We start from the raw sequence: 72089 nt of genomic DNA on the forward strand, positions 1-72089 counted from the left end.
TAATGCTCTTTAACATGTTCCTTTAGTGTATCTGTAGGGATCATCCATAAGCCCAACAACAGAATCCAAATGTGTGGGTGAAGGTATAATGCATGAAGATCTCTTACTTGAGCTTCTGTAAAGTTCACTTTATTTAGTCTGACTCCAGTTTCGAAAGATTATTACATTTAGACTGTGTTTCTAATTAAGAGCTAACCACATATATACAAAAAGTCCCCGTGAACCGGAAGCTGCAGCGGACTTTTATTTCAGTGTCCGCTCTGAAATGTTGTTTTGTCTCCAATGACGTCACTTTGATGGCTTGGGTAGAATATTTCCTTAACCAATCCCCTCTAACCGTCAGTCTGCTATGAGTGACAGATGGAGAGGTGCAGTAGATCCTTTTCTTATTTAGTTTTAATAGCGAAAATCTCTTTAACCTGGCATACATATAACACATTATCAGTTAACAAATATTAAATCAGTAGGAACTGGGAACACTTCCCATAACACCCGATATACTTGGTACACCATAAGATGAATGGCATCTACACTAATATTAGTCTCTCTGTTTATTCTGAGGTTACCGTAGTCAGCCAGATCCGATCATGTCATCTAGACAATTTCTGGAGAAGGCCTCGCCGACATGACAGCCAGAGGCACAGATCCTCACAAAGACCACAAGAACCAGACAAGTCCTCCACACAGACCTCTATGGCCAGCTTTGTCTCCATACTGGCGTGATGATGAATCTGATCCAAAAGAACTGGATGAAATATTTTGAATGCTTCCGATCCGTAATCCAATTACTGGCTTGTAATGAAGCCTGAATCATAATCACGCTGCGTTCTTTGGAAATGTCAAGCTCACTGTATTGCATTCACTTATCCTGACCTAACAGAAGTGCATTTGTCCATTGCACAGGTGATTATGATGGACTCCTGCTTGGAGACAGGGGCTATATGGAGACAGGCAGCATTTTATGACAACACGTTCTCACTCCCAACTCATCATATATGGACGCTTGGTCAGGACCCCTTGGCGTCACATTTTAACGCACTGGGTACCCCCTTGGTGTCGTTTTTCAACAAGCAGGGCAGTCCAATAGACTTCTAAGGAACCCTGAACAGGAGCCTGCGGCGTTGAAATGTGACGTCTTGGGTAAGCACACCGCAGCCGTGGATGGGTTGAGACTACAATAAATAAGAATAGATAGGAATAGGCTACAATAAATGATCTATGCCGAGGCTGGTCAAATGGCGGCCCCCATATCATCTTTATCTGGCCAACCAACCGGTTTTTAATGTTAAGAAATCCCTCGCAGTCTGATATCAAAAGTGCCCTGTTACGTTCTTTCAGATGTTTTTCTATTCGTTTGGTTAGGGGAAGTTAAAGAAGTAACATTTGAAAGTGTGTGTATGCATATACAGAAGTGGTAGGAAGGCCGAGAGACAAGAAAACTCTGTGTAAGGTGTTTTATTGCTCAATGGTGCACAGTGATTAAGTGAAAGGGTGTAATCAATATTTACAATATTTACAGTATTTACAAAGTACAAAAAACAAATAACAACAAAACAGAGGTGGGAAGGGGAGCTCGAGAGGTGCCAAATCAAAGAAATAAATAAAACAAAACACAGCTAGCTATTTTAACAAACTAAGCTGACTACCAAAAAGAAAATGTGGAAAGAAAAAGGTCTTCGGCGTAGAAACGCCCTAACTAACCTATTCTAGTCTAACCCAAAAAGACAAAAAACATACAGAGGGTGGCACTCTCTCCTAACCTAGTGTGTCTAATACAAAAATGTCCTACGTGTGCACAATGTATGTCGTGCGAATTACTTACCTGCCTGCACCTTCCCAGCCTCACACACAACGTGACGACTGAAAAGACTGACAGCAAAATGCAACTGTACACTGTACAAACAAAATCAACAAAGGACTCTTCAAACAGGTAATAAACACACACACACAATATACAATGAACAATATCGGGACAAAAGAAAAAAAAACAGCGCAATAAACCACAAGCAAACAACCAAATAGAAAATACGAATTGAGCCAAACAGCTGGAAAAGCGGAGGAGATACAGGGTTTTAACCGGGGCGTTGAAAGATGATTGGCAGCGTGAACCGGGGACGTCATCAGAGTGACAGGCTGATGGACCAATGGGATCTGGAACACACAAGACAAGACTACCACACATACATAACATGACGCACACACAGTGTGTGTAACAGCCCTCTGAGAAAAAGGGGGAGCGTTCACAGACAACAGCATCCAGCGTTGAGTTAAACAACGCTCAACTGCAGGTTAAACAGCATTCAGAGGTGAGTTAAACAACGCTCCACGGTGGGTGCAAGTAAGCGGTTTAAGCGTTTTCTGGTAATGGGGTAAGTGACTAATTAGAGGTGATGCATGCTGGATAATGTATTTTTATAGGAGGCTGGTATTGATAAATAAATATGTATATTGCTACGGTCAGGAACTCCATCTAGATTCAGTGGCAGTGGATCTGACTATGGCAGTGATTTCACTCTGACCATCAGTGGAGTCCAGACTGAAGATACAGGAGATTATTACTGTCAGAGTTTACATGAAATCAACAGTCAATATGTGTTCACACAGTGATAAAGAGTGGTACAAAAACCTCGGTCAGTCAGACGTCACAGTGATGCACTGATACAGCTGAGAGATACTGCAGCTGCTGATGGAGGATCACAAACAACACAATGACAATGTTTAGCAAAGTTTCTAAAGACTTAAAAGGTAAATGTAATATATAAGATTTAAATACATTCTCTTAACCGGGCGCGCCATTGACACGGGGGACAGGGGGGTCAGGACCCCGCACTTTTGAAAAGACAGAAATCGACCCCCGCACTTCTGATAAGGGCTGCTTCAATCAGTCACACTATATCATCTTTTAGCTTAGGATATGTTCTTTCAAATGAGACCATTTTCACGTTTCTGTGAGCTTTCGTTCATAAATAATCAACTGTTTTGTCGTGGATGTGAACAGGAAATGCGCTCTCGATCGGAGAAACACGCGATCTCCAAACAATCGATCAAAGCGTGCTAACGTTTTAGGACAGGTCGATGGTATGTAAATCATGCCCGAATGTTAGCGTTTGTCAATCAAGCCAAACCATCCATTCAGAAACCGAGAAATTTGACACTTTAAGGTAAGGAGGCTGATCTCTCAGGTTGACGCGCGAGCTGGCTTGACTGAAGTTTCCGTGAGGATTTATAGTTTATGGACTGTTTTGATTTCAGTAATTACATCTAGAAAGGTAAAAGCATTGATGGCATCTATAAAAGAGATATCTAAAAGCGAAACGAAAGTGATTATTGCCTCGACCAGCGACGCAGTGGGGAGGACGCACGAGAGGAGACCTGCGCGTTTAATATGTATATATATATACTGTAATATTGCATTTACAATGCTTATCAGTGGCGTGCACTTTGATCGCGAAAGTGAAAGTGCCCTTTGCGGTCGCATCGGGGTGCCCCCGCGTTCAGCTTCAGTTACAGAGTGAAGGCCAAACTTCACTGCATTTAGACCCACAAAGATTAATCAGGTCTTGAACGTGTCAAGGCGAACAGGGCATTGGATCCTCCTACAGCGCTGGCCCTCCAATTCTAAAGGGGGAATTAAAACAAAGTAAAACACAAACAAACACACACTTTACACAAAAAAGAAAACTAATTTACAAATCAATTAAATCACAATACAGTTAGAACAAGCAAAAACAAATCAATCCCAAAAGAATGAAAGAAAAAAAAAACACTCCCTCAAGGCTTTGATTTGAATCGATACATACGACAGTTCAAAATTAGGAGTAAAGCACCAGGCAGCAGGCCAGACTAATGACCCGGCTGATCTCACAAGTGTCGCATGCTGGAAGAAATCGGTTAGGATTAACGAGTAAACACAGTGCGATATCACATGAACAACTAATAGTGCTGCTCTGATGGTCCGGTCCAGCAGCTCAATCACACAGGCTGATCTCACACAGCTCCAAAGATTGATCCCAGAAACAATATAACGGCCACGAGAACAAAGTTCGATGTCCAAGCAGTCATATATGGCGAAGTAAATGAGAGAAGAGTAAATATGACCTTACCTCTTCAATCTGAAAGAGTGCAGTCCTCAAAAAACTGGACTGTTCTGTACCACATTTCTCCTTGTGTAGGCGAGCCTTTTGGACAACTTTTCTTTTACTACTGATCCGAAATCAATCAGTAGCTCACATCATTTTTCAAGGCTTTCATCTGTTTCTCCAGTTGGATTAGCAGGGCAAAAGTTAACCTCTGCTCTCTTCAGTTTCTTCACATTTTTGGCTAGAAAGCATTTATCCCTGGTCTTGTTCTTCAATGAATTAAGAGCAACTTCTAAAGTGTTACCCTTGTCATGTTATCACCTTGCTTTTATGACATGCTATTTCATTTGTGTTATGTACTGTATTGCAATAACATGGCCTCGCCCCCTTTGTTGTGTGTTCTCAGGGGCGGGGTTTATGTAAATTGTAGGGTTAGTGATGTCACCAATCCAGGAAGAAGCTCGTTGTAGTCCCTACCAGCCGTTTGTTGTAGTCCTTAAACAGAATTCTTTAAAAGAAAATATCTCCCTTTGCTTTGAACTTTGAGCATCGTAACTTTGCAGATGTTGTTTATGCTCAAACAGCAACATTACACACTAACTAAAATTAAAAAAGTCAAATCATAATCAACCACCCTTTAAGAAATGTGCATTGTGCAATAAATAAATACTCCAAATAAAGTTTAATTATAAATTTATATCAGTAAGTTCTAAATGATATGTCAATAAATATGTTAATGGATTTGAAGGATACTTAGTTTGAAATAAATGTATTTTAAATAGATTTTGGTATCCACCTTATTCCTACGCCCATGAGCTTTGTGCGAACTATGGGTGTAACTTCCGTTAAGCTGTAAACAGTCAGTGAAAGACTCGCTCTATGAAAGAAATAATACGTTTTTTTTTATTTAGTTTTTTTTAACTGGGTACAATGAGATGACATTTTTCTACTCACCCTTCAACCAACGAACATTAAAAGGACATTTAAAAGTGTAAAAGCATCAACAAGGTACTTTCAACAGGCCATGAAAAAGCAAGATTCTTTCCACAGAAATAACGGACTGGTTAAATATAACTATAGTGATATATATCTGTATTGAGTAATATACGTTGCCTTAATAAAAATGTCCATGAACTTCAGCATTGCGTGATACTATTTCAAAGTGATTTCCATCATTTTTACAGATAATAAATTGTATTTAAATGTGAAGAACAAACCTGGAAAGAGACTGGAGGCTTTGAGGAGAAAAAACGAGAGATTCTTCGTTCATTCCAGTGAATTATTAATGGGATATATCGTACAGTATATCGGGAGAACAGACCACAAAATGTGCATGTATATTGTTGTCCTTTTTCATACGATTACAGGCGGCATGCAAAGGGACAAAAGAAAATAATCACGAGGATAGAAAGGCAGCGACTGGATAAAGAGCATCATGCCATAGATATTCGTTTAACAGTGTTAGCGTTAAAGATACCAAGCGTTGCGTTATTCTCATGATGTCTGAATATAAAAACATGAAAGAAAAATTGACAGCTCATTCAGTCAACTGACAGATAGAGCTTTATTTGTAGGGCAACCTTAATTTCTCAGTCTTTTTAAAACGGAAGTTTTCCCCAAACGCAGAAGTTCAGACCCATAATTTGAAACGCAGTAGGCTAGTCAGGAATAAGGTGGATAGGGCCAGCATGGGAAGTGGGAGTGCTGTGGACCAGCTACACCAGCACAGTTTTTCTTGACCAGTTAGACCAGCACTAAACCAGTCTGGACCAACATGGCATTCATGCTGGTTTATGCTGGATTTTTCAGCAGGGTGAGTTGACATTATCGTCCCACTCTCTTATCTGTCACCTTCCTCCAGTGCATTAAGTATTGAGGTAATATTAATATACTTCCCTCATAATTCAGGAATGGGTGAATTGTCAGAGCAGAAACTGGACTTTGTCACCATTAGAGTCCCACTTTCTTATCTGTCACCCCTCCAGCACAAGTCAGTGATAGTGTAGACGTGGAGCTGAACTCTACAGGCCCTTCAGGAGCAGGTTTGGACACTAAACGAATGAGACAAACATTATAGTCTTTATCCACCTTGTTTTTAACATAAGAGCAGCTCGGCCATTTGTAAATTGAATGTGTCTGGCTTCAGGTGTCATTCACTTCTGAAGACTTTGGGAAGAGAAGATACAATATGCTTATTCTTTGTCATTTATTTATGAGTGTTTCATCAACTTTGGGCACCTAATATCTGTTATATTTTATTAAAATATAACAGATATAACTTTTGTCTTTTTGTTATAATCCTTTATACAGACTATCAATGAGAAACAAGAAGTTAAATCAGACTTTATAGACATTGTATTTCAAGCTTGTCAATTCTTTGGAGCCCCTAAAGGGACGTGATGAAGGGAAAAAATATGATGCGAGGAAAAAATAAAAATAAGTCAATGCTTTTGCATTCGCCTGCAAACAGTTTAGAAGGTTTTGTGAGCGAATGCAAAATTCATCGGGGTAACGCAAAAGCATTGTTATTCCTTCCATCTCATATTTGTTTGTCCCATGTTCCCTTTAGGGGGTCCATAGACTTCACATTGAGTGAAAACACAATGACACTGAATTTCAAACCTGCTTCTCCTTGGAATACCATGCAATGAAATGTTTATTTTGGGAATTGTCTTTGAAATGTCATTGAGAGTGAGCTGCAGTCTTCAGGATAATGATTTAAATAGAGAGTCACTTTGCATTGTCACACATGCTTCAGTGCTCTGAGAGTGTTTATAGTGCTGTGAGTTTAACACTTCATGACTGAGAGCAGAACAGAACACAATCTTCATCATCACACAAGACAAAAGAACAACAATGAACACAATCACCTTCTTCATCTGGACTTGATCTGTATATCAGGTATACAGTGAAACTCTGACTTGCTTAAAACTAAAATAAATAAAGTTTTATATTTTATGAATATGACATCTATTTCTAATATGACACATGATTTTTCTATTGTCTTGATGTACTTTTAATTTGAATATATTCATTTCTCTTCAGGCTCCAGTGGACAGATCACAGTTACTCAAACTCCTGTAGTTCATACAGTCACACCAGGAGAAACTGTTGTGATGAGATGCTCCGCCAGCACTCCTTTAACAGGCTGTAGCACACCCGTCTGCTGGTACTTACAGAAACCTGGAGAAACTCCTAAACTCCTGATTTATGGCATAAACAGCCTCCAGTCAGGAACTCCATCTAGATTCAGTGGCAGTGGATCTGGCAGTGATTTCACTCTGACCATCAGTGGAGTCCAGACTGAAGATACAGGAGATTATTACTGTCAGAGTTACCACTATCCAGTACAGAGTAAAGCTGTGTTCACACAGTGATAAAGAGTGGTACAAAAACCTCGGTCAGTCAGACGTCACAGTGATGCACTGATACAGCTGAGAGATACTGCAGCTGCTGATGGAGGATCACAAACAACACAATCACAATGTTTAGCAAAGTTTCTAAAGACATTTAAAATTAATAAAGTAAATATAAATGTATATGTAGTCGTTTATTTTATATGAAATATCCGTTAGTGCTGATATGAATTATGGCAGCACTGGGATGTTTTATTGTTTGTGTTTCAGATCACAGTAAGAGAGCGATGTGGAGTGAAGCAGAAATAGCAGTTGTTTTTAATGTGTTTTCTCTCACTCCAGGATTGAAAGAAGCGGTTTCTTTCACCAGTGGTTGTGGGAAAAATATGCATACTAACTGATCAGATTTAGTCTGAAAGGTAAGTTAGAAGTTCTTGCTTATAGAAGTGTTATATAAAAGTAATATGACATTACAGTCGTGCTGCTCTTCATGTCTATGGTAGAATCACAGCTGTGCTGATATTCAGTATAACTGCATCTTGATCATGTGAAACTGATTAAATGTGACAGGATGAAAAAACAGCACAACACCTTCAATATTTTAAACACAACTTCAGCAAGGGCGTGAGACTGTGACAGATTCATACTCACAACAAATTCATACTCACAAAACAAAATGGCATCCACCTTCCTACAAACATCCCACATAAATATAACAGGTTTCAGGTCAAATAACACTCAAAGTAAAGCCACTAAACTCACTTTCACTGTACAATTCAACAAACAACTAGAGTGTCAAACAATTCTTTGGGCTCCGGACGCAGGAGAGATCTGTGTGGAGGAACTATCCTCAGTCTCTCTCCAAGTGAAGCTACTGTGGGTCTCTTTACTCCAGGAGTCTGTTCCAGAAAACAAGGTTAACTTACCGTCACATAAACCCTGAACTCTCGTTGATTAACCCAAACCATGTTTACTCGAGGTATGCTGGTTCCAAACCCGCAGTCTGGAGTAAGTTCAGTAAAGCCAGAGAAACTGACCAAACAACATTCTCAACCGAGCGCCGAATCCAGGAGTCAAGGAATGGAGAACACAAGGAATAAAGTAAACAGCAAGAGACCCCCGGCTCTTAATCGTGTTTCCTGGAGGATTTTTCCTAAGAACAGAGCTCAGTTTAACTGTTCAGGACAAACAAGGGACTCATGAACAACCATCACAAAACAAACAAACAAACAGTCGTGGATCATCCTGAGGGTATTGCACAAAAGCAAGATAAGGGATTAAGCTGGGATTTTCCAGTTATCCTGGCTGAATTTAGCCCTGACTCAGTTGCATGAAAGCAGGCTAAATTAAGCTATATTAAGTTACTATGGAGATTTATTCTTTGCTCCAGATCAGGCTAACAACCAGGCTAAGATTAATCCTAGTGATTTATCTGTTAGTTCTGCTGTCAATCCTACTAGAAATTAAGGATAAAGGATAATGTATGTCACTCTTTCATGTGTATTTTATTTGGCATTGGTAGCACACACTGTGTGTTTATCTTCACAAATTCTAGTTCCACTTCACTGGATCAATAACTATGTAGTGTACTGGACATTCATGAGAAAGGTGGAGACCACAATGTGTTTGGAGCTTTGGAGAGAACAAATAATGATGATTAATACATTGTGTTACAGGTTCAGTGTGAATTTGAGCCTTTTTTAAATGCTAAAATCAGTACAGACTATAAAATATGTCAGCAGACACTATTCACCTAATTTGTACATTTTTTTTTTTTTTTTTTTTTTTTTTTCACCAATCAAGTCACTTACCAGCCTGAAACATGTTCTTGTAGTTAATCTTGACTTGCTGCCAGGTCCTTTTTTTTTTTTGGCCAGACATGTTTGTTCTTTAAGAAGGACAGATAGATAAGAGAGATAAAATCAATTAGATAGAAAAGAACCTAAATAAAAATAGATAGGAGTAGATAGATGAGATAGATTAAATAGACAGATAATAAACTACATAGATAAAATAGATGCACATAGTGGATAAGTGTTTGCAATTAATCTTCATGATAAATTTCCTGAGTAACATGCATGTCCACTGCTCACATTTAAGGCAAAGTGTTAATGTGTGGAAAGGACAAGTAACTCGTTGAATTGTAGTTATGAAAGTTTCAGTGGAGCACTGGTTATTTGGAGCGTGTTATTATCTTATAACTATAATTGTTGTCTTATTTATTTATTTATTTATTTTTTTAGAAAAACAGAAAGGTACTGGCAATTTTCTGCCAGGACATTGCCTGTTAAATTATAACCCTGTGTAACCTTAAAACACAACATGCAATGCGTAATTTAAACAGGTAAAAAAAAAAAAAATAAAATAATAATTAAAATACATAAAATGTAATTATTCAAAAATGTGTAATTGTTCAATAATTCAATGTGGAATTTAAAAATACAAATATCTGATCATAAAGTGTTGTTTAAATTACTTATAAATATATTTTTTTTTTTATGAACAAATCTAAATGAACATATTAAAATCATATTTTTTATGTGTATACTACGCAAAACGCAATGACGTCACGTCATTTAGCAACTTTTAGCAACAAATCGACCCGCCTTTAGCAACTTCCTCTGAAAATGAGTTGGCAACACTGATTATATGTTTCACCTCTTCATATGTGTCATGATCACCGTCAGTTCCTGTCAGTTCTGCCTGTCCCTTGCTGTTGCTGGACTTTATTGGACTGGCGCGTTTAACATGTTTTGATGAGGTATGTCTCATGATCTTTTCCGAGGAGGACTGTCTGATCCGCTCAGTTCCGTCATGCCGTTGCATGATCCCAGTTGGACGTTGGAACAATATATAGAGCTGGCTTTGCAACTGAGCGGATCTCCTTTACTGTGGGTGTCGTGGAGGAATGCGACACCTCGCCGAATCACGTAATGGCTGCCGCTAAACAGAACACTCACAAGATGGCGGCTACCACAACAACAACACGTCATGCTGATCTTCTAGAGCAACGTCACCTGACCTGGTGGCTATACAAACCACCTGACCTGCCGTGGTTGCCCAAGCCACCTGACCCGCCGTGGCTGCCCAAGCCACCTGACCTGCCGTGGCTGCCCAAGTCACCTGATCTACCGTGGCTGCCTAAGCCACCTGACCTGGTTACCGTTACCCACCGTGGCTTCCCGACACTCCTGACCTGCCGTGGCCTCCGAGCCATCTGACCCGCCATGGCTGCCAGACACTCCTGACCTGCCATGGCTGCCCATGGCACCTGACCCACCGTGGCTGCCCGAGTTCCTGGAACCTGCACTGGAGACCCGTTCCTGTCTGCCTACAGGTCTCCAGCACCCACCCCCCTCCCTAGCTATACCATCTACGTCGCGAGGACGCGCCTTCCGGAAGGGGGGCGTTATGTCATGATCACCGTCAGTTCTTGTCAGTTCCCGGACTACAGTTCCCATAATCCTCACTGCCAGTCACATGCACACTCCACACCAATCACCTGTTGCCACATACACCTGTAGCCTATTATCTGGACTATTTAAGACTCACTCACACACCACCTCATTGCGAAGTCTTGATTCACCTGTGTTCAACTCTGAGCGGTTTCCTGTGTTTATTGTCTGCCTGTTATCGATCCTGTCTGGTTACCTGTTTATGATTCCCTGCTGCCTGCCTTTGGACTGTTTATTGTTATCTGGACTGTGAACGTTTTCTGCCTGCCCTGATCTACTGCCTGTATCCTGACCACGATTCTGCCTGTCCCTTGCTGTTCCTATTTGCTCCTGTCTGACCCTGCCTGTACGACCACGCTCTTATTTAATAAAGCTTGCAAATGGATCTCTGCCTGAGTCCAGCTTCGTTACAATATGTTTCCATTAGAAGCTGTTGCTCACGGGTTTTATCCATTTTTGCATCATTGATTCTGTGATCGATCCTGTGGTCTGTTTAAGAATGCCGTGAACGCGCACGTATCCCGACTATCTAAACCTGGCTTGACATAGCTGCACTAAGCCAGGATTTACTGATTAAACTAGGTCAAGCTGCGCTTTTTCTGTTATCCTGGCTTTCTTAATTCTACTTTTGTACAATACCCCTCTTGTAACCACACACAGTATTAAGAATCAAGGGTATGCAAACTTTTGAACGGGGTCATTTTTATAAATTCAGCTATTTTTTTTTCTTGTGGAGTTTATGTAAACATCTGTTATGTGAAATAGTTTATTCGGGACAGTACTAAATAAAAAATAACATGCAATTTTCATGATCCTTATTTTGTTAAAATGATTGACATTTTTTGCAGATTCTGCAGGGGTATGTAAACTTTTGAGCTCAACTGAACAACATTATAAAACTGAAAAGAGTCTCAAGATAAATGCTTCAGATAAATAAAGTTTTGAGCTGCAAATGATTTCTTCAAATTCATTTGAAATTGTCCTGTACCATTTTCAGCAAACGGTTGTAATAAAGGCGAGGGACGGATCTATTCGCAGCGGTGTATATTTATTTAACAGAGCTCATATACTCAGATCACTAGAAACAGAACAACCGCCGTATATTGCAATCATTATGAGCACCAGTTGTAATTGCTGCCGAATCATGAACACATTTGTTTCTCCTCAACTGAGTATGAGACATTAAAGGATTAGTTCACCCAAAAATTAAAATAATGTCATTAATTATTCACCCTCATGTTAAGATATTAAGATTTTTGATGAAATTCGAGAGGTTTTTTTATCCCATAGAAAGCAACGTAATTTCCATCATTCAAGGTCCAGAAAATTATAAAGACACCGTTAAAATAGTCAATGTGACTACAGTGGTGCAACCTTAATGAAAGCAACAACATAACATTAAGGTTTGTTTTTTTTGTTGGCAAAAACAAAACAAAAAAACCACTTTATTCAACAATCTCTTCTCGACCCTGTCAGACTCATACACAGTGAACGCAGTGCAGAGCTTCCGTGTCTATGTCCGAACGCCGGCTCAGTATTGGGCAGCATGACGCATGCCTGTGATGCTGACGCAGGAGCCGGCCAATACTGAATCAGCGTTCTGACGTAGAACCTGGAAGAGCTGCAATGTAAATAGTGTAGCAGAATGACAGGGAGAGATAAGTTTGTTGAATAAAATCATTATTTTTGTTTTGTTTTTGAACACAAAAAGTATTCTCGTCGCTTCATAATATTAAGGTTGAACCACTGCAGTCACATCGACTGTTTCAACAATGTCTTTAGTATCTTTCTGGACCATGAATGACGGAAATTTTCGTTGCTTTCAATGGAGGATAAAAAAACCTCTTGGATTTCATTAATTTGTGATCCGAAGATGAACGAAGGTCTTACGGATGTGGAACGATATGACGGTGAGTAATTAATGACAGAAATTTCATTTTTAGGTGAACGAACCCTTTAATAAATAGAGCTGATGACTTTGATGCCATCACTGATCAGTCTGACAGTTGAACTGAGTTTGTTATGAACTGTAACATGACGACACATTCAGTCAGCTGCAGAATCTCAGTAAAGGCTGTTGAACTGAACTGTTAGACGCTCCATTACTGACACTGCAGTTCCACACAGTAGAAGAGCACAGTGTGTTTTAATGCTGCTGGAGCTCATGGATGTTGTTCAGTACCAGAGAACTGAGAAATCTTCCACCCTGAACACTGATATTGTGTCATTCAGAAACACAATTAAACCAAAGAGCTGCTGCAGTTATTACATCAACTAATAATGAGCCCAGAACAGTGTAGAATGAATGATAGAAAGTGTTCAGTGACCTTACAAAATATTAATAATGACCAAATCAATAATATACAGGATTCTGTCAATAGACTTCAGAAATGTGTGTATAATTGTTTGACATGTTTCACAACACGAGGAAGTTGTTGGAAAATGTGTTTGTGACTGATCTACAGTCTTCAGGATAATGATTTAAATAGAGAGAGTCAATTTGCATTGTCACACATGCTTCAGTGCTCTGAGAGTGTTTATAGTGCTGTGAGTTTAACACTTCATGACTGAGAGCAGAACAGAACACAATCTTCATCATCACACAAGACAAAAGATCAACAATGAACACAAACCTTCTTCATCTGGACTCTCTCTGTGTGTATTCAAGGTAAATGTTTTAATAAAATTTCATGCTAAAAGATAGATAATATAATCAACAGTGAATCTTATACAAATATTTCTGCTTTTTTCTAACAGGTTTCAGTGGACAGGTGACTGTGACTCAGACTCCTTCTGTAAAACGGTTCAGATTGGTGAATCAGTCACTATAAACTGCAAAACAAACACAGCAGTGATAGATTCCTGTCCGGGTTCATATACTTGTATGGCCTGGTACCAGCAGAAACCTGGAGAAGCTCCTAAACTCCTCATATATGCAGCAACAAGCCGTTATACTGGAACTCCATCTAGATTCAGTGGCAGTGGATCCAGAACTGATTTCACGCTGACCATCAGTGGAGTCCAGACTGAAGATACAGGAGATTATTACTGTCAGAGTTACCACAGTGGTCCAGTGTTCACACAGTGATAAAGAGTGGTACAAAAACCTCAGTCAGTCAGACGTCACAGTGATGCACTGATACAGCTGAGAGATACTGCAGCTGCTCATAAACACATCACACACAACACTGATCACAGACACACTAATAACACTAGATCATCTAAATCAATAAATCTTGTGTTTATGAAGAGAATGAGTCAGTGTTTAATATGATCATCATGTTTTAGGTGTAATATATGATCCCTGTCAATCAAACTGAACAGACTGAATTCAGTCACTTCTGCTGTCTGGACGTGATGCTTTCCATTTGATTTTCATGACATTTTCATATATATTTTCATCACCACATTTTCAGCAGAAGTGAAACTGGTGTGTTCCAGTCCAGATCATGTGACCAATCAAACAGTGAGACTGAAAAGCCCATTTGCATTGTCAGGGTGGAGTGATTCTGATCCTCTCAGAATAGAGCAGCTCTGTCTCCAGAGACCATGTTCAAACCCCAAGAGCTTTATTTGACATTTACATCAAGTTTGTGAAAAGCACCTGCATCTTCATCTGTTAGTTGAATGATGTTGTCAGACACAAAGTGAACTTGTTGAGAAGCTTTATTGAATGTTACAGCAGATTGAAAGATCACACAGTGCTTTGACACGCCAGCTCTCTTTCAGTATTGAGTTGTAAATCACTACAGCTGCAGCACTAGACTCATGTGAATCCTGCCTGACACAGGACACTCAGATACGGCTCATCTTCAGGAGAGAAACATCAGCACTCAGAGCTCTTGTGGAACGAGACCTCATGAGGAGCTCCATCATGTGTTACTCTGCAGACGTACACCTCTCCCTGTTCCCAGCGTGCTTTGCTGAGGGTCAGGACGCTACTGCGGCTGTAGCGGCCGTCCCGCTGGCTCTCTGCGCTGGTCACGACCCCCTCGGTGACCTCTGACCCGTCCAGTGTCCAGCTCACCAGCGCCCCCTGTGGAGAGTAAGAGCTGAGCAGGCAGAGCAGTGCGGCTGAGTCTCCAGAGATCTGCAGAGAAGAGGGCGGCAGCAGAGACACTGAGGGCTTCACTGTGGGACCAGCTGCAGGAGACAAACACAACACATTCACAAACACAAAGAAAACACACTGTTTCACTCACAGCATTTCAACAGCAGCAAAAATCACGACAATCTGATCCTCATGTCATTCAACATCACTAGAGCTGATATAATATACAATATACAAACTATACAATCACTATATACATTTAAATCAAACCTCAGATATGAAACTCAATATACTGAGACACTGACTGCTTTAAATCCAGCAGTTTTAAACTCTGAACATTAAGTTCTTAAATTTTACTTGAGATATTCAGCTAAAAATGTAACTCAATTTCAAACAGAATTAAAACAACTGAATCATACATATATTTTGTTTGTAATTAAAAACACTGAATTATAAGTACAACATGTGAAAAGAGATTCAGTATCGTTGGACTGAAATACAGAAAGTAACATTTACATTCTGATGTCAGATTTTATTTTTCCCCTATGATATCTACAATAAAAGATGAACTATCTATGAACCCAGTATAGAAATAAATGAAGGAAAATTAAACTGTAATAAACTGAATAAACTCAACGTGAGACTCATTATGGAAATATGTTTAGAATTTTTGAAAAGGAATAATGTCGTTATTCTGAATGTATAAACATGAAAATATAATTGAGCTTTAGATTAAATAATTATGAAACTATATCAGTATACTTTACTTAAAGCCTTCATACACAATCAATTAAAATGCATTTTTAATGCATTAATTAAGCATCATTATACACATTATACTGCATGTATGATCTCATGAATAATTCATTAAGCATTAAGTTATAAACAACATTATAATATCATCTATTCACTGTTACACCTTTAGAAAGTATAATGGGGTAAAACAAATTGCAAACATCCAATTTCAGATGTAACATTGAATTTGTCAATATAATGGCTTTTAATTTTGGTTACAATTATTTAGAAAAGGGCACATAAGGCATTATTTATAACACATTATACATAAATGCTTCAAGTAAAGTTTCAGCACAATATTATTATTAAAAAAAAATGTTTTTGTTTCAGCTGTAAAACACTTTCTGAAATCTAAATTGTATTGTTTTTTAAAAATTGTTAATTAAAAGGACTTACCGAGCACCAGTTTAGTTCCTCCACCGAATGTGTACCACAGTGATACAATCTAATGAAACGGTCGTACAAAAACCTCTATTCCACTCGAGTGAACACAAACTCCAGGCAGAGAGAGAGAAACAACACTTCAACACACTGATATTAGAAGAAACTCAGATCTTTCTCAACACTCAAACATTCAGTTTGGACAAAATGTTTCTGATATAACACTGTTTATGGGAATATATTTGATGATTTTGACCTCTGAGGTGACCTTTGACCTCTTTTATCATGGATGATGATATTATCATATTCACATATTATCAGAAACATTCACCTTATATAAATGAATCATGCATGAGAGTGAATAGATTATTTCTACAGCGGCACTGAAAGGCTGAAAATGCTTCATCCAATTATCTGACAGATGTTCACATAAATCAAAGACTAGTGTCTTATCAGTCTGTCAAACATAAACAAAAAACATTTTATAATTAAAAATTAAAATTAAAAATATTTTACAATTAATCATATGTACAATTATTACAAAATGATTCAACATCAATCTGAATGTAAAATCTTAGGTTGCACTTTATTTTCGATGGTCCACTTTAGATATTCAAGCACATTAATTAGAGAGTGGCGAAGGGAAGGAAAAGATGTGGTAGAGAAAAAGTGTACAAGCAATATAGGGATAACCGCACCCTGGAGAGGATTGTGAAACCAAAACCCATTTCAAAAATGTGGGGGAGATTCACAAAGAGTGGACTGCAGCTGGAGTCAGTGCTTCAAGAACCACTACGCACAGACGTATGCAAGACATGGGTTTCAGCTGTCACATTCCTTGTGTCAAGCCACTCTTGAACAACAGACAGCGTCAGAAGCGTCTCACCTGGGCTAAAGACAAAAAAGGACTGGACTGCTGCTGAGTGGTCCAAAGTTATGTTCTCTGATGGAAGTAAATTTTGCATTTCCTTTGGAAATCAGGGTCCCAGAGTCTGGAGGAAGAGAGGAGAGGCACACAATCCACGTTGCTTGAGGTCCAGTGTAAAGTTTCCACAGTCAGTGATGGTTTGGGATGCCATGTCATCTGCTGGTGTTGGTCCGCTGTGTTTTCTGAGGTCCAAGGTCAACGCAGCCGTATACCAGGAAGTTTTAGAGCACTTCATGCTTCCTGCTGCTGACCAACTTTATGGAGATGCAGATTCCATTTTCCAACAGGACTTGGCACCTGCACACAGTGCTAAAGCTACCAGTACCTGGTTTAAGGACCATGGTATCCCTGTTCTTAATTGGCCAGCAAACTCGCCTGACCTTAACCCCATAGAAAATCTATGGGGTATTGTGAAGAGGAAGATGATATGCCAGACCCAACAATGCAGAAGAGCTGAAGGCCACTATCAGAGCAACCTGGGCTCTTATAACACCTGAGCAGTGCCACAGACTGATCGACTCCATGCCATGCCGCATTGCTGCAGTAATTCAGGCAAAAGGAGCCCCAACTAAGTATTGAGTGCTGTACATGCTCATACTTTTCATGTTCATACTTTTCAGTTGGCTAAGATTTCTAAAAATCCTTTCTTTGTATTGGTCTTAAGTGATATTCTAATTTTCTGAAATACTGAATTTGGGATTTTCCTCAGTTGTCAGTTATAATCATCAAAATTAAAAGAAATAAACATTTGAAATATATCAGTCTGTGTGTAATGAATGAATATAATATACAAGTTTCACTTTTTGAATGGAATTAGTGAAATAAATCAACTTTTTGATGATATTCTAATTATATGACCAGCACCTGTGTGTGTATATATATATTTATTATTTAAACATAAATATTAAATAGGCTACGTTTTCTTTAACCCTGTTCAACGATCGCGCCGGCGTGTCATGATGGATTTTTTCTTAATGACAGCGGAAGCAACTCGGTCATTTTTGCCCATACAGATTAGTGTAAGACAACTATTTTGCACATCAAGTTCGTACAGGGCCTCGCACCCCCCTTGCGACGGGCCTGGTTATAGTCTTACTAGTGTGCAGGTGGGGGTGGGGGTGTCTATTTTGCTCTCTTGACATTTTAGAGCGTCACCCCTTCATTGCTGTGCACTTTTTTTTCTGCACAGTGGTTGATTTGTAGTTTGTAACACCAAAAGATGCCTTGAGTTTTTGTATTTTTTCATATTTTACATTAATTTCCTATGGCTGTCATTTTTAACCATGAAGGAACCAAGTGTGACTTTTTTCCTGACCCTTTAACATATCCGATTCACGTCCAAGATTTTTGTGTTTACATAGCTAATGCAACTAAAGTCACCAAGTGTCATCCCACATTAACACGTTAATCAAATTAATTAGTTTTGTAATTAAAATGTTTATTTTGTAATTAGTATATGTGCTTGTGTGTGTAGTTTATATGCGTTTCATCTAAGATTGAAAGTCTGTTTACATATTACTCTGATTGATTGGCGTAGGGCTCCACTTAGGACAAGATAAGAGCGCATGAGTGAAGTACAGCCTGATGCACTGATGCACTGTTTTATACACATCTTAAGAGATATGGTGGACATTCATAGGCTTATTAAATTTGCATTATTTTCCTATGTTTTGTACATCATGAAAATCTATAAGGCTTTAGTTGTATGTGGGATATATATGACATATAGGATTGAAAATCCATAAATATTATACAATTTGTATATGCAGTTTTTGCAGCATATATGTCCTTTATAATATTCTATTGGAACATATTGTCAGGGACACAGACAGAGGTAGACAGGTAAGTGCAAAACAGGTGTTTATTTAAACAGAGGCATGGACACTGGCAAACAGTGAATGCAGGTGAGTCAATGAACAAGCACTTTGGAACAGTCACTTAGCTGGTGGATTAATAAAAGAATGTCTCTGTAGGTGAAGGATCAACGGGGAACAGAGAGCAAAAGACGGATGGAAGACGATACGGGAATCTCAGGTGAGTAACAGGTAAGGAGTCCATTGACGAGACCAGGAGTGAACATGGGGCTTATGTAGTGGTGTGCTGATGAGTGTTAACAATGGTGATAGCTTGCAGGTGCAGGTGATCGGTGAGTGAGTGCAGGTGAGGAACCAGAGGGATGCTGGGAAATGGAGTCCAGGGAAGGTGAGACAGACGGTGACTGTGACAGTACTCCCCCCTCCCGGTAGGCATGTCCTCGCGCCGTAGATGGAACAACCAGGGAGAGTGAGAGAGAGAGAGAGAACACAGTCCACTTCAACACAAGACATGTCCCCAGGCCCACTGAGCCACTGAGCCAGAAACTGCTCTCCATTTGCCCCCGAAACAAATAAATAAATAAAATAATTTGTTATTATTTACCAGTCAGTGGACAAGCGTACAGGACAAGATTACAAAAAGAAATGAACAAGTGTCCATGGCCACCTTGTTATTGTTCTCGTAAGGACAGTGAGGATCATCATAAACTTTATCCCGTCGTTGAGCTGAAGGAATGGAGACGGAAGCATTGCCTTCCCGCTGCAGAGTATATCTTCTCTGAAGGAACTGACAAAATCTTCCGCCTTTTGAGGAGAGTCGAACATCATCTGCTCACCTTTGTGCTGTAGTTTAATTGCCGCCGGATAGATGAGGAAGGCCTGGAGACGAGTGCTTTCATCTTCAAGACTGGATTAAAGCTCTTTCTCTTGGTAGTTGTGGCTCTCCAGGTTTCCTGTAAGGCTAAACGATCACCATCATACACTCCACTGCTGGTTTTACAGTTTATTCTGACTTCTTGTCCTGGTTGAACTGCTGTTATTGATGGACTCTGAGTTACAGTGATCTGTCCTCAACATTCTGAAAGAAAGGAAAAAAGAATAGAAAGTTAAATATATTTCACATTTTAAAAGAAATTATGAATTCATTATGAATATTTTACCACAAACCTTGAGCAAACAGTGTGAGAGTCCAGATGAAGAAGGTGATTTTGTTCATTGTTGTTTCTTTTGTCTTGTGTGATGATGAAGATTGTGTTCTGTTCTTGCTCTCAGTCATGAAGTGTTAAACTCACAGCACTATAAACACTCTCAGAGCACTGAAGCATGTGTGACAATGCAAAGTGACTCTCTCTATTTAAATCATTATCCTGAAGACCTGCAGCTCACTCTCAAAAGACATTTCAAAGACAATCCCAAAAAAAAAACATTTCGTTGCATGGTATTCCAAGGAGAAGCAGGTTTGAAATTCATTGTCAATGTTTTTTTCTCTCACCCAGCATTCATATGTGGAGTCAATGGACCCCCTAAAGGGAACATGGGAACAAACAAATATGAGATGGAAGGAATAACAATACTTTTGCGTTACCCCGAGAAATTTTGCGTTCGCTCACACAAACCTTCTGAGCTGTTTGCAGGCGAATGCAAAAGCATTGACTTATTTTATTTTTTTCTCCCATCATATTTTTTTCCTTCACCATGTCCCTTTAGGGGCTCCAAAGAATTGACAAGCTTGAAATACATTGTTTATAAAGTCTGATTTAACTTCTTGTTTCTCATTGATAGTCTGCATAAAGGATTATAACAAAAAGACAAAAGTTGTATCTGTTATATTTTAATAAAATTCAACACCTGGGATATTAGGTGCCCAAAGTTGATGAAACACTCATAAATAAATGACAAAGAATAAGCATATTGTATCTTCTCTTCCCAAAGTCTTCAGAAGTGAATGACACCTGAAGCCAGACACATTCAATTTACAAATGGCCGAGCTGCTCTTATGTTAAAAACAAGGTGGATAAAGACTATAATGTTTGTCTCATTGGTTTAGTGTCCAAACCTGCTCCTGAAGGGCCTGTAGAGTTCAGCTCCACGTCTACACTATCACAGACTTGTGCTGGAGGGGCGACAGATAAGAAAGTGGGACTCTAATGGCGACAAAAGTCCACTTTCTGCTCTGACAATTCACCCATTCCTGAATTATGAGGGAAGTATATTAATATCACCTCCATACTTAATGCACTGGAGGAAGGTGACAGATAAGAGAGTGGGACGATAATGTCAACTCACCCTGCTGAAAAATCCAGCATAAATCAGCATGAATGCCATGTTGGTCCAGACTGGTTTAGTGCTGGTCTAACTGGTCAAGAAAAACTGTGCTGGTGTAGCTGGTCCACAGCACTCCCTACTTCCATGCTGGCCCTATCCACCTTATTCCTGACTAGCCTACTGCGTTTCAAATTATGGGTTGCACTTTCCGGTTTGGGGAACTTCTGTTTAAAAGACTGAAACGAATCATTTCAAATCATAAGGTTGCCCTACAAATAAAGCTTATCTGTCACTTTGACTGAATGAGCTGTCAATTTTTCTTTCATGTTTTATATTCAGACATCATGAGAATTACATAACGCTTGGTATTTTAACGTAACATGTTATAACGAATATCTATGGCAAGAGCTCTTTTCAGTCGCTGCTTTCTATCCTCGTGATTATTTTCTTTTGTCCCTTTGCATGCCGCTGTAATAGTATGAAAAAGGACAACATATACTGCACATTTGTGGTCTGTTCTCCCGATATAATGTACGATATATCCCTTTAATAATTCACTGGAATGAACGAAGAATCTCTCGTTTTTCTCCTCAAAGCCTCACGTCTCTTTCCAGGTTTGTTTTCACATGTAAATACAATTTATTATCTGTAAAAATGATGGAAATCACTTTGAAAAGTATCACGCAATGCTGAAGTTCATGGACTTTTTTATTAAGGCAACGTATATTACATATACAGATATATATCACTATAGTTATATTTAACCCGTCCGTTATTTCTGTGGAAAGAATCTTCGCTTTTTCATGGCCTGTTGAAAGTACCTTTTGATGCTTTTACACTTTTAAATGTCCTTTTAATGTTCGTTGGTTGAAGGTGAGTAGAAAAATGTCATCTCATTGTACCCAGTTTAAAAAAAATAAAAATAAAAAAAAAAGTATTATTGCTTTCATAGAGCGAGCCTTTCACTGACTGTTTACAGCTTAACGGAAGTTACACCCATAGTTCGCACAAAGCTTCATGGGGTGTAAGAATAAGGTGGATACCAAAATCTATTTAAAATACATTATTTCAAACTAAGTATCCTTCAAATCCGTTCAACATATTTATTGACATATCATTTAGAACTTACTGATATAAAATTATAATTAAACTTTTTTTGTAGTATTTATTTATTGCACAATGCACATTTCTTAAAGGGGTGGTTGATTATGATTTGACTTTTTTAACTTTAGTTAGTGTGTAATGTGCTGTTTGAACATAAACAACATCTGCAAAGTTACGATGCTCAAAGTTCAAAGCAAAGGGAGATATTTTCTTTTAAAGAATTCTGTTTAAGGACTACAAACAAACGGCTGGTAGGGACTACAACGAGCTTCTTCCTGGATTGGTGACTAACCCTACAATTTACGTAAACCCCGCCCCTGAGAACACACAACAAAGGGGGAGAGGCCATGTTATTGCAATACAGTACATAACACAAATGAAATAGCATGTCATAAAAGCAAGGTGATAACATGACAAGGGTAACACTTTAGAAGTTGCTCTTAATTCATTGAAGAACAAGACCAGGGATAAATGCTTTCTAGCCAAAAATGTGAAGAAACCCGAAGAGAGCAGAGGTTAACTTTTGCCCTGCTAATCCAACTGGAGAAACAGATGAAAGCCTTGAAAAATGATGTGAGCTACTGACTGATTTCGGATCAGTAGTAAAAGAAAAGTTGTCCAAAAGGTTCGCCTACACAAGGAGAAATGTGGTACAGAACAGTCCAGTTTTTTTGAGGACTGCACTTCTTTCAGATTGAAGAGGTAAGGTCATATTTACTCTTCTCTCATTTACTCTTCATTTGTGCTACAGTTGATGCTCTCCTCATCATGTGTTATAGGGATACTCCACACAAAAAGGAAAATTCTTGCATTTACTCACTCATGTCATCCCATATGTAAATGTCTTTCTTTCTTCAGAGGAACACAAACATTTTAAAGAAATAATTCCTCTCTGTGAGTCCATATAATGCAAGTGGATGGGACCCTCTAGAGTTGATAAAGGTCATTTCTGTTGAAAAGGTAGAAACTACTGCTACAACCACACAAAACCAACACAATGGTAATTCCCAGTTAATGATCAATGTCTTTTGAAGCTAAATCAACTGCGGATCTATAGATTTCCATCATGATTTTGTGTGGTTGTAGAAGTGTTTCTACCTTTTCAGATAGGTGTGGAGGGGGCGGGTTTTTAATTGTGCTCTTGTTTGGTGGAATATAAAAGCGTCAGTATTGACATTATGCAGAAGTGCGTCTGCCTAGCGTCAGTGACGGAGTTACAGGATTTCCGTGTGAATGTCCCGAGAGGTAGGAGTATTCAGCGTGATGTGGGCTGTTTGTTTGTGCCATGCAGGGTTACATTATTTCATTGTAGTGTGGATTGAGGAGCATTTGTGGGATGCTTTTAGTGATGGCTTTTTCCATGGAAATGCATTCTATCTACCATGGAGTTCCCTGTGTTATGGGAGTCGCCATTTGACAGACATTTCTACTATGGGTTTGGTTGCTTATTAGTGACCTAGCTAGTGATCCTTACTCTTGGAGTGTGGTTGTATTTACACAGTTAATGTCTGAGCCAATGCAAGAGATGTTGCAGCGGTCTTTGGTTTCCCTTTAAACTGCTGCTTGGATGTCTGCCGTTCATGTTTGCTTCACCATAGATGACTGCTTGGACATCGAATTGTGTTCTCGTGGCCGTTATATTGTTTCTGGGACCAATCTTTGGAGCTGTGTGAGATACACCTGGTGCTTTACTCCTAATTTTAAACGTTCGTATGTATCAACTCAAATCAAAGTCTTGAGGGGGTGTACAGCGGGCAGTTATCCACCAGTGAGTTTTTTGTTTTTTTTGTTTTTCTCAGTCTTTTGGGATTGATTTGTTTTTTCTTGTTCTAACTGTATTGTGATCGATTTGTTAATTTTGTTTCTTTTTTGTATTTAGTTATTTTGAATTTTCTTGTGGTTCATTTAGTTTGTAAACCAGGTTGCTCCTGCTGTCTGACGCAGCGCCCCATTGACTGCATAGAACAGGTTTGGTTGTTGTTGTGTTTTGTTTGTTTTTTGGAGGCACATGTCGAGCTGATTAAAGTCTTTTACAGATATATGTACAAATATTGTGTAAAGTGTGTGTTTGTTTGTGTTTTACTTTGTGTTTAATTTCCCCTTCGGAATTGGATGGCCAGCGCTGTAGGAGGATCCAATGCCCTGTTTGCCTTGACACGTTCAAGACCTGATTGATCTTTGTGGGTCTAAATGCAGTGAATTTTGGCCTTCACTCTGTAACTGAAGGTATTTTCACATGTAACGTGTCAGTCATGGTCTCAGCTGGAAAGAGATTGACGGATCTGAGCGGACACAATCAATGTCTTGATGGTGCCTGGGAGTTTCAATGTTTACACATTTAGGGGAAATAAACCTATGAATGGCATACTAAGAGTAGTCAATGAACAATAAACTGGGTTAAGAGAATGTATTTAAATCTTATATATTACATTTACCTTTAAAGTGTTTAGAAACTTTGTTAAACATTGTCATTGTGTTGTTTGTGATCCTCCATCAGCAGCTGCAGTATCTCTCAGCTGTATCAGTGCATCACTGTGACGTCTGACTGACCGAGGTTTTTGTACCACTCTTTATCACTGTGTGAACACCCAGTTACTGTTGATGCTGTGTTCACTCAGACAGTAATAATCTCCTGTATCTTCAGTCTGGACTCCACTGATGGTCAGAGTAAAATCACTGCCATAGTCAGATCCACTGCCACTGAATCTAGATGGAGTTCCTGACTGAAGGCTTCTTATGTAATAAATGAGGAGTTTAGGAGCTTCTCCAGGTTTCTGCTGATACCAAGACACACAGTCATTACAGCCAGAAATCGGCTGACTGGTTTTACAGCTGATTGTAACAGTTTCTCCTTGTTTGATGGATTTTATTGTTGGATTCTGAGTCACTGTCACTTGTCCCCAGCTCTCTGAAATTAACATATTTTAGTCATTAATGGTTATTGGACTGTAAATGTGTCACATCCATGCCTTCCCGGACTCCGTTTCCCAGTATCCTCCTTGTTCCACTCCTGTTTTTACTTCCCTCATCAGCCTTCCCGCCATTTCCCTGGATTCCCTGCACCTGTTGTCTTTGTCAGCACTCCCTTTAAGTTGGACTCACTCCCTGCACTCCTTTGTCAGTTCTAACGTTATCCTAAATGTGTATGGTTGTGTTTCTTGCTCCTTTGTTGATTAAATACCCTTATTATTGTGGATTTCTGTATTCGCCTCGTCTCTACTACACCAACACGTAACAGAAGAACTGACCAAACCGCTGGAAATCTACATTTCAAGATGGGCTTATTCTTCATCTCCGAGATCCCTGTGTCTCCCATGCCTCCAAAGCCAGCTACAGCGTCGGATCGCCTTTGTGGGTGCCGGCAGGACGGTCGCTCGCTGGAGAGGTATGTGGAGGAGTTTGTCGAGCTTGCTTATTTGGCGAATTGGCCAGATGCCTGTTTGAACGCCTGTTTTCTGGCGGGGCTGGACGAGGACACGATCCGTTTTAAAGAACCTGCCTGCTATTTTTCCCTAGTTGAAGCAATTAATCTGATTTTGTTCCTAAATTGTTCTGATTTTGTCATTGAGGAGGTTCTTGATAAGTCGTGTGATCCTCGTCCAGTTCGCCGCTTCCCTCCGCCTGCCCCTCCAGTGAGCATTCCCCTGGTGTCCTGCCGGACCCAAAACCCCAGAAGGCCGAAGAAAGATCCTCTGCTGGGCCTAAACAGCCCCAATCTCCTGAGTTTTCTAACGCCAAGCAGCCCAAAACACCAATAATTGTGGAAGAAGAATGGTTGATAGACTTTTGGACTGAAATTACTCCAAGTCCCCTCTTCCACGCTCCATACTTCCACGAGCTCGATCCATGTTCCCATGAGCCCTCTCCCGCTGCCAACGAGCCCTCTCCCGCTGCCAACGAGCCCTCTCCCGCTGCCAACGAGCCCGCTCCACGTGCTCCCGAGCCCGCTCCAGCAGCCCCAGGGCCCGCTCCAGCAGCCCCAGGGCCCGCTCCAGCAGGCTGTACCCCTGAGCATGTGTATGGTTGTGTTTCTTGCTCCTTCGTTGATTAAATACCCTTATTATTGTGGATTTCCGTATTCGCCTCGTCTCTACTACACCAACACGTAACAAAATGAGATGTGGTTGTTTATTTTGCAAGATATTTATACAAGATATTTACCCTGAATGCAGAGAGTCAGAGTCCAGATGAAGAAGGTGATTGTGTTCATTGTTGTTCTTTTGTCTTGTGTGACGATGAAGATTGTGTTCTGTTCTGCTCTCAGTCATGAAGTGTTAAACTCACAGCACTATAAACACTCTCAGAGCACTGAAGCATGTGTGACAATGCAAAGAAGTGGGCAGGATTTACAACAGCGTGTGCTGCTAACAAACTAATAAACTCTCTACATATAAGATTTGGTATTTCAGTGGTCTACTTTAGACATTCTACTGACTGTAACTTTACAACTACATGTCAACTTATTCTACTTACCCGAATCCAAACCTAACAGTCTACTAATACAGGTGCTGGTCATATAATTAGAATATCATCAAAAAGTTGATTTATTTCACTAATTCCATTCAAAAAGTGAAACTTGTATATTATATTCATTCATTACACACAGACTGATATATTTCAAATGTTTATTTCTTTTAATTTTGATGATTATAACTGACAACTAAGGAAAATCCCAAATTCAGTGTCTCAGAAAATTAGAATATTATTTAACCCTCTACCGCGTGGTGTTGCCATATGGCAACATACTCTTTGCGTTCATTTCCTTGCCACTGTTTCTTGAAGAGAACATTCTCGTTTTTTTTTTGTTGGTAAGAGAAGACCTTAGTTTAGCCAATGATGTGCTTTGGTTAAGTCACATGACATGCAATTTTTTTCTGTGGCGTGATTTCTGTCAGACTGCCGTCTCTTGTCGGTAGTTGCTGAAAGCAAACTAAAACGTCAGTAACAAACAAGGACCCGCCCATGTCACATTCACAAAAAAATTGGTAACATCATCTCAGGTAAGTTATGATGACATATTCACCACTCAAAAAAATTATGAAAATGGTTTTTGGTAAATCGATAAAATGTCTGTGTTGCCATATGGCAACACTGTGCAATAATGGAATGACATTATTGTAATAGGTTAGCTAGCTAGCAAAGGTCAGCTGCAGTCTGTTAAGCTGTAACAATAACAATATTAATGCTAGTGATATAAATGTTGATTAGTTGTATGTTAAGGACTGCCATGGCATTTGTATTATGGATTAAATCAACATCGGAGACCTGCCTGCTCACCACCACAGCCAGTACTACTGGCCCAGACCTACCACTGGTCTACCATGGTGTCTCAAAAAGGCAGGTGCAAGTGGCTGTAAGTGTATTGTTAGGGTGAAGTGCACCAAATGTGATGTGTACCTGTGCCTCACCTCTTAAAAAAATGCTTTTTGAAGTTTTGTACAGAAAAAAAGGTGAGGTTTCAAGGATTATGGGGGGTTCATGTTCATAATCTTCCTCTCATAAGATTGCATAATGTTGAATTTTCATGAACTGCAATGTTTTTGGTGTTATGTCAATGTTTTATGATACATGATGAACAGTATTATATTTATTTTTAACTGTCTAAATTTGCAATTTAAGTAATATTCATGAAAAACGTAATGAAATTCAAAGAATATAAAGCATTATCCAGCAAAAGAGAATGGAATAAATAAAAGCACACGATGTTGAAAAATATGTATAAGGTGTTGTTTATAATTACTGCTAAAGCTTATAACAGCACCAATTGATTCAATACAAACAACATTTCTGAGGAAAAATATTAACTATATACACTTACACTTATTCTAAGTTATTTCCAATATTGTACATTGTTGCCATATGGCAACATATAATAAAGTACCTTAAAATAATATTTTTTTTCCAAAAAAATTTTTTACAGCACTTCAAGTTAAGCCATTATAAGAAAAGAAAAAGAGTCAAATATTTTTCTTCTATAGATTTATCATAATGCGTGTGGTAGAGGGTTAATACTTAATTGGGGCTCCTTTTGCCTGAATTACTGCAGCAATGTGGCGTGGCATGGAGTCAATCAGTCTGTGGCACTGCTCAGGTGTTATAAGAGCCCAGGTTGCTCTGATAGTGGCCTTCAGCTCTTCTGCATTGTTGGGTCTGGCATATCGCATCTTCCTCTTCACAATACCCCATAGATTTTCTATGGGGTTAAGATCAGGCAAGTTTGCTGGCCAATTAAGAACAGGGATACCATGGTCCTTAAACCAGGTACTGGTAGCTTTGGCACTGTGTGCAGGTGCCAAGTCCTGTTGGAAAATTAAATCTGCATCTCCATAAAGTTGGTCAGCAGCAGGAAGCATGAAGTGCTCTAAAACTTCCTGGTATACGGCTGCGTTGACCTTGGACCTCAGAAAACACAGTGGACCAACACCAGCAGATGACATGGCACCCCAAACCATCACTGACTGTGGAAACTTTACACTGGACCTCAAGCAACATGGATTGTGTGCCTCTCCTCTCTTCCTCCAGACTCTGGGACCCTGATTTCCAAAGGAAATGCAAAATTTACTTTCATCAGAGAACATAACTTTGGACCACTCAGCAGCAGTCCAGTCCTTTTTGTCTTTAGCCCAGGCGAGACACTTCTGACGCTGTCTGTTGTTCAAGAGTGGCTTGACACAAGGAATGCGACAGCTGAAACCCATGTCTTGCATACGTCTGTGCGTAGTGGTTCTTGAAGCACTGACTCCAGCTGCAGTCCACTCTTTGTGAATCTCCCCCACATTTTTGAATGGGTTTTGTTTCACAATCCTCTCCAGGGTGCGGTTATCCCTATTGCTTGTACACTTTTTTCTACCACATCTTTTCCTTCCCTTCGCCTCTCTATTAATGTGCTTGGACACAGAGCTCTGTGAACAGCCAGCCTCTTTTGCAATGACCTTTTGTGTCTTGCCCTCCTTGTGCAAGGTGTCAATGGTCGTCTTTTGGACAACTGTCAAGTCAGCAGTCTTCCCCATGATTGTGTAGCCTACAGAACTAGACTGAGAGATCATTTAAAGGCCTTTGCAGGTGTTTTGAGTTAATTAGCTGATTAGAGTGTGGCACCAGGTGTCTTCAATTATGAACCTTTTCACAATATTCTAATTTTCTGAGATGCTGAATTTGGGATTTTCCTTAGTTGTCAGTTATAATCATCAAAATTAAAAGAAATAAACATTTGAAATATATCAGTCTGTGTGTAATGAATGAATATAACATACAAGTTTCGCTTTTTGAATGGAATGAAATAAATCAACTTTTGGATGATATTCTAATTATATGACCAGCACCTATGTATGTGTGTATATATATATATATATATATATATATATATATATATATATAAAAAATATTATTTTTTAATTTCATCTATGTTGATTATGAAAAGTGAAGAGCATGAGCTGTTATGGCCTTGTTGATCCGGAGCGTTGAGCTGAAGTTAGTGGAGTCATCGATGTAGTTTGTGGTGTAATCTGAAGAAAAGATTAACAAAACTGTTAATTCAGAGGAATCGGTGAGTTGTGGATTTATTTTCATATATGTGATGAATTATAACAGTGTGTTGTATTCCTATGTGTGTTAAAATGAAGTGATATGTTCATTGTAGGTGAAGTATGGCATACGTTGTAAATGAACGTTAAATGTTGGTGTGAAGAGTGAATACTGTTGAAACAGAGTTAAAAATGAGTTTTCTAAAAATGTTATCCTGTGTGTACAGGCCAGTTTTTGTTGTATGTGTCGAAGTTTTTCTGCTGTGATTTACATGCATGGTGTGGATTCATCAAGCCACGCTGATGTCAGATGCATTGTAGTGTCTCTGAGGAAAAAATCAATTCATTCACTGCTTTAGGAGAGGAAGAATTGTCTAAACTTGTTAAATCATCAAAATCAACAACATGTATGTTAGACCCTATACCGACTAAGCTATTGAAAGAAATGCTTCCAGAGGTCATAGATCCTCTTCTTAATATCGTCAATTCATCTTTATCACTAGGATACGTACCAAAAACTTTTAAGCTGGCTATTATTAAACCTCTTATTAAAAAAACACAACTTGATCCTAGAGAATTAGTCAATTATAGGCCGATCTCAAATCTCACTTTTCTGTCAAAAATACTAGAAAAGGCAGTATCATCACAATTATGTTCCTTTTAGAAAGAAATGGTATCTGTGAGGATTTCCAGTCAGGATTTAGACCGTACCATAGTACTGAGACTGCTCTCATTAGAGTTACTAATGATTTGCTCTTATCATCAGATTGTGGTTGTATCTCTCTATTAGTGTTACTGGATCTTAGTGCTGCATTTGACACTATTGATCACAATATTCTTTTAAATAGACTCGAAAATTATGTTGGCATTAGTGGAATTGCATTGTCATGGTTCAAATCATACTTATCTGACCGTTATCAGTTTGTAGTAGTAAACGAAGACATGTCATATCGATCACAAGTTCAATATGGAGTACCACAAGGCTCAGTACTAGGACCGTTGCTGTTCACTCTGTACATGCTACCCTTGGGAGATATCATTAGGAAGCATGTCATTAGTTTTCACTGTTACGCTGATGATACTCAGCTCTATATTTCTTCGCACCCTGACGAAACTTACCAATTCACAAAATTAACGGAATGCATAGCTGATATAAAAAATTGGATGACCAGTAATTTCCTACTACTAAATTCAGAAAAAACAGAGATTCTAATTTTAGGACCAAAAACTTCTTCACGTAATAACCTAGAATACTGTCTAACACTTGATGGCTGCTCTGTTAAGTCTTTGTTGTCAGTTAGGAACCTGGGTGTGCTCTTTGATACCAATCTTTCATTTGAAGGCCGTGTTACTAGCATCTGTAAAACCGCATTCTTCCATCTTAAAAATATATCTAAACTACGACATATGCTCTCAATGACAAATGCAGAACAGTTAGTTCATGCGTTCATGACCTCAAGGCTAGATTACTGTAACGCTCTACTGGGTGGTTGTTCTGCTCGCCTGATAAATAAACTACAGCTCGTACAAAATGCAGCAGCTAGAGTTCTTACTAGAACCAGGAAGTATGACCATATTAGCCCAGTTCTGTCAACACTGCATTGGCTTCCTGTTAAACATCGTATAGATTTTAAAATCTTGCTAATTACTTACAAAGCACTAAATGGTTTAGCTCCCCAGTACCTGAGCGAGCTCCTGATTCATTATAGTCCTTCACGTCTATTGCGATCTCAGAATTCAGGCCAGCTGATAATACCTAGAATATCAAAATCAACTGCAGGCGGTAGATCCTTCTCCTATTTGGCACCTAAACTCTGGAACAATCTTCCTAGCATTGTTCGGGAAGCAGACACACTATGTCAGTTTAAATCTAGACTAAAAACGCATCTCTTTAACCTGGCATACACATAACACATTACCAATTTATATTTTCAAATCTGTTAAAGGATTATTAGGCTGCATAAATTAGGTCAGCTGGAGCCGGGAAAAATTCCTATAACATAACTTCCTATAACTCATTACATCAGAAGAAGAATGGCATCTACGCTAATATTAGTCTTTCTGTTTATCCCGAGGTTCACCGTAGTCAACCGGATCCGGGCCGTATCCAGGTGAGACCAAGGACCTGCACCTTGACACGACCACAACGCAGCCCTGACGTATCAGCAGAGATTGAGTCAACTAGATCATCCACTGTGAGGGCCTCATCGACACGACAGCCACGACACAGTTCCTCAACAACCGTCCATACCGGCGTGATCCTCAATACGATCCTCAATTGGATGGAACTGGAATAAATACTTTTAATGTTGCGATCCTATTGGACTTATGATAGCAACCTGAATTGTAACAAAGCACTGTTGGCCAGAGGAGAACTGGCCCCCCGACTAAGCCTGGTTTCTCCCAAGGTTTTTTTCTCCATTTTAACACCAATTTGCCACTCGTCTGCCACCTGATGTCACCTGATGGAGTTTGGGTTCCTTGCCGCTGTCGCCTCTGGCTTGCTTAGTTGGGGACACTTGACATTTGACTTGACATTTGATATTCAACAGTGCTTTGATCTGCCTGCATTGACACTATTCTTTAAGAGCTGCTGTGCAGCCAAATAATGTACCAGTTATCAATGTAAAGCTGCTTTGACACAATCTACATTGTAAAAAGCGCTATATAAATAAAGGTGACTTGACTTGACTTGACTTGATGGAAAAGAAAGGTGGCGAGTCCCCCAGACTGAATTTGAATCTTCTTATCTTCTTATCCACTTAGTGGTATCATCACTTTTCTCCTTTTAAACTCTGATGGATCGCTGTCTCTTTTTTTCACATATAAAAGTTTTACTAGAAGGGTAAATATGCCAAAAAGATTTTTTTCTATGGACTGTCTGGGTTACATTATTTTTTTGCATTATCATTATTTTTCTGTAACTCTGACTGCATGTGCTGAAAAAAAATTGAGAAATAATATTTTATAAAAACCTTTAAAATTGCCAGAGCAGTAAGATAACACCAGTGACAAAAACATGGCGGTCTTTAAATAAATGTACAAAAAAAAAAAAAAATCATTAAGCTGTCATTTATGTGTATTCATAAAGTCAAAGGGTAATCTAATAATGTGGTCTAAGTTTAAATGTTAGAAAAAAAATACATTTTAAGACATCTTGCCATACCAAAAGTGGACGGTTCTGTAGAATGACCCTACAACTGGGTGATCACAGAATGAGTAGCAGTAGTAGTGTTCTGTCACACACAGACAGCCCAATCAATTCATCATAGAACAAAATTACCATCCAATCACAATTTGTTATCAGAGCCCATCCACTCGGAGACACGTTTAGTTGTATACTGTAAACCGCTATTTTTTTTTTAGAGTGGATAAATCTGAAAAAGACACCCTTGTGTTTTTGTGTGTACAGCCAATCCGTATATTTAGTGAAACGATGGTGTCATCACCCCACATCTCAACCCTAGTCAGACATCGCTACGTCACGTAACAACAGCAACAACAATAACAATAGCGGATTACATGCTTGTGTTCGTGCTTGATAACTAAGTTTTAAGCGCAGCTTTGAATCAAGAATCTGTGTATTTAAACCCTGAGTTCTCCTCTGTTCCTGGTCTTCTATTGAAGTAATGTTTGTTTCATTAAAGGTATCTTCATTGTGCATTCTGCTCTTTTTGGATCGTTTATACATGCTAACTGTGACAATATCCTATATTTCTCATTCATTCTTTTATCATGTGCTGATATAACACTGTTTAAAGAAATATATTTCATGAGTTGTGAAAACTGCTACATTCCTCCAAAGCACAAAAGTACATGATTTAAATAGAGAGAGTCACTTTGCATTGTCACACATGCTTCAGTGCTCTGAGAGTGTTTATAGTGCTGTGAGTTTAACACTTCATGACTGAGAGCAGAACAGAACACAATCTTCATCATCACACAAGACAAAAGAACAACAATGAACAAAATCACCTTCTTCATTTGGACTCTCACATTGTTTGCTCAAGGTTTGTGTAATGCAGCTCCACAATTATTCTCTTGAAATATTAAATGTTTATAATTTTAGATATTTTTTTTAGAATTTATAATTGTATCATTATTATTATTTTCTTCTTCTTGTTGTTCTTTCTTTCAGAGTGTAGAGGACAGTACACTGTAACTCAGAGTCCATCAATAACAGCAGCTCAACCAGGACAAGAAGTCAGAATAAACTGTAAAACCAGCAGTGCAGTGTATGGTGGTAATCATTTAGCCTGGTACTTACAGAAACCTGGAGAAGCTCCTAAACTCCTCATATATGCAGCATCAAGCCGTTATACTGGAACTCCATCTAGATTCAGTGGCAGTGGATCTGACAGTGATTTCACTCTGACCATCAGTGGAGTCCAGACTGAAGATACAGGAGATTATTACTGTCAGAGTTGGCACTATCCAAACAGTGAATATGTGTTCACACAGTGATAAAGAGTGGTACAAAAACCTCGGTCAGTCAGACGTCACAGTGATGCATTGATACAGCTGAGGGATACTGCAGCTGCTGATAGAGGATCTCAAACAACACAATGGTGTATCAAACCTTTCAGAAACATTATTTATTTATTTTGATGTACTAAGCATGTAACATAATCTTTATATTATATAAATGTTAGTTGTGCTTGGACCTCCAAAACTTGCCACTACAATGTAATCTAACTGCAGGAAAGTCAGTCACATTAATTGCACTTCCATGCTTCATCACTAGATGGCGTGTCTGTTACATAACTGAGTTCCCTATCTGTCGGTCACTTTGACGTTGTGTCGACGTGATGACACTAGTGTAGTGTTTCTCAACCTTTTTTACTAGATGGCCTCCTTCTCCAAATCAATAATGCAGTGCCCCCCTAAGATGCCTGACATTTCCTCTTATACTGTACTTCCACAGCAAAGAGAGAAAAGTGTTTGTATTTAAGCCTTTTTATTAACAAAACATTTGTTTGCTTTCTTATTCTTGTACTGCATGTTTTGTAATATTCTTTAATATTCTTTTTGGAAACATAATTGGTAAATTAAAGCTATGCTTTATAACTTAAAAGAAATTCCTCTGCTAAATTATAATACTCTGATGTTACCCAGGTCGAGTGATTGTTGGACTAAGATTAGTATACACAGATTAGTATACGCCTTGTTTGTATATCCATCGTGATGGACAAAACAAGCCGTATAATTTAATAAAATAACACATATTATAAAGAAACTTCATTCATTTAATGGTATTAGATGATTTGATATTGAACAACTTCAATAAAACATTTGCATTTTGCCCCCTGGCGTCGACATCCGAGGCAGAAGGTACCCCTTTTATGTCGCTTTTCAACGTAGATGGCTGTCCGATACACTTCAATGTAAATCCCTTATCTTTGGTTCCCTTTTGATACTTCACTCGTACTGCGTATGGGGAAAAGTCTCCTTTTCCTTGATGCTGAATCCTTTTTCAATAGCGCAGTGTAACTGCACGGCTATTGGTTCAACCTGGAAAACTTTTTGAACCAATGACGGCACGGCGTAGCTGCGCAAGCCTATGGTGATGCAGCGCGCAAAAGTCCGCCAAAATGGGCGGGGCGACTGGCTATATAAGCAAGAATTTCACCATAGGATTTCAGATCTCTTTCTCTTTCAGCGACGACGACGCTTCTCTTCGCTGGAACGCCTTCGCCTGCTGGAACGAGCTCTCCTGCCATTGAAGAGGCACCACAGCGGACCAGCTGAGATTGCCAAACGCCTGCTCCTTCTACCTCCCAGGCAGCGCCCCCTAAGGAGCAGCGCCAGCAAGCCCGTCCCGCCAAGCGCTCTACCTTCCTGGCCAAGGATTGTGCTGGACCCAACGCCTCCGAAGTCTTCCTGATCACACAGGAAAGAAGAGGAAGGGGCAAAGTCCCACCGCGGCTGGACCACCCTGAAAGCTCACATGTTTAGTTCCCCTGCCACCCCCTTCAGTTCCGGGTGTTGGGGACAAAGTTTTTGTTCTGCGACCTGGGTCCACTGCTGTTGCGCCCACGCAAAACGCCGTTGTTATGGCGAACACTATAAAAAATTTATACTTTCAAAAAAAGAGCAAACTTCCTCTTACACACTTATCAGTGCACAGGCCCCTACACAGCGGTCTGTCATCCGACGTCATTCAACCCCTTGTAACGTGGGCCGAGGCCTGGCAGGCCATCCCTGGGGTGTCAAAGTGTCAAAGGGTGTTGGGGATAATAAATCAAGGCTACTCACTGCAGTTCGCCCGAAGACCCCCGCGCTTCAGCGGGGTGCTTCCCACTTTGGTAAATCCGGACAACGCTCATGTCCTCTGCACCGAAGTGGTGACTCTGTTAGGGAAGGGAGCCATATAAATAGTTCCCCCCTCAGAGAGCAAATCGGGGTTCTACAGCCGTTATTTCCTTGTCCCCAAGAAAGATGGTGGTCTCAGACCCATCTTAGATCTCAGACTCCTGAACCTCTCCCTCATGAGACGGAAGTTCAAGATGTTAATGTTGAAACAGATCCTCACGCAGATTTGCCCTCGAGGACTGGTTCTTCTCGCTGGATCTGAAAGATGCTTACTTTCACATCCAGATAGCCCCCCATCACAGATGATTCTTGAGGTTTGCATTCGAGGGCGTGGCTTACCAGTATACAGTCCTTCCCTTCGGGCTGTCTCTAGCTCCTCGCACTTTTACGAAGTGCATGAATGCGGCGCTTTCCCCTCTGAGACAGATGGGAATCCGGGTTCTGAATTACCTCGACGACTGGCTCATTTTGGCCCAGTCACGAACCGAGCTAGACCATCACAGATCCGTGCTCCTCAGCCACTTTGAGTGCCTAGGACTCAGGGTCAACTTTGCCAAGAGCTCACTGCTCCCCAACCAACGTATTACGTTCCTGGGTGCAGTTTTCGACTCAGTCCGAATGACGGCTGTAGTCTCACCAGAGCGCGCCCTGGCAATTCAGCAGCTTCCGTCAGGAACAAAGCCTGTTTCCCTCTGAAGTTTTTCCAGAGGATGCTAGGGCTGATGGCTTCAGCCTCCCAAGTTTTGCAGCTCGGCCTTCTGCGGATGTGGCCTCTGCAATACTGGCTGAAGCTCCGGGTCCCACCTCATGCTTGGCGGCATGGCCGCCTTCACGTCAAGGTCAGTCGAGCCTGTGTAGCAGCCCTGAAAGCTTGGACGAACCCTGTTTGGTTCAGTCGTGGAGTACCCCTAGAGGCGGTTTCCAGAAGGACGGTGCTCTCGACAGATGCGTCCAAATGGGGTTGGGGCGCTCTGTGCGAGGGCAGACCAGCCTTCGGCTCGTTGTCTCACGAGGAGAGCCATCTCCACATCAACTGCCTCGAGATGCTGGCAGTGAGTCAAGCCCTTCACTCCTTCCAGGCGATCCTGAAGGGGTGCCACGTCTTAGTCCAATTGGACAGCATGACAGTGGTGTCCTACATAAATCACCAGGGCGGCCTTTCGTCCAGCCGCCTCTGCGCACTGGCAAAGCGCCTCTTGGAATGGGCATTACCCAGGCTGCGGTTGCTCAAAGCGATGCACATACCGGGCAGAACGAATCTGGGAGCAGATATGCTATCTCGGAGCAATGTCCCCTCGGACGAGTGGATGCTCCACCCCCAGATGGTTCTCAGAATCTGGGAGATCTTCGGGAAGGCAGAGGTCGACCTCTTCGCCTCAGAAGACAACTCTCATTGCCCAACCTATTTTTCGAAGGACACAGATGCGCTGGCCCACAACTGGCCTAGCCTCCTTCTTTACGCTTTTCCCCCGATCACTCTGATCCCCCAGGTCCTGGTGGCCCCACTCTGGAGGAGCCAAGTTTGGTCCTCGGAGCTATTCAGGCTTTCCACGAAAGCCCCATGGCTGATCCCCCTGAGACGGGACCTCCTCTCTCAGGCAAACAGGACAATCTGGCATCCAAAGCCAGAACTCTGGGCTCTGCACCTATGGTCCCTCGATGGGAGCCTTTAAACCTCCCCGGGGACATGCTAAATACCGAGAGCCCCGTCTACGAGACGCCTCTATGCCCAGAAGTGGTCAGGCTTCGTTGACTGGTGCTCGGCACAAAACGAAGACTCTGTTGAGTGTGACGTATCTCCGATACTGTCATTCCTCCAGGAGTGTCTGGACAAGGGCCTCACCCCTTCCACGCTCAAGGTGTACGTAGCAGCCATTGCAGCATTCCACGCTCCTATCGCTGGCCAATCAGTGGGTCGAAACAGCCTCATCGTGCGTTTCCTGAGAGGTTCTAGGCGGTTGAACCCCCCACGTCCTCTTACTGTTCCCACTTGGGACCTTTCTACGGTCCTCAGAGCACTCAAAGGGCCCCCCTTTGAGTCGCTGCAGTCAGCTGACCTTCGGCCCTTTACGCTCAAAACCGCTCTGTTACTTGCACTAGCATTAGTCAAGCATGTTGGTGACCTGCAGGCCCTCTCCGTGAGCCCTGCATGCCTTGAGTTTGGGCCCAACGACTCGAAGGTCATTTTAAAGCCCAGGCATGGCTACGTCCCTAAAGTGCTCTCAATCCCGTTCAGAGCACAGGTCGTCTCCCTCTCAGCGCTGCCTCCCTCGTCGGACGAGCGAGAGTTGGAATTACTCTGCCCAGTAAGGGCATTGAGGACCTACATTGAGCGGTTTCTGTAATCTGACCAGCTTTTTGGATAGTTGGATAGTCGACGCTATTGCTCTATGTTACTCCTCTATGGGCCTTGATTGCCCCATAGGAGTAAGAGCCCACTCCACTAGAGGGATGGCCTCCTCGTGGGCCTGGTCTAGTGGTGTCTCTATCAAAAACATCTGTGAGGGGGCCGGCTGGTCCTCGCCGTCCATTTTTGTCAGATTTTATAACCTGGATGTTCCGACCTTGCATGCTCGGGTCCTCTCAGTATGATACGACGGCCTCTGTCGAGCTCCGTCATCATGCCACTTCTAGGTAGCTAGCTCCCTCTTAGCAGTGTAACATAAGGGTTCAACAGCTTTGGCCTTCTCACTTGTCCCCTGGATCCCTCCGGTGTCTAAGATAAGTCCAACCGTTCCCTCCCGTGGCACAGTGCAGTTGAATTCGTTCCCCATACGCAGTACAAGTGAAGTATCGAAAGTGAACGTACTCGGTTACGAACATAACCTCGGTTCCCTGAGATACAGAACGAGTACTGCGTTCTATGCCGTGCCACGAGGCTGCGGCTTCAGTGTCGCCGCTTCAGTCGAATGACCTGAAATCCAATGGCGAAATGCTCGCTTAAATAGCCAGTCGCCCCACCCATTTTGGCGGGCTTTGGCGCGCTGCATCGCCATAGGCTCGTGCAGCTGCGCTGCGCTGTCATTGATTCAAAAAGTTTTCCAGTTTGAACCAATGGCCGTGCAGTTACACTGCGCTATTGAAAAAGGCTTCAGCATCGAGGAAAAGGAGACCTTTCCCCATACGCAGTACTCGTTCCGTATCTCAGGGAACCGAGGTTATGTTTGTTACCGAGTACAATTCTGACGCAGGGGGGTCAACCAACGAGAGATATGGGTGCGCTGGAAAGTTTCGGGTTTCATGGTCATAATGACAAATAACTTGGCTAGATGTAAGCATTATCTTGCGATAAAAAAATACAACAGGTTTTAGGCTACAGAGGATAGACTTTTTTTAATGGATCAGACCCTCAACGTCGGATTTTGACGCATGCAGGGGGTCAAAATTGATTTGCGTTCTTTAAAAAAAAAGCAATTTGCCCAGTATATTTGTTAATGTATATTTGTGTGTATAAATAGTTCGACCAGACATAACTGTTGTATAAAATGATGATAATAATAATAATAATAATTGTTCTTGCATCTGTACCCTACGTCACGTTGGCCAATCAACTACTTCAGCAGTAAAACATCATTGCAATTCGACGATCCCAAGCACCATTGCATTTTTTGATTTCCAATTTTCCATACATAAGTACTGCACTCAATCTAGAATTAGACCTATTAGATATTTGCTTATCAGAAACAATCAGCTCATGCCATAAAGTTGTTGCCAGTTGTTGTGTTTGGTAATATTTAAGCACACTGTTAGCGATGTCATGGTATTGAGATGGGCATTATAGTGTTTCCCATACATTAACTAGACTGTGGCGGCCCGCCACATTCTAATTTGTCCCACCACAGTCTCAAAGTAGGCCTGTCGCGATATTTAAATGATAATTGGGCTCTTTTATATGGCAAAATGGGAGTCATAGAGCAAAAGAAATAGACTAGCACCAATTAAGTTTTCGTGTACTATATTCAAAGTCATCTGAAGCCATTCCATAGCTTCATAGCTTCTGAATTGTATAGTCACCTAGATTATTTATTTATTTATTTATTTTTGGGTCAGCTTATGATTATATATTTTTATTCATTTCTTATTTGTCTCTATAATGAAGTGTTTAGTGTTTAGTGCATTCTGGATTGTGTTTAACAAATCAAAGAGTGACCATTAGTTCCACAAATACAGAGGTACAGATACAGGCCCCCACTAATTATTCTAGAAATAAATTAATTCAACAAAGGTAACCTCTTTTGCTACATATTTTTAATGGTTTAAATGTATACTCTACATGTTTGACCACTTAAGATCTATCATTTAGCCTACTATATGTTGTGTATGTGACTAATGTGCCCTACCAATAAATAAATTACTATTAGAGCACAAAATTGTTTACAAGAGAACAAATTTCTTCATTGATCTAATCACTTACATTTTGCTCTCAGAATGCACCAGATTTATGCATTTAAATTTAAAATGTACAAAATTTCCTACGGGGGGGGCATGCCCCCCGACCCCCCTAGAGGGACCGATGTCCACCCACCACAGTCTCACAAAATCCTGTGGGAAACACTGATTTGCACCAAACGAAATGTGCGCATGGTGCTACACATTAGATAAAAGTTAGGCACTATTGGTGACAAAATTAAAATAGGTATGATAGGCATATCCGATTTCAAATATGATATTCTTTGCTGCAACTAAGTAGCCTAGTTGCTAACGAGTTGTGCCACAGTCTACTGCCATATTCATAATCATAATTTGGATAAAAGTGTCTGCAAAGAACCTATAGACATAAACATGTAAACATAATCCATACTCTTTCTTCAGATGTAATGAGTGTGTGTGTGTGTGTGTGTATGTGTGTGTGTGTGTTAGTATATTGTAATGTGTAGTTTAGTTATCAATTCTATACTGATTTATTTTTCTCTTTATTAACAGGTTCTCAAATACAATTTATCTACTAATAATTAGCAGCTGACTACAAAAGGCACTTTTAAGAGCCACGTTTGTATTGTAATTCTCCCTGTTCTCGTCTCTCTCTCTCTCTCTCTCTCTCTCTCTCGGTGCATGCTGGGAGTGTTTGGCTGTTTGTGAGAGTGTTCACGTGGAGAGGGTGAATGAATGTCTTTTTCTATTGTTACTATTTTTTCTTTCTTCTAACTTTTGGGGATTACTAAGTGATAATCTAGGAAGTATAGTGTGGTAATTGATTGTTTGGAGCGTCGTCGGGAAGGAGTGTTGATGGCGTTGAGATGGCGTCTCAGCCAGAGGGTGGAGAGGCGCCAGCGCCACTATCACTCCGTCACGGAGTTAGGTGTGAGGTTGAATCAAGTGTGGCGGTGGAGGAAGTTTTATTGTCAATTGGAGAACAAGTTGGATATGAGAACATCTCTTCAGCATCAAGGATGAACAAAGCTGTGGTGGTTTTCTTAAAGGAGGAGAATTTGGTTAACAGTCTAGTAAGCAGCGGGATTTCGGTAAGTGGACTTTTTGCTATTTCGCCACTAGTTAATCCAATCCAAAAGGTGATAATTTCAAACGTGCCCCCGTTCATCCCTGATGATGAAATTGAGCGTGCACTTTTATGGAATGGAAAGTTTGCTAGTCCGCTAAAAACTATTCCGCTCGGATGCAAAAATACGTCCTTAAAACACGTAATGTCATTTAGGAGACAGGTGGCAATGTTTTTGAAACAAACTGAATTGGACGTGTCTTTCAGAGTGCGGTATGAAGGGAAGACTTATATGATCTATGCTAGCACAGGCAGTCTAAAGTGCTTTGAATGTGGAAATGTTGGCCATAAAAGGTCGACATGTCCACATAAGGCTGGCAGTAGCGCTAATAGTGCACCGAATCCTACCGCTAATTCGGAGGCCAATGAGTCTAATGGAGAGCAAACGACTCCTAATGTGAATCTTATTGTTGATTCAGAAGCTAGAGACGACTCTAATGGAGAACAAATGGCTCCCAATGTGAATTTTACTGTTGATTCAGAGGCCAGAAACGAATCTAATGGAGAGCAAACAACTCTAAATGAAATAAAAGAAAGTGGGGGAATTGATAGCGCATCATGTGGTAGTGTAGGACAGGAAAAAAAGATTTTTGAAAAAACTGTAGAAACGGAGGAAAGTCTTGGATCAAAAACATGTAAGGATAGTGAGGTTCAGATGAATGAAGTGCTCAGTGTGGAGGTGAATAAGGTGTCGAGTTGTCCTGTGATGGTTAGAGAAGAAGAAATAAGGGATGATGATATGCTCTCAGATATTTCTGAGATCGGGTCTCAAAATATGGAGGATATGTATTCTTTGGATGAGATTAATGATTTCTTGGACACAACTTTTTGTAAAGTGGTTGAGGTGAAAGATTTTTTTCCAGATGTGGAAAAGCTTGTTGTTTCAGTGAAAGTACTACAGCGCACAGTGAGTTATGATGCATTGAGCAAACGGAAGAGGTTTAGATTGAAGAAACTTGTTACGAAGCTGAGGAAAAATAAAGGGCCGTCTATTTTAAAAAAGTAATGGTTAAAATACACTGGGTGACTCTTATAACATGTTATCTTTTTTTTTCCTTCTGTCTCTGTCCACTTTATATTTTAACCTCTTTATGGAGAGCTTAAAAGTGGGTTCTTTAAATATAAATGGAGGAAGAGATAGGGGTAAATTGGCAGTAGTATCTGAGTTTTTAAATATAAATCGGGTTAATGTTTCTTTACAAGAGACTCACAGCAATGATGAAAATGAAATTGAGTGGAATCGATGGTGGGAAGGAAATTTGGTATTAGGTCATGGGACAAATAATAGTGCAGGAGTAGCCATATTATTTAAAAAAGGCTTGAATGTTAAGATTTTAAGAGATTGAAAAAGGAAGGGTACTATTAATAAAAATACAGAATGGGGAACATGTTTTTGTTCTAGTGAATGTGTATGCTCCAAATAATGGGTTGGAAAGAGTAAGAGTTTTTGGTAAATTACATAAAGCGCTTCAAAAAGTTGATGATAATACTTGGTTAGTGTTAGGAGGGGATTGGAACTGTACAATTCATTTTTTAATTGATCGGAATGGTGAAGAGCCACATGGTCACTCTGGTGAATCTCTGTCCAATATAATGGGAAAATATGATTTAATAGATGTGTGGAGAAGGAGGAATATAGGAATAAGACGATATACATGGATTAAAGTAGCAGAAAATATGGTTAGTGGGGCTAGACTGGATAGATTTTATTTAAGTAAGATGGTGGAAAATAGAGTAATGAATGCATCAATATTGCCAAATGGTTTTTGTGATCATCATCTGATCACTTTTGATTTTAATATAAAGCAAACTTCAAGACCTAAGTATTATTGGCATTTTAATGAAAAATTGCTAAAAGAAGTGGTTTATTGTGATAGTTTTAAGCTGTTTTGGGAAAAATGGAAAGAAAGAAAAGGTGATTTTGAAAACCTTAGTCAATGGTGGGATGTGGGTAAGGTACAAATTAAAGAGTTTTGTCAAAATGTTTCTGCTTATACTTTTACGAATGTGAAAAAAACTATACAAAGTTTGCAAAATGAAATTGGGTGTTTGGAAGAGGACTTGATAAATAACAGAGGAGTACAGAACAATGGGACAATTTTAAACAAGAAAAGAAAAGAACTTGGAACTTTGTTACAAGAACAAGTGAAAGGGGCACTGGTAAGATCAAGAATTTGTTCCATTAAGGACATGGATGCCCCAACTTCATATTTCTTTAACCTGGAAAAAAAGACTGTTCAGTATAAACAGATGCATCATCTTTGCTGTCCAAATGGAAATATAACAACAAATCCGGGTGAAATGAGGAAGTTGGCAGTGGATTTTTTTTTTTTCTATGTTGTATAGTGCTGACAAATGTGATCCTGATAGTGCAAATGACTTACTTAAAGATCTACCACAGTTGGAGCAAGGGAAAAGAAAAGCTTTGGACAATGTAATTACATATGGAGAATTAACAGAAGCAGTACAGCAGTTGTCTATGGGTCGTTCTCCAGGTATAGATGGATTAACAGCTGAGTTTTATAAACATTTCTGGGAAATATTAGGGGAAGATTTTTATGAAGTTGTACTTGAATGTTTTAAAAATAAAGTACTTCCTGCTAGTTGTAGAAGGGCTGTAATTTCGCTGTTTAGGATTTGTAAAAAATTGGAGGCCAGTGTCTTTATTATGTTTGGATTACAAAATATTATCAAAATCTATAGCAAATAGGCTCAAAAATTGTTTAAATATGTTGATTCATAAAGATCAAACATATTGTATACCAAAGCGATCAATAATGGACAATTGTTTTTTTTTTTTTTTTTAAGAGATGTGATTGATTATGGTTGTATAAATGATTCTAATTTGGGTGTCTTGTCAATAGATCAAGAAAAAGCATTCGATAGGGTGGACCATGACTATCTTTTTAAGGTTTTAAAGAGTTTTGGAATCAGTGATCAATTTATTTCATATGTAAAATTGTTATATTCTGATGTATCAGTGTTGATTAAGGTTGGTGGAGGAATAAGTGCCCCAGTAACAGTCACAAGAGGTATTAGACAGGGTTGTCCTCTCTCTGGACAACTATATAGCCTTGTAATTGAACATTTGTTGTGTAAGTTAAGGAGAAGTTTGAGTGGTTTTTCAGTTGCAGGTGTAAAGGAAACTTTTAAAGTGTATATGTCTGCTTATGCTGACGATATAACCGTTTGTATTTCAGGACAAAATGATGTAACTGCTTTGGAAACAAGCATTAGGCAATATGAGATAGCTTCCTCATCTAAAGTTAACTGGGAGAAAAGTGAGGGGTTTATCATTGGCCAGTGGAGAGACAACGGACCTCCGAAACTTCCAGGAGGATTGATTTGGGGGAGGGAGGGTATAAAAGTGTTAGGTGTTTTTTTTTAGGTAAGGAAAGTTTTTTAAAAAGAAGAATTGGGAGGGAGTACTGGAGAAGGTGGTAGCTCGATTGTCTAAGTGGAAATGGCTATTACCACAATTATCCTATAGAGGGAGAGTTTTAGTGGCAAATAATCTGGCAGCCTCCACGTTGTGGCATAAAGTTATTGTTCTGGAACCACCAAATGAACTGATCTGTAATATACAGTGGAAAATTGTAGACCCTTTCTGGAGTGGTGAATACTGGACTCGGACTGCTGCACTTTACTTACCAGTTCACGAAGGAGGTCAAGGTCTGGTGGATGTAAAGAGTCGAGTTGTTGCTTTCAGACTGCAAGCAGAACAGAAATTGCTCTATCAAGAAGATTTAGCATGGACACAGACTGCATGTGTATTCCTGCAGAAGATTGAAGGTCTTGGACTAGATAAACACTTGTATTTTATTGAAAATGGATGAGTTAAGGCTGGACAATCTCGCTTTCTTTTACAAGTCAATGTTACAAGCTTGGAGTAAAGTCTTGAAAGTGGAGAGAAATTTGAATGAACTTGGAGACTGGGTTAATGAGGAACCTTTGTTTCATAATCCATTGATTCAGACCAGATTTGTGTCATCAGTAAACATTCGGAGAACTCTCGTAAAGAATGGAGTCACTAAATTGGGACATTTACTGGATAATGGTGGATGGAGTTCAGTGGATACTTTTAAAGAACTGTCTGGTTTGTGCTCATCAAGAATTTCTTCGAAACAGAGATGAGATATTTGCTGTTTTGCCAAGCAGTTACAGAAATCTTGTTGCTGGAGGAAATGCACAACAGCTGAAAGGAGTTTTTCCAAAGTTAAAAATAATTCCTGCTGTCAGTGGAGAACAAGAAGAACATGATGGATCTATATTGTTTTTCAAGACTCCACAGCTGGAAGAGCTGGACATTGCGTTGAAAAAAAGCATTGTACTATATTACAGTGAAAGTTATTCACATGAACTCACTCAGCACGCAGAGTTTTTCAAAGTGGACAGAGACAATGGAGCCAGACTTCCTAGTGAGGGATAGGTGGAGAGCCCTGTATAAACCTCCCATTGAGAAGCGGACAGCTGATCTGCAGTGGAGGGTTATTCACAGGGCGATAGCTACAAACAGACATGTAGCACACCTGAATCCAGCAGTTGGGGGGGGAGTGTAGGTTTTGTAGTAATGAAGAAACTGTAGAACATTTGTTCTTAAGATGTTTGAGACTAGGAGGTCTTTTTAGGTTGCTTGATGCTTGGTTTCAGGGTTTTGGTGAGATTTTTTCCCACAAAGTTTTTATTGGGGGACTTAAATACAAAGTGGTAGATAGAGGGAAAAGTGTGTTTATGAAATTATTTGATTGGTACAGCAAAGCTTGCAGTGTGGAAAACAAGGAAAAATAAGCAGTTGGAACTTGGTTCAATAGATGCAGAAATAATGTTGAAATGTATGGTAAAATGGAGGATAAAAATTGAATTTTCATATTATAATTTGATTAATGATGTTGAGAGTTTTTTAGGAATTTGGGGTATTAATGAGGTTTTATGTGTTATTGATGATGGGTTGTTATTTTTTACTTTTTAATTGTTTATGAGGTAAAATGAAACTGGTAACAATGTTGTTGTAAATATTGGGTTTAAAGGAATAATAAAGATCTGTTCAACCCCTCTCTCTTTCTCTCTCTCTCTCTCTCTCAAGATTCAAGATTCAAATAGCTTTATTGGCATGGTAAAAGAAATCTTTACATTGCCAAAGCATTAATAACACTGTACAATAAAAATAAATAAATATATGTAATTATGATGAAGAAAAGAAAATAAGAGAAAAAAAAAAGAAAAAAAAATCTAGCAATAAAATAGAAATAATAAAAAAAATGCAATAAAAATGTTCAGTCTTATAATATTTATAGAAGTGTCTCTAGGCATATAGTGAGTGTGTTGGTAGTTCTGTCCCGCTGGAGGCTCTTTCATCGTGACAGGACCTCACATACCTGGCGGCCAGGTTTGAGCTTGCTGGACTTTCTCCTAGCAGGTATGGGAGTTTGTCCATATTTGGTTTCTGTTGGAAGTCTTTGTGGTGAGTTGTGAAATGGGGATAGAAAGTGTCCCTAATTTGTGCATATTTAGGGCAGGATGTCAGAAAGTGTGGTTCTGTTTCCACTTCATTCTCTGTGCAGTGGGGACACAGCCGGTCTTCCTTTGGTAGCCAGGTCTGTCTGTGTCTGCCTGTCTCTATGGTGAGATTGTGTTCACTGAGTCTGTACATGCTCAGGACTTTTCTCAGTTTAGGGTCGCTCACTGTACTCAGGTATCCTGCCAATTCATATTCTCTATTTAGGGCCAAATAGCATTCCAATTTACTTTGTAGGGCTGTTGCGTCTGTCCAATGTTTTAGGTATTTTTCTTTTTGTGTTTTGATTATTTGGTTTGGTCTGGCTAAGTTTTTATTTTCAGTCAGACATGTTTTGGTTTGTGTAGTCAGCTCTAAGACCAATTGGCCGAGGGCATTTCTTTCTGGTGTCAGCTCTTGGTAGTTCAGGGCTTTGTGATGGAGGGTCTGTTTATCACTATTTTTTAGGTGGGTATGGAATTTAATGGCCCTTTTTTGAATTGTGATTATAAGTGGGTAAAATCCTAATTCTGCTCTGCAGGCGTTATTTGGGGTTTTGCGCTGTACTCCTAGCAAAACTTTGCATAGTTCGGTCTGCAGAGTCTCTATTGGGTGTTTGTCCCATTTAGTGAACTCTTGGTTTGTGAGTGGGCCCCAGACTTCACACCCGTAGAGCGCAATGGATTCTATTACTGATTTGATTATTTTTATCCAGATTCTGACTGGGATGTCAATTTTGATATTTCTCTTAATAGCGTAAAAAGCTCTCCGTGCATTCTCTTTCAGGTCGTTCACAGCTTTGTTAAAATTCCCTGTGTTGCTAATATTTATGCCAAGGTAAGTGTAGTTCTGCGTGTGCTCAAGGAGCATGTTGTCTAATTTAAAACTATGATGTTGGTCTTGTTGGCTGGGTCTTTTTCGGAAAATCATTATTTTTGTCTTTTTGGGGTTAACTGACAGGGCCCATGACTGACAGAAGCTGTGCAGGAGGTCTAGATGCTGCTGTAGACCCTCTTTAGTGGGAGACAGCAGCACCAGATCATCAGCAAACAGGAGGAATTTGACTTCAGTGTCTAGTAGAGTAAGACCAGGTGCTGCAGACCGATCCAGAGCCCTCGCTAACTCGTTTATGTATATATTGAACAGTGCAGGACTTAAGCTACAGCCCTGTCTCACTCCACGACACTGAGGGAGAAATTCTGTGTGTTTGTTACCAATTTTAACAGCAAATTTGTTGTTTGTGTACATTGATTTGATGATGTATGTATTTCCTCTGATGCCACACTGGATTAATTGAAGAAAAAGACCTTCATGCCAAATGGAGTCGAAAGCTTTTTTGAAGTCAACAAAGCATGAGAAAATTTTGTTTTTGTTTTGGTTGATTTGCTTATCGATTAAGGTATGGAGAGTGTATATATGGTCTGATGTGCAATATTTTGGTTGGAAGCCAATTTGACACTTGCTCAGGACATTTCTGTCTCTGAGAAAATGGGTTAGTCTGCTGTTTAGGATGTTGCAGAAAAGTTTACCTAGGTTGCTGTTTACACATATGCCACGGTAGTTATTAGGGTCAAATCTGTCTCCGTTTTTATGGACTGGGGTAATTAGGCTTTTGTTCCAAATGTTGGGGAAAATACCTGAACTAAGGATGATATTGAAGAGCTTGAGGATGGCTAATTTGAATTTGTGGTCTGTATATTTTATCATTTCATTTAGGATGCCATCAACACCACAGGCTTTTTGGGTTTTCAGGGTTTGTATTTTGTCTAATAGTTCAGCTAGTGTAATTGGAGAGTCTAAGGGGTTTTGGTAGTCTTTGATGGTTGACTCTAAAACCCTTAGTTTTTCGTACATTGCATTTTGTTCCCGATTGTTGACCTATATTACTAAAAAGGTTGGAGAAGTGGTTTATCCAAACATCTCCATTCTGGATGGCTAATTCTGGATGGTAAGATTTGTTTAGTGTGTTCCAGTGTTTCCAAAAGTGGTTGGATTCTAAGGATTCTTCAATTTCTCTGAGTTGACATTTTGTGTTTTGTTCTTTTTTCTTTCGCAAAGTATTCCTATATTGTTTAAGTTTTTCATGATAGAGATGATGGATGTTCTCATTGTCAGCATCTCTATGTTTCTGGTTTGATAGGATTCTCACTTCTTTCCTAAGTATTTTGCAGTCATTGTCAAACCATTTCTCAGTGGCATGTGGTCTTTTTGCTTTTCTTTTTGTGGTTTTTAAGTTTGATAATGTTGCTGAGACCTCAAATATTCTGTTCAACTTGTCTACTGCTAGGTTTGTACCTTCACTGTTATGCAGGAAAGGAGTGGCAAGGAATTGATCTAATAGGACTTGAATTTTTGGTTGACTAATTGTACTTGGATATGTATCTTTACTGTTTTGTTTCCATTTATACGTGTTTCTAAGTGAGTGGAGCTGGGTTTGTTTAGATGCTTCTTGGTTGGGCATTGCTCTGGTTAAGTAGAGGGTTATTTTACTGTGGTCTGATAGTGGGTTTAGTCGGCTGACTGTGAATGCTCTGAGGGAGTTTGGGTTAAGGTCTGTAAGAAAATAGTCGACTGTACTGCTACCAAATGGTGAGCTGTAGGTGTATCTGCCGTAGGAATCTCCTCTTAGTCTGCCATTGACTATGTACATACCTAGTGTGCGACACAGATGAAGATGTGTTCCGCTTTTGTTTGTTGTTTCATCATAGTTGTGTCTTCGTGTGTGTATAGGTGGGGGAGGACGTTACCTCCAGGCAGGTGTTTGTCCCCCTGAGAGTTAAGTGTGTCCAGTTCTTCACCTGTTCTGGCATTTAGGTCTCCACAGACCAGTACGCTTCCCTGTGACTGGTAGTAATTAATGTCTACTTCAAGAATGGAGAAACTATCTTCATTAAAATATGGAGACTCTGATGGAGGGATATAAGTGGCACATAGGAAGATGTTTTTCTCTGTTGCGGTGACTGTCCTATTAATTTCTAACCATGTATAGAATTGTCCTGTTTTAGCTACTTTGATGGCATGGGCAAGATTTGATCTGTACCAAATAAGCATGCCTCCTGAGTCTCTTCCTTGTGTCACTCCAGGCAGTTTAATGGATGGGATGATGAATTCTCTGTAGTCTTTGGGGCAGCCGGTGGGTCCATCTCTGCTCCATGTCTCCTGCAGGATGATGATGTCTGAATTTTTTATTTCTGAGTTGAAATCTGTGTTCCTGCTTTTGAGGCCAAAGGTAGATGATCTCAGGCCTTGAATATTCCAACATGATATTATAAATGCGTTGCTGTCCATAGGGTCTTAGTTTTGTTGATAAGTTTTGACCTATGACAGTAGGTGTGAGCAGATGAGGTTGAGCATCTGACGGATGTCTCTTAGCTCTGTTGTTGTGGCTTGCACTGGTCCTGTTATTGGTTTTCTGCTCACTATCTGAGCATAGCTGTGGCTGCCAGGGGCCTGCTGTGTATGAAGGGGGTAGGTAGGAGAGGCTTTGGTCTGGTCTGATTCACTGAATGTGAGGATGTGAGGGCTGGGAGAAGATGCTCAGGTGTTGGCTGGGATTGTCTTAGCATGTGAGAGTGCTGTTGTCGTGACGGAAGTCTTCTGGATGTTCTCTCTGGGGGTACACTGTGCTTTCTTACAGGTCTGGGCGGAGGTTGTTGGACTCTGTTGCTCCTGGGGGTGCTGTTGCGGTTCCGATTCAGGGCCACATCTTTTAGGGTCTTGGCGAAGACAGGAACAGCTGTTTTGTACAGATGGACATGGTCTTAGAGGCATGTGAAGTCCAGGGTGGGGTGGTGTGCCAGGTGCACATTGGGTTTAAGTGCACAGGCACGGGAGAGGTTGGCGTTCACCCGCTGGATAGTGTCAGGGTGGAAGTCTTTTCGGGGCAGCAGTGTGGAGATGGTAATTTTAGCATGTGGGAAGGTGGTTGAGGCCTTTTCAATCACTGTTTGTAGTGATGTAGCCACCCTCTCCTGTTGGGCTCTCAGGTCGTTTGTGCCGGTGTGGATTATTATATGGTTTGGGGATCCCAGTTTGTCCACACTTAGCGATTTGAGTGCACTCTGAGTGTTCGGACACCAGAGTTTGGCCACTCTGTGTTTGGGAAAGAGCTTCTTTTCATCAATAAATTTCCCATTTGAATCAATTAAACGAGCGACCTCTGGTTTTAGCGTTACTTCTGTTGGTGTGGAGAGGTCGTCTGAGTGTGATGTGAGGAAAGTGTCTGATGGAAGAGGAGGATTCTGGCTGTGCTGAATCTCTGTTGTTTGGGAGCTGTGATCAGGGTGAGGGGTGTCCTGCTCCACCGGTTCCTCTGATGAGCTGAACTTGCTGTGCTGTGCTCCTCTGTCCTGCTTCAGTTCTCTTATTTCCATCTTCATTGCTGTTAGTTGTGCCCTGTGTATCTCAGTCTGTTGTAAGAACAGTGTTTCCAGTGTCTCCAGCTGGGCCCTTAGCCCCTCTCTCTCCTGCTGGAGTTCCTTCACTTCAGTCTGCAGTGTAGACAGCTCTCTCCTGAGGCTGTCCTTTTCTCTGTGCTTGGCTGTGGGTTTGTTGCTGGTCTGGTCTGTTGTCTGAACTTTTTGCAAGGAAAAGATCATCTCCTTGAGCTGTACCATTTCTCCCTCTAGCTCTGTGAACCTCTCCCTCATGTCAGTGCAATAGCAGTGTGAATGGGGGTCTTTGGTCTGGTTTATGCTCGAAGGGTCTCTCTGTTCTGTCTGATCCTCATCTGTGTGGATGGTGTGGGAGACTGACTCCTCAGGAGTGATTAGTTGGTCACTGGTAATGGTCTCTTTCTGTGCTCTGTCTTTGATGCAGAGGAAGTCTTGTTCGAAGAGCCCATTTGTAGTGATGGGTCAACAGCGTGTGGATCCATAAGCAGCTTTATTACAAACAGCAGCAGTACAGAAAAGGGCAGAGCAATACCGTAGTCAGGGACAGGCAGGGGTCGAGGCAGGCAGCGAGAATCAGAGACGGGTCACAGGCAGAGATCAAGACAGGCAGCAAACAATCACAGTCCAAGGTACAGGCAGAGATCAAGGCAGGCGGCAGAGGTTCACAGATAACAAACGGTCCGGGTAATAACAAGAGATCAGTCCACAGAAATAACGCTCAGAAATGACTACCATAGCAAATCAAGACTTCGCAAAGATGTGTTGTGCGTGTGAGGCTTAAATAGTGTGTGTGTGATGTGGTGCAGGTGAAAGTGCAATCAGTCCCAGGAATGAGGGCCTATGGGAAATGGAGTCCGAATGGCAAAGAGTCAATATTCCGGAGATGGCTCCCTCCGGCGGTCCGGAGGATGAGCCGTGGGAGCCATATTCACGACACCATTGATGCTCTTTACCACCACTATACCCGTTGTTTTGTAGATATTAACGGTGGTATTAGTTGTGTCTTCCTCGTTTCTTATTTTTAGCTGGAAACCCCCACAGATGCATTTTCTTTCAGCAGAGGGGTAATGTGTAATGATGGCCTTGTGCCATGCATAGGGCTTGTTGGTGTAGAATATCAGGTTACTCATGCTGCCATCTTTATGTAGGTCTGCAAAAAGTGTTTCTGGGTTGTCAGTCAGTCTTTTGTTTTTGTAGACTTTACGTGCTGTTTCATTTGTGACATCTTTGGGATAGTGCAGTGCGATGACCTCCACATATGGGTGTTGTTTAGGCCTAACGCTCTGGTTGGAGGCTTCAGAACTCTTCTGAGGGCAGAAGGGGCGGGGCCAAGATGATGTACTGGCCATAGTTGATTTAGAATGTAAACAGAATCAACTGAAATAACTGCCAGTTTTTTTGTTTATTTTCTCTCAGTGAAGATAATAATAATAAAAAATAATAATAAATAAGCCAAAATATGACTTTTCACTGATTTTGTGAAGATGGAGAGAAAAAAAAAAAAAAGAAATTCCTTTCTCCAAAATTCCTGTTGTGTCCAAAATGTTTTTCTGTGCTGTTCTTTCAAGCAAATATCCAATGAGAGATAAATAGCACTGTCTTTTTCAAATGTCTTTACCTCTCTTTTCCTGTAAGTTTTCTTCTTAGTTGTTGTTGTTTATGTTGCTTGATGTTATTCTTTCAAACATGAATATACTCTTCTGCAGAGGGTTGTCCTGTGATTATCTCCTCTTGAATTTTCCTCAGATTCAGGTGACAGTGTTAAAAAAAAAACAAAAAAAAACTGTCCTAATTCAACAAAAGCTTTGTCTAGATGTTGTCTAGATGATGTTTTATGTTGAATCTTCTATTTTCTCTAGGTTATTAGCAAAATTTTCTATTTTTTCTCACAATTTATCTGGAGCTCAACTCAAGTGTGACCATCTCTCATGGAACTCTCTCTCTCTCTCTCTCTCTCTGAAAACAGCGCCGGCGCGACCAGTGGGCGGGACTTATGAATGCGCCGCTACTATTGGCTCTTAGGGGTGTCTCTCACTGCAGCACGATCAGTGATTGGATGAATCTCTTTTTCTTCTAGATTTTTTTTCCTTTTCTTAACTTTTTTTCTCTTTACTAGTAGCCTGGGTTACCCGGGTTACATCAATCAATCTGGGTCAGAATCAGATCTGATTTCAACCTCTTATTTGAGTCTTTTGGCTCAGTGTTACCATAATTGTTACAACCACACCAGTTCATTTTTGTGTGTGTGTGTGTGTGTGTGTGTGTGTGTGTGTGTGTGTGAACTTCTTACTTGCTGTGTTTTTCTTCCTGCATAGTGGCTGAATTCTTGATTATTTCACATTTGCAAAAACTTGCAGTTTTACATCCACCCCACTAGTGTGACTATATCTGTTTTGCACATTTTAGAGTGTCACCCCTTCATTGCTGTGCACTTTTTTTCTGCACAGTGGTTGATTTGTAGTTTGTACCACCAAAAGATTCTCAGAGTTTTCGTATTTTTTTCATATGTCCCATTAATTTCCTATGGCGGTCATTTTTAACCGTGAAGGAGCAAAGTGTGACTTTTTTTCCTGACCCTTTAACACATCTGAATCATGTCCAGGATTTTTGTGTTCACATAGCTAATGCGACTAAAGTCACCAAGTGTCATCCCACGTTAAAACGTTAATCAAATTAATTATTTTTACCAAAATTTTCATATGGGAGAAAAACACACGGATTGTGTGTGTCACTGAGTGTCAAACACCTGGGACACGGGTGGACACACATTCTGAAACGTTTGTTAGGCATAATAAAACATTCTTACCGGATTTGAAGTAATCGAGATCAGACAAAACAGTCCTGAAAGACGAAAAGATACTGACTGCTGCTCCTTTATACTTTATACTGGCGGCTCCTTTATACTTCCGGGCCGCGTCTTGATGACGTCATCGGCTGTCGCCGGCCAATAGGATTGGCGGGATTTGATACATTGCTTTAAGACACCGGTTCACGAGTGATGTTCCCCATATGCGGTAAAACGCAGTGTTGAGTTCCCTTTCGAAAGGGAAATGCATTGTGCAATAAAGAAATGCTCCAAATAAAGTTTAATTATAATTTTATATCATTAAGTTATCAATAAGTGATGTGTCAATAAATATGTTAACGGATCTGAAGGATACTTAGTTTGAAATAAATGTATTTTAAATAGATTTTGGTATAGGGCCAGCATGGGAAGTGGGAGTGCTGTGGACCAGCTACACCAGCACAGTTTTTCTTGACCAGTTAGACCAGCACTAAACCAGTCTGGACCAACATGACATTCATGCTGGTTTATGCTGGATTTTTCAGCAGGGTGAGTTGACATTATCGTCCCACTCTCTTATCTGTCACCTTCCTCCAATGCATTAAGTATGGAGGTGATATTAATATACTTCCCTCATAATTCAGGAATGGGTGAATTGTCAGAGCAGAAAGTGGACTTTGTCTCCATTAGAGTCCCACTTTCTTATCTGTCGCCCCTCCAGCACAAGTCAGTGATAGTGTAGACGTGGAGCTGAACTCTACAGGCCCTTCAGGAGCAGGTTTGGACACTAAACCAATGAGACAAACATTATAGTCTTTATCCACCTTGTTTTTAACATAAGAGCAGCTCGGCCATTTGTAAATTGAATGTGTCTGGCTTCAGGTGTCATTCACTTCTGAAGACTTTGGGAAGAGAAGATACAATATGCTTATTCTTTGTCATTTATTTATGAGTGTTTCATCAACTTTGGGCACCTAATATCCCAGGGGTTGAATTTTATTAAAATATAACAGATACAACTTTTGTATTTTTGTTATAATCCTTTAAACAGACTATCAATGAGAAACAAGAAGTTAAATCAGACTTTATAAACATTGTATTTCAAGCTTGTCAATTCTTTGGAGCCCCTAAAGGGACATGGTGAAGGAAAAAAATATGATGGGAGGAAAAAATAAAAATAAGTCAATGCTTTTGCATTCGCCTGCAAACAGCTCAGAAGGTTTTGTGAGAGAATGCAAAATTTCTCGGGGTAACGCAAAAGTATTGTTATTCCTTCCATCTCATATTTGTTTGTCCCATGTTCCCTTTAGGGGGTCCATAGACTTCACATATGAATGCTGGGTGAGAGAAAACACATTGACAATGAATTTCAAACCTGCTTCTCCTTGGAATACCATGCAATGAAATGTTTATTTTGGGAATTGTCTTTGAAATGTCTTTGAGAGTGAACTGCAGTCTTCAGGATAATGATTTAAATAGAGAGAGTCACTTTGCATTGTCACACATGCTTCAGTGCTCTGAGAGTGTTTATAGTGCTGTGAGTTTAACACTTCATGACTGAGAGCAGAACAGAACACAATCTTCATCATCACACAAGACAAAAGAACAACAATGAACACAATCACCTTCTTCATCTGGACTCTGATCTGTATATCAGGTATACAGTGAAACTCTGACTTGCTTAAAACTAAAAATACTAAAGTTTTATATTTTATGAATATGACATCTATTTCTAATATGACACATGATTTTTCTATTGTCTTGATGTACTTTTAATTTAAATCCTATTCATTTCTCTTCAGGCTCCAGTGGACAGATCACAGTTACTCAAACTCCTGTAGTTCATACAGTCACACCAGGAGAAACTGTTGTGATGAGATGCAGCGCCAGCACTCCTTTAACAGGCTGTACTCCACCCTGTCTGTCCTGGTACTTACAGAAACCTGGAGAAGCTCCTAAACTCCTGATTTATCGGATCAACAGACTGCAGTCAGGAACTCCATCTAGATTCAGTGGCAGTGGATCTGGCAGTGATTTCACTCTGACCATCAGTGGAGTCCAGACTGAAGATACAGGAGATTATTACTGTCAGAGTTTACACTATCCAAACAGTGTATGGGTGTTCACACAGTGATAAAGAGTGGTACAAAAACCTCGGTCAGTCAGACGTCACAGTGATGCACTGATACAGCTGAGAGATACTGCAGCTGCTGATGGAGGATCACAAACAACACAATGGTGTAAAGAAGAACTGCAGTATTCAAGTACCAGAGACTTTATTTATTATGATGTATTAACCTCTTAACCCGCACCAGCCCGTGGGTGGGCCGCAGTGTGACGTCATAACATTTGCACTTAATTTTTTAACACTTTTGGCCTTAATATGGTACCATTTGAAAGCTTAGATTCTCAGCTTTACATAGAATATAATGACTTTTGTGTTTATGTTACTGCAGCTGCTGATGACAACACAATGGTGTATCACACCTTTATTTTAGACTTTATTTATTATGATTTATTAAGTAAACATGTAACATACAATCTTATATCCCTTATACTAAACTGGACTAAAATCTGGAGAAAATGTGAGTGGTGCTCGTCCCTGCAAAACTTTACACTACAATATTATCTGTATTATTTACTGTAGGAAAGTCAATCCCTTTAATTGCTCTTCCATACTTCACCACTAGAGGGTCATGACTTTAACATAACTGAGATCTACACACCTTTCCTTTAAGACCGTGACTGCATCCAAAATCACATTCTTCCCTACTACATAGGCGAAAAACAGTATGTGACAACAGAAGTATGTCTGAATTCACAGTCTGAATGTTTCTATGATAAAGTCTGTATGGTGTCCTGGTGGCCTGTAAACAGTAGCCATCACAAATGTCAAACAGGATCGTACGCTAGACAACATTACATAAAGCACCATCACTTCGAATTAATTATATTTGAAAGACTTCTGAGTAATACTGAAGATAATGACAACATGGCAGATGTAGTACGTCCAGATTACATTCATACACACTCATACTATACAGAACATACTTTTTTAGCGATCGTGAAGTAATTACTTGATCAAAATAAGTGCCTACTGAAGAGAGTATGTGATTTCAGATTAAGATTACTTTGTCACACTACATGATATATGTGGAAGTGTCAGTGAATTTCACATGATGGTTGATTTTTTATTATTCATTTATGTTTATGATGATAAATGTTTAATATCTGTAACAGTTTAACAGAAAGATTGTTCATATTTATGTCAAATTTGCATAATTTGTCATTGTTTCAGACCACACTCACCCTCATTCATTCATACAAACACAACTGCTCACAGACGTGACCTGTTTTCTGAATCCAGCGTATCATTAATAGTTTTGTGGATTGAACTCTTGGAGCTCTTACTCTCTAACCGAGTCAAGGACGATCTCAGCAGTCCAGAGGCTTCAGACACTGACAGTGTTTCATTATAAACTGATGAACATGAACAAACCTCATCTCTCCATTAGTCCAACTCTTCTGACTCATTTCAGAGAATAAAGTGTGGACAGTGAAACTCATATTTGATCATCAGGTGATTCTGTTCCTCTCAGAATAGAGCAGCTCCATCAGCAGATGTTCAGCGTCCTCACAGGAGCTTCATGTTACTGGAATCCACTGCTTCTCTTGTTTCTGGAGATACACTGGGAAAGTTCAGATAAGACCTTGTTATTACTAAAAGGAACAATAAATAAATAAACCCATTTCACATTTTAAAAAGTCTGATGTTGAAGAAACAGCTGTTTATGACTCAAATAATTACTGGAGATCAGGTTATAAATGGAGATGAAGCAGTCGCAGGTTTAGTGTTTGTTAACAGCGGGGTTTGTCGCCCACATTACAGTAAGGATGTGTTTGTTTCTGCTAGATGCAGTTGTTTATTACCACAATAAAGGACAATGAAATGTTTATCTGTTTCATATCCTCTTCTTCCTTTTTCTTCTCTTGTCCCTCGTAATACACACCAAAGTTTAGGAAAACCTGCATGATCCCAAAGCGATTGTGGAAATTACTGAAGCACATCTGATAAAAACCTGCTGAGATACACATGATCATTCATTTGTTCATTCATTCATTAATTAATTCATTCATTCAACTTTTTTTTGTTTGTAATTTTTGGAGTTTGAAAGTGTGACTTTTAATATGGTACTTTGATATTAATTAATTTTGTATAATTTTTTCCTTTAATGTTTCATGAAAAAGAAAACACACATTACCAACATTATTTTTTATAAACAACATTAATTTTTCATTTCTGTGTGAATTATTCTCTGTCTGGGATTCACTGCATGGTCCACATGAAATCCTCTGAATTCTAGAAACAGATGATTTTTCTGTTCATAACGTGGGCAGCAGATGTACTAAAACACGTATCAAGGTGAGACTCACCAGTCTCCTCAACACTGAAGACAATCTGAGCACTTTCATCGTCAGCTGTGCCGATTATTAATCCGCTCGGAGCATTAACAATCACAGACAGATGTCTATCAAGGGCCACACAGTCACCAGCTGGACCTGAACACACACATACTGAGCTGAAACATTCAAACCATTCAAGTTCATACTAATATTTAAATGCAGAACAATGTCTTACCATGAAGTGTAAGTAGAAGCTCTCACCATAGTGAGCAAAGTGCCAGAAGCACTGGAGATCTCCGGCACACAGCATGATGACAAAGTCATACTGATCCACTGCCCAGAAGAGCTATTATTATTATTATTATTATTATTATTTACAATAAAGCTGCTAATTTACATTTAATAGTGATGTATTGTTTTTTAAACATCCTGTTTTAAACATTGAATTAAAACATGTCAGTAAAGATGACCAAAGTTATAATGATTCTCATATTTTACCTTTTCGATTTAAAGGACATTTCATGATCAAGGACCACACCACATCCATGAATGTTGGAGAATTATTTACTGAAGAAAGTTAGGGATAAATAGGGAGAGGATGAAGGGGAAGGGGATGATAGTCAGGTTGATCTGAGTGATTAGGACCCCCGATACAACCTGGAAAGGAAGAGAAGAGGGGATGATAAGGATGGTTGAATGGATGAGAGAGAGGGAGGGGAAGGGAGGGTTCAAGAGAACAAGACAAACAGTACTGTAGGATTTGAGAAGTCAGGTGATTGGTTGAGGCGCGGCGCCGCTCCCGAACCTCAGCTAACTAGTTAACTCCCTTAAAGTTCATAGATATTTGTAACACAGTTCATTGTTGTGGGAAGAAGGAGGGTGGGAACCGGCAAACGTTCAACATTACTTTAATACAAAATAAATACAAAATGAAAGTAAAATGGCGGCAGTCCCTCACGGGCGACTGCCGCCCACACAAACATAATAAAAACATAACATAAAGTCCAGGCCTGGTCCTCTCTCATCCTTCACTGTCGTCGCTCCTCCATCGGTGCAGTGCGCAGGTGACGCTCCTTTGCAATCACGCCACTGGCCTGGTGCTGTTCTCTCACGGCTCTCGCCCCGCCCTGCTCGTCACAATATTATTCTGATATAGTAAATAGTATGTATGTAAATTTCACATTATGTAGCAGAGACCTGGTCACATGATTCCTCGTAAATTTCTCAGTGCTGATGATAAATAAACCAATCACAGCTGTGTTATTAAAGCCGGAGTCAAACTGTCAGTCAAACCGGTCACATGACTGAATGTGGACACAGAGATGGACGTTCATCTGCACATCCTCAGCATTGCAATAGTGCGTTACTCCCTAAAAAAGTAACTAATTGTGGAAAGTAATGCATTACATTACTTTTGTGTTACTTTTTCTCACCTGGGCTGGGTTTGCTTGTTTTTAATAAACAACAAAAAAGTTTCATTTCACACCAAAAGTGAAATGAATAAGCCTCAGACTGAAGGAAATGCAAATTCCCAGCTGTACAGTAGAGGGCGCAGCTCAAACAAACCTTTAGGCTGTGCTGCCATTCTGGATTGCAGAAGAATAGGATGCAGGAGAAGAAAGTTCAACACTCTTACTTCAGCAATAAAACTTAAAAATAAATACATTTCAAGATTGCATTTTACTGTTTTTATTCATTTTGAGGAATACTGACTCTGATTTTGTGTAAGTGAGATGAGTAAATGCATATTCACATTTAGTCTATACAATAACCATCATTCACACACAACACCTCTGCACTTTATTTCTCTCAACATGAGGACAGGAGAGCTGTCAGTCAATACATGGGAAAACAAGTAACTTGAGTAACTTATTTGAAAAAAATAAAATCAATTTTGTTGTAAATTTAAAAGTAATGCGTTACTTTACTAGCTACTTGAAAAAAGTAATCTGATTACTAATGTTACCCCCAACACTGATCCTCAGTGTCTCAGTGGTCAGAATAAAAAAAATAATAAAAAATAAAAGAACCCTACTAAACTAACTAAAACTAACATCATTCTGTAACTGTAGTGTATATTAGTTTGTCTGTTGTAAATCCTGCCCACTTCTTTGCATTGTCACACATGCTTCAGTGCTCTGAGAGTGTTTATAGTGCTGTGAGTTTAACACTTCATGACTGAGAGCAGAACAGAACACAATCTTCATCATCACACAAGACAAAAGAACAACAATGAACAAAATCACCTTCTTCATCTGGACTCTCACTCTGTTTGCTCAAGGTTTGTGTAATACAGTTTCTTCTTCTTTTTAACATTGATTTTTAATTCTTTTAAAATGTCAAATATCATTTTCATTTTTGTTTGTGTTTTCTCTCAGAGTGTAGAGGACAGTACACTGTAACTCAGAGTCCATCAATAACAGCAGTTCAACCAGGACAAGAAGTCAGAATAAACTGTAAAACCAGCAGTAGAGTGAGTGGTGGTAGTTACTTACACTGGTACTTACAGAAACCTGGAGAAGCTCCTAAACTCCTCATATATGATGCAACAAGCCGTTATACAGGAACTCCATCTAGATTCAGTGGCAGTGGATCTGGCAGTGATTTCACTCTGACCATCAGTGGAGTCCAGACTGAAGATACAGGAGATTATTACTGTCAGAGTGCACACAGTGGTCCAGTGCTCACACAGTGATAAAGAGTGGTACAAAAACCTCGGTCAGTCAGACGTCACAGTGATGCACTGATACAGCTGAGAGATACTGCAGCTGCTGATGGAGGATCACAAACAACACAATGGTGTATTAAACATTTCAGAAACATACATTTATTTAAGTAAACATGTGACATGTAATCTTATGTATATGAACTAAAATGTGCTTTTAACATACTATCTCTGTATAAAAAAAAAAAAATGTATTTAGTTACCGCTTACACTTGAACCCATAAGTGTACTACAAGTGGTAACTAAATATATATGTATGTGTGTGTATATATATATATATATATATACTGAAAGCTCCACTACCAAGGAACATTCATAGTGTGAGTAAGAACAGTTGGCACTAAAGCTCTTTCTGATTGACTGTGAACGAACTCCCAGCAAACAGGGAACATTTTTAACAAACGTTCTTCCAGTAACGCTAATAGAACATTTTGTTTTAAGTTATCTGGTCTTTAATAATGTTATTTATATATTCATTCATATATATATACTGTGACGACTCAGGTTGTTTGGGATCCATAAGCGGTTTATTGGTAACAGCAAGCTCACAGTACAGGCAGGCGGGGGTCTTATCAGCAGTGTGAACAACAGTGTCAGAGGCACAATAATCGTAGTCATAACCAGGCAAAGGATCGGGACAGGCAGCAAACAATCAGAGTAACAGTCCAGACAAACGACAGGGTAACAGGCAACAAACAATCATAGGTCAGTAATCCAGACAAGGTCGATTCACAGGTAGACAGTAACAGGAATCAAACGCTCAGAATTTTAGCAGGGCAAACAATACTTCACAAGGAGTGTGTGTGTGTGTGTGTGTGTGTGTGTGTGTGTGTGTGTGTGTGTGTGTGTGTGTGTGTGAAACAGGTGTGCAGTAATCAGGCCAGGTATGTGGGTGCTGGGATTTGTAGTCCAGTTAATACTCGGGAGAGTGAGACCTCCGGTGGCCGATCGAGGGATCTTTGCTGGCATTTGTAGCATTTACATTCATATAACCACATTTTTAAAACATTTTAAAAACTGGACATTTTTAACGTTCAGAGAACATTCAGAAATAACTTAATGGGAACATTAGCAAAACATTCTTTTTTAACAAAACATTTTCTTGAACATATTTTTGTTGCTGTGCTGAGAGACGAGACACAAGAGCTTTTATATTAAGAATAATATCAAAATTGACATAAAAATCAGAATGTTTCTGACTAGAACAAACACTTCAGATATAGAAAGACGGTTCGCTCATATTACTATGAATGGAGAGGTGCAGGTGTGACGTCAGAACCTGGAAGTCTAATTCACCGCTGGTTCCTTCGGGATTTTCCTGTGGGATTTTATAAATGGGGTTTTTCAATTTATATAACTTGACGATACTTTGACGTTTTGTTCTTCAACATAAACTGCACACATTCACACCCCAAACGTTCATATCTAGTTACTTATTAAAAACATATGTTTTAAATAAAATAAACATAACTGCTGCAAAATTTGCATTTTCAGTATGGGTGTGTGCAGTGGTGTAAGTTTGCTTTAAAAAAAAAAAAAAACAGGTAAGAAAGGAGTGTGTGTGTGTGTGTGGTATTAATACAATAATTCATGTTCAAGTTCAATTGTACATTGAGTTTAATTTATCAACAAATCCTGTTTAACGGGATAGTTTCATCCTTAAAATCTACTATAATACACTATATTGTTAGTCCCGAGATTCTTCACATCAGTGAATAAATACATAAATCTGCTGTAACTGTTTGTGTGCCCTCATGGTCTGTGCTTGAACTTTTGTTAAGCGTGTCAGAGGTTCTGGGTTGTAATCCGCCCTCGTATAGGTTTTTTAGAGTCTCCACAACGGCGTTAATCATCAGATTGAAGCGCTCGTCTGTGTGAAGACTGAACCCGAGCCTGATAACAGTGACAACAAACACTCAGCATGATTTCAAAAACAGCACATTCCAGAGCCAGATCGCCTCTTATTTAACAAACGAATGAAATTAATATTCTGCTCTGAAACTGGAGATGTTTCATTAGTATTATGTACATCCGCGGCGTGAGATGTTTAGAAAAGTGGTGGGGACAACATGTTCTACCTGTCCCACACAAATGACACCTATGGGTGTGTAATTTACTTTGTAGAACAAAACGTCAAAGTATAGTCAAGTTATGTTTACCACAGACCTTATTTTACTCATAATTTTGAAAAAAAAAAAAAAAAAAAAATATATATATATATATATATATATATATATATTTTTTTTTTTTTTTTTGTAAAATCTTAGTCTTCTGGGTTCTGATGTCATACCTGCACCACTCTATGAGAGAAATATGGTGGAATAAGTCCCGCCTTCTAAATAAAAGAGCCAATCACTGATTGATAAAGTCATTACAATTCTGTCTCTGAGCTCTTCAGGCAGTTCCTTTGACCTCATGATTCTCATTTGCTCTGACATGCACTGTGAGCTGTAAGGTCTTATATAGACAGGTGTGTGGCTTTCCTAATCAAGTCCAATCAGTATAATCAAACACAGCTGGACTCAAATGAAGGTGTAGAACCATCTCAAGGATGATCAGAAGAAATGGACAGCACCTGAGTTAAATATATGAGTGTCACAGCAAAGGGTCTGAATACTTAGGACCATGTGATAGTTCAGTTTTTCTTTTTTAATAAATCTGCAAAAATGTCAACAATTCTGTGTTTTTCTGTCAATATGGGGTGCTGTGTGTACATTAATGAGGAAAAAAAATGAATTTAAATGATTTTAGCAAATGGCTGCAATATAACAAAGAGTGAAAATTTTAAGGGGGTCTGAATACTTTCCGTACCCACTGTAATATAAAGTCAAACAGTGTTGTATCAGTCTTCCAAATATAAAAATATTTCACAATTAATCAATATGAACAATTAATCGCTAAATGGTTCATCAATGTTCTGAAATACCAAATCTTATATGTAGAGAGTTTATTAGTTTGTTAGCAGCACACACTGTTGTAAATCCTGCCCACTTCTTTGCATTGTCACACATGCTTCAGTGCTCTGAGAGTGTTTATAGTGCTGTGAGTTTAACACTTCATGACTGAGAGCAGAACAGAACACAATCTTCATCATCACACAAGACAAAAGAACAACAATGAACAAAATCACCTTCTTCATCTGGACTCTCACACTGTTTGCTAAAGGTAAGACTGATAAAAACTGATTCTGGTTTTGGTGTTCTTGTAAAAGTATATGATGGTAGTAGTTTTAAACATTAATTTTTCTTCTTTTCTCTTCTTCAGAATCCAGAGGAGTGACTCTGACTCAACCTGAAGTTAAAACTGTCCAACAGGGTCAAACAGCTACAATAGAGTGTAGTTTGGATGTTGCACTAACTGATAATGACTTAGCCTGGTATCAGCAGAAACCTGGAGAAACTCCTAAACTCCTGATTTATGCCATAAACAGCCGTTATACTGGAACTCCATCTAGATTCAGTGGCAGTGGATCTAGATATGGCAGTGATTTTACTCTGACCATCAGTGGAGTCCAGACTGAAGATACAGGAGATTATTACTGTCAGAGTTACCACAGCATCAACAGTAAACGTGTGTTCACACAGTGATAAAGAGTGGTACAAAAACCTCGGTCAGTCAGACGTCACAGTGATGCACTGATACAGCTGAGAGATACTGCAGCTGCTGATGGAGGATCACAAACAACACAATGGTGTATCAAACTTTTCAGAGACTTTTATTTATTCTGATTTATTAAGTAAACATGTAACATACAATCTTATATCCCTTACTAAACTGGACTAAAATGTGGACAAAATGTGAGTGGTGCTCGTCCCTGTAAAACTTTACACTACAATATCATCTGTATTATTTATTGGGAAAGTCAATCCCTTTAATTGCACTTCCATACTTCACCACTAGAGGGTCAGATGTCTTTTACATAACTGAGTTTTACACACCTTTCCTTTAAGACTGTGGCTGCATCCAAAATCACATTCTTCCCTACTATATAGTAGGTCAAAAACAGTATGTGACAAAAGAAGTATGTCTGAATTCACAGTATTTATAAAAGAACAGGCAAAAAGTACCGGATGATCTGCTACTTCCGGTGAGATTCTGAAGTGTGCATCTGATGGACACTTTACTATCCCATGAGGCCACAGGAGAAGATTTGTGAATGATACTGAAGCGACGCAACTGACGCTGGTAGGTCACATGATAATGACATCATGTTAAATGTAGTATGTCCAGATTACATTCATACACACTCATACTATACAGAACATACTTTTTTAGTGGTCGTGAAGTAATTACTTGTTCAAAATAAGTGCCTACTGAAGAGAGTATGTGATTTCAGATGCAGCCCATGTGTTTGATACTCCATACACTATATTGATATATTCATGTCTAACTGTTACCAGATTACAGTTTTTTTTTTTTTTTTTCTAATGCTTACACACAAAATCCTTACTTGTCACACAATTTCTGAAAGCTGACACTCAAACAGCAGAAGCACACACCAAATCTGCAAAACCACACACTAATTCTCGGCCTTCGACTCAGTTTTCAATTTCATAAAACACTTTTTGCAAAACACAACATACAATTCTCTATGTAACACACAAATCTAACAGGATTTCCTTTTTCAAACACAACCATTGTTTCTGTCCAACTACACATGGTTGATGTATTTCTTTTCTTTCGTACTGTATAATACTGTATTCACAACCACAAATGCTTCTCACTTTCGTGTTCACCGTGAATTTTTCAACATCTCTCTGCCAATTACTTTAATCTTAAAGCTCATGAAAGAAGAGCTTTAGGTTTTGAATAACTGTGTGTGTATGATATCCAAAAATAGAATATTATGGCAAAGATGTTTGCAACGTAAGACAAATGTTTGATTTTGAGAAGTGTTTGTGATATTTTGAACACAGTGCTTCATTTTGGTAAAATGAAAATGAGGCAAAGTTTTGAAAATGTGTGTAAACAGTTGAAAAAAAAAAAAAAAAAAAATCTGTAAGATTACTTTGTCACACTACATGATATTTGTGGAAGTGCCAGAAAATTTCACATGATGGCTGATTGTTTATTATTCATTTATGTTGACGATGATACATGTTTAGGTGGCCTTAACTACTACTTACATCAAAAAATAAGTACAATGTACTTAATGTGTTCATACTGTATTGCAAAACACTTTTGCTGCTACTGAGATGGGATACGGGTAAGATTAGGGACAGGTTTGGTGTTCACACATACTGAGCTGAAACATTCAAACCATTCAAGTTCAAACTAATATTTAAATGCAGAACAATCTCTTACCATGAAGTGTAAGTAGAAGCTCTCACCATAGTGAGCAAAGTGCCAGAAGCACTGGAGATCTCCGGCACACAGCATGATGACAAAGTCATACTGATCCACTGTCCAGAAGAGCTCCTGATCCGATAGTTCTGGATGAGGGTCTTTCAACGCTCCACTGTTGCTCAACCCAAATATTTACAGAAGCCAAACAAGATAAATGCCATTCTGTAACATTTCAGATTTGAAATATGACTGGAAATAAGTTAAATGAAACCAGAGACCTATTGAGTTTCTGATGATGATTAACTTTGAGTTTTATTCAAGAGACTGCATTTATGTTTGTAACCTCTGAGACCCTTGAACTGCCACTGGATTCAACAATAGTTACTAAAAATAACATTAGTCAGAATGTAAATGATCATAGTGTATTGTAGTTTGTCTGTTGTAAATCCTGCCCACTTCTTTGCATTGTCACACATGCTTCAGTGCTCTGAGAGTGTTTATAGTGCTGTGAGTTTAACACTTCATGACTGAGAGCAGAACAGAACACAATCTTCATCATCACACAAGACAAAAGAACAACAATGAACAAAATCACCTTCTTCATCTGGACTCTCACACTGTTTGCTCAAGGTTTGTGTAACGCAGCTCTACAATTATTCTCTTGAAATATTAAATGTTTATAATTTTAAATAATTTTTTTTTTTTTCTTGTTCTTTCTCTCAGAGTGTAGAGGACAGTACACTGTAACTCAGAGTCCATCAATAACAGCAGTTCAACCAGGACAAGAAGTCAGAATAAACTGTAAAACCAGCAGTGCAGTGTATAATGGTAATGACTTAGCCTGGTACTTACAGAAACCTGGAGAAGTTCCTAAACTCCTCATATATGCAGCAACAAGCCGTCATACTGGAACTCCATCTAGATTCAGTGGCAGTGGATCTGGCAGTGATTTTACTGTGACCATCAGTGGAGTCCAGACTGAAGATACAGGAGATTATTACTGTCTGAGTTTCCACTATCCAAACAGTCAATATGTGTTCACACAGTGATAAAGAGTGGTACAAAAACCGTCAGACGTCACAGTGATGCACTGATACAGCTGAGAGATACTGCAGCTGCTCATTCAACACAATCACACACAACACTGATCACAGACAAACACTAATAACACTAGATCATCTAAATAAACATAAATCTGTTTGAAGCTCATCAGTATTTTTGAATATAACATAATTATTTTGTTGATGTGATCATGGCTTTTATTCCAGTAAGGACTGTTATTGTTTTATTAGTGTTTCATAGTAAGGACTGATTGCCAAAACCAGTTTAATAATATGATTGTCATAATTTAATTACATTTTTATATTTTTTTTATAGGATGATTGTAGTGATGTTTTCATTTGTTGTATGTAGAGATTGTGGATCTCTTCTGTTGTGTTTGTCTCTTCTCCATCTTCACTCTCAGTGTTTTTCATCATCTCTCTGTTCCACATGATGTTCACTTGAGTTTCTCTGTAAATTATATTCAATGTTCTGAATTCAATCCAAACATGTTCTCAAGCTCAACTCTTCAACAGTGAATGTAAGCCACATCTTCAAATCTCACACCACTGAATGATTTACTGTCAGAGACTGGGTTGTGAAGTCTGAAAAAGTCCATTTAAATTCGTACAAGGCCAAATGATCTGAGCTTAAGTTAACTTTATTGTTCATTCTGTTTGTCACGGAGCAGAAATTTGTCTTTGACACTGGTGTCATACATATACATAAATACATCCACAGAAGTGCTTAACAACACGACACACACTGACACACAAACACAGAAATAAACAGAATTACACTATCCACATCATTCCTAACATATTTCCAAACATCCCACAACAATAAAAATTCATCTAAACAATCAATTAAAAAGCACTATATTGCCAACCGTTCTCTTGCATTATTTCAGAAAATAGTGTGATTTATAATAATCACTGCCATTGGGACAAATAATGTTTTATACACATTACTTCTGGCCAAAGGAATTTTGAGTCTTCGCCCAGATGTGAGCATTTCAAAACCAGAGTGAAGGGGGGTGAGTACGGTCTTTAAAAATCACAATTGACATTTTTCTTTTTTTTTTTTTCATAAAACGATCAAGCAAGTCCTAGAGTGAGTGTTTATGTCCAGTGATCTTATTTGCCTGATTGGAAACACTTTAGAAAACTGATCCTTCATTAATGAATAACTACACAGGAACAAATGAGTAATGCATTATTAACACTCTAGTAACTAGTAAAATTAACTATTAACCTCAAAAGTTTACAATGACTCCAGTAGTTACTAGAGAGTTATCATGTTTCTCACTTCAGAATACTGATCCAAATAATTAGTAATTCCTTCTAAAGGATTTGGTAATACTTCAGTCATTACTAGTGTGTTACCATGACCTTCACTTTAGAATTAATTATACATTATGCATCATTCATGTTAATTATGAACCTGTATATAGTAGTTCTTAGTAGTTCTCTGGGAGGAATGAAAAAACAGTAGTTACTGATTAGCTAATAGTGAACTACCACCTTCAACTGAGCACTGTTACTTACATCGTTTACAGTAATTCAGCGATGTTCTTGTAAGCTGAAAAGTCATCTTCTCCTCTGTCATTTTGAAAGCTCTGCGTAAGAAACTTTGGGTGCTTCTCAAACAGAAGACTGCGTCCTTCATAGTCCAGTCCTTCTGAGGCTTGTAGACTAGTACTCTCAGCATTAAAAGGCTGCAAATCTCGGCTGCGACGTCATCAAGCGCTGCTGAAGGCCATCTCAATCTGAAGGACCTGGAAGGCAGCCTTTGTTTCGCGCCCTTCATTCTGCCTGTTCTGAAGGATGGATCAGACGTATCCTTCGCTGCCTTCAATTACCCACAATCCTCTCTGCACGCATTTCAGAAAACATGGCGGGAAATGAGTCGACGTCAAGCACGCCCGAATTCATTATGAAATGTAAGTTAATGTTTTAATTATGTTTTGTTGTAAATTAATCACAAATTGGTAAACTACACATGCTATAAAGCACTACGAGACCACAGACGGCTGCCATATATTACAGTGTAGCAATTACATAACATAATACCATTTTTGTCTTCTTTAGAATGAAATGTTGTATTTATATTGTTTAATGGACCTGAGCTAACATGCCCTAACAAGGAACAGTTGTATTTTAACTATTGTTTTGTATTTTAACTAATGTTAACAAGCTAGGATTCATAAATAGTGCAACAAATGTGTTGTTCATTGGTAATGTTAGTTAATCCATTAAGTAATGTGAACTAATGGGACCTTAATTTAATCAGACTGATGTAATGTAGTTTGAATATTTTATTTTGACCTCAAACTGTTAAATATTCAGCTAATTTAAGCAGGACTGATATAATATTTGTTGCCATTAGTTTCTTTATGCTTTAATGTGAAGAAATATTATTCTGTAATGGACATTACTGAATAACAAATGAAAACATTTGTTCCTTGAGCCTTTAAAATATACATCATACTTTATTGCATAAACCTTTATGTTCAATATTAAATAAACAGATTAAAACAGTGTAAATTCACATTTATTTCACAATACATATTGATTCAAAGCAGCTTTACAGAAAATACACGTCTACACAATTTAGAGTGATCTGTTATCAGAGGTGACTGTGACAGTAATGTCCATTTCAGAAATGTACAGTTTAAGATAATAAAAATCATGCAGTTAGCTAACATGAATTATTTTAGGCCGAATCAATGAGCTCCTTAAAGCAATTATTACAAGTCAAGGCAAGTCAAGTTTAATATTAACTGAAGAACACAAAAAAGTCACAGGTCACTTTGACTCGAAAAAAAAAGAAAAAAAAAAAAAAAGTCTCTGTATCAGGATTCAGGACTGAGGACAGACAAAAAAAAAACAAAAAACAACAACAACAACCATGAATTAACAAATGCTATGCAGTTGATCAATGTAGCAATTGTATGATTTGTACACATCAATGAAGTGACACATAAATACAATTGCTGTAAAAAGTACATCAGCATTTTTCTGGATTTATGTTTATTAAATTTACCTGAAAAAAGTAGTCATGATCCATGCTGCTCCGCTCCGGCTGTCATCATTATTTCCTCGGAGAGGCTGATTGTTGTCCTGTGGAACATCTCCATCTTCCAAGAGGTCACCTACACCAATGCATATGTTGTGCAATATTGCACAAGCTGCAACCACCTGCAGGTAAAATGAGATCAATAATTTGGTTGTTATAAGAAAGAATGTGTAGCAATATTGTAAATCAGGTGTATCAAGTCAGCTCTAGGTCCATATTCATGTGCATACTCTGATGGTATGCCAGTGTTGTGAATGTAAAGAAAAGTGGCTGATTTTATAGTTTTTCATACATTATAAATATAACAATTGGGACAGTTGGTAGGGGCATTCAAAGGCCCTGCAAACTAAGCTGTAGGATGTCCCAGTTGCCAACCAAAACAGGATCACCAGGGTTTCCAGAGTCGGCCTCTACCCATGATGCCTGTCCATCTCCAGCACTGTCAGGAGTTCACTTATGTCCTCCCTGCTGAGACGAAAATCAGGCCTTGTATCCTCTCCACCAAAGAATCGCTGAAGGACTGGAACACTCATATTAATTCAGCTGTAGTGCTGGACCTGGACAAACAAACAAAAAAATCATACTGTCTCCATGTTTTCAGTGAACACGTTTACTGTAGCTGACTAGGTCTTACTAATATACACAATTAATACAAACAGTTCTTTCTTGCATGCATTTAAATTATGTGTAAAAGGGATTATTTCGATTGTGACATAGCCACACGCACACCTGAAGCATCTTTCAAGATGAGATGAATGATGGATGAAAAATGAAGGCTGCCTTTCAAGGATCCTTCTGATTGAGATAGCCTTCAGCGACGTTTGATGACGTGACAGCCGAGATTTGCAACCTTCCATTTGAGAAGCGCCCGAATGCTTTGTCCAAATACCCACACTTGCGGTCTTGGCCACTTGAGAGCTCGTGCACGTGACAGGAAGTGAGTGTGCAAGACTGTCCCATGTCTTAAAAATGCCAAGGTGCAGTGCCCTTAACGCACACTAAACCCACACTATCCGAAGCGGTATTCGAGGCTAAGCATATCCCATCATGCCCGAACATAGAGTATTCAAAAACTATAAGTGTGTCCCATCGGGTAATCAAAAGTTCTCTACACAGATGGGATGGAGGAGGGATGCTGATAAACTGTCAGACGCACAGAGGTAAGTCTGCTGTATTTATACCTCTTGTCATTGGTTAAGTTGATTAACTGAATCCTCTCCACCTGAGCTAATTAGGTTAATTACAGAGGTGGGTAGAGTATCCAAAAACTGTACTCAAGTAAAAGTACAAGTACTTATAGAAATATTTACTCAAAGTAAAAG

At 39.4% G+C, this 72089-nt stretch overlaps 1 protein-coding gene, 1 long non-coding RNA gene and 1 gene segment (V, D, J or C); all 3 read right to left on the reverse strand.

Moving 5' to 3' along the window:
* Positions 1–14538: 14538 nt before the first annotated feature.
* Positions 14539–26493, reverse strand: LOC127506558 (Ig kappa chain V-III region MOPC 63-like). The segment is given in 4 exon segments: positions 14539–15033; positions 16133–16165; positions 24813–25136; positions 26390–26493. Coding segments are annotated over 4 exon segments (723 nt in total).
* A 29869-nt stretch (positions 26494–56362) lies between these two features.
* Positions 56363–66837, reverse strand: LOC127507694 (transmembrane emp24 domain-containing protein 6-like; the record flags this gene model as incomplete). Its single annotated transcript, XM_051884987.1, has 4 exons — positions 56363–58315; positions 58668–58787; positions 65993–66005; positions 66667–66837. Coding segments are annotated over 4 exons (477 nt in total), but the record flags the coding sequence as incomplete, so codon positions are not given.
* A 1495-nt stretch (positions 66838–68332) lies between these two features.
* The window catches only part of LOC127506604 (uncharacterized), a 4232-nt gene continuing 475 nt past the window's right edge, over positions 68333–72089 (reverse strand). Inside the window, exons 1-3 of one of the 2 annotated variants that reach the window (XR_007928085.1) lie at positions 71497–72089; positions 70735–71324; positions 68333–69562 (exon numbers count right to left, since the gene is read on the reverse strand). The exon at positions 71497–72089 is cut by the window's right edge and continues 475 nt beyond it. This is a non-coding gene — a long non-coding RNA (uncharacterized LOC127506604). Of the gene's footprint in view, positions 69563–69595; positions 70557–70734; positions 71325–71496 lie in introns of those variants that run through there. The other variant, XR_007928084.1, reaches the window with a different exon arrangement.

This window comes from Ctenopharyngodon idella, chromosome 24 (genome assembly GCF_019924925.1).
Source record: "Ctenopharyngodon idella isolate HZGC_01 chromosome 24, HZGC01, whole genome shotgun sequence".
Taxonomy (NCBI): Eukaryota; Metazoa; Chordata; class Actinopteri; order Cypriniformes; family Xenocyprididae; genus Ctenopharyngodon; species Ctenopharyngodon idella.